At 41.7% G+C, this 72,089-nt stretch overlaps 1 protein-coding gene, 1 long non-coding RNA gene and 1 pseudogene across 3 annotated transcripts; all 3 read left to right on the forward strand.

Annotated features, from left to right (window-relative positions):
- Window positions 1–11,515: 11,515 nt before the first annotated feature.
- On the forward strand, window positions 11,516–15,993 carry LOC121473788. Its single transcript, XR_005983224.1, has 3 exons — window positions 11,516–11,669; window positions 14,456–14,556; window positions 15,804–15,993. It is a non-coding gene; the product is annotated as an uncharacterized LOC121473788 (long non-coding RNA).
- A 666-nt stretch (window positions 15,994–16,659) lies between these two features.
- LOC121473967 lies at window positions 16,660–19,370 on the forward strand (annotated as a pseudogene).
- A 2,410-nt stretch (window positions 19,371–21,780) lies between these two features.
- Window positions 21,781–55,916, forward strand: HEATR6 (HEAT repeat containing 6). Of its 2 annotated transcripts, XM_041723880.1 has the most exons (20): window positions 21,781–22,013; window positions 25,666–25,773; window positions 27,871–28,011; window positions 28,485–28,600; window positions 29,397–29,511; window positions 31,354–31,455; window positions 32,371–32,508; window positions 34,533–34,828; window positions 35,820–35,997; window positions 40,791–40,997; window positions 41,447–41,546; window positions 44,059–44,414; window positions 45,441–45,563; window positions 45,920–46,006; window positions 48,776–48,910; window positions 49,670–49,792; window positions 50,485–50,609; window positions 51,454–51,550; window positions 52,567–52,771; window positions 54,964–55,916. In XM_041723880.1, the coding sequence occupies exons 1-20, from the start codon at window positions 21,792–21,794 to the stop codon at window positions 55,536–55,538; spliced, it is 3,549 nt and encodes a 1,182-aa protein (XP_041579814.1). In that variant the 5' UTR covers window positions 21,781–21,791; the 3' UTR covers window positions 55,539–55,916. The 2 variants fall into 2 exon arrangements, with proteins under 2 accessions (XP_041579814.1, XP_041579815.1); XM_041723881.1 differs by lacking the exon at window positions 25,666–25,773.
- The last annotated feature ends 16,173 nt before the right edge of the window (window positions 55,917–72,089 follow it).

Consider the following 72,089-nt stretch of genomic DNA (forward strand, 5'->3'; position numbering starts at 1 on the left):
GGGGCCAGGGCCACCTGGGTTCTAACCCCAGCACCACCACTTACAAGCCCTGACTGTGGGCAAGTCAGTTACATTCTCTGAACTCCTATGTCCATGTTTCTTAAATGGGAACTTTATGCCTCCCAACACCACTATTTTTGTACAACTGGCCATGTACAAGAATGGCTTGGTGAGCATGGAATCCTTCTTCTCCTTCTGTTTTCCTGCTGATCAACAGCATTGGCCAAAAAGCTGAAGCTTATTTCTCTGAATTTTCCTCATTTTTAAATGTTTGTGTTTTTTTCTTTATTAAAGTTACACTTTTCTTGCAAGAGCTAAACCAAAAGGGATAACTCTCCTTACACTCTTACCCTCTTGAAATAATCGCCATTAGTAGCTGGGTGAACATTACTTCAATTTCTTCTATAAATATGCCAATTTAGACTTATTTTCACATTATGTCCTATTTCACATCATATTACATTATGTACTATATACTGTTTATAAGCAGGCCTGCTTCCAGATACCTGCATCTGAGTTGCCTTTGTATTCACTGGGTCTTTTCTGATGTCAGGAGCCTACGTGGCTCTCTGCCAAGACAACCAGGAGTGTGAGGGCTGGAGAACAGTCTATCAGGAGGGGATATGGTCCAATCTACTTCTCAGCTCTGCCCGGATCCCCAAGCCCCACGTAACCCAGGGAGACTTGCTTAGCTCTGCCCACACTTCTCTTTCTTGGGTGGTTAATCCCCATGGTCTCTGCTTTCAGGCTTGTCATTCCTGAGGGATTAGCATGACATGGCACTGTGTGTCTCTACTTTTTGAGCACAGAAACCTCTTCTTTTACTTCATTATACAAGTAATGCATGCCCATATTGAAATACTACTAATAAAAAAGAAATTATCCATCATCCTACCACCTGGACAACCATGTTAACATTTAAATAAAAGTTTCCATAATTCACAAATGTGTACACACACACACTTTTGCAGATTTCACAATGGATAGAGGTTTTTTTTTTTTTTTTATGATAGTCACAGAGAGAGAGAGAGGCAGAGACACAGGCGGAGGGAGAAGCAGGCTCCATGCACCGGGAGCCTGATGTGGGATTCGATCCCGGGTCTCCAGGATCGCGCCCTGGGCCAAAGGCAGGCGCCAAACCGCTGCGCCACCCAGGGATCCCTGGATAGAGGTTTATTTTGTGGTTACTGTGCTAAGCACTGGAAGGATAATTAAGGAGAGGTCTGTGTCCTTAAAGATCTTATAGTAATTGAAACGTATAAACAAGCCAACAAAAATCTAGGAAATGAACATGTATTTATGATTTTCACAAATGTGATGTCATCCCTAATCAATAAATCATCCCTAATCAATAAATACAGTTCTACCATATGTTTTAAATGGCTTTATTGTGTTAGGAAATAGGTATGCCTTATTTTCCACACCTTGTCCTGCTACACTTAGAAAATCTGTCATTTGGGGCTAAAGTTCTGTAACAAGTACAAGACAAATGTCCTTGAGTGAAATAATATTTCTTTTTTTTAAAAAAGATTTTATTTATTCATGAGAGACACAGAGAGAAAGGCAGAGACACAGGCAGAGGGAGAAGCAGGCTCTCTGCAAGGAGCCTGATGCAGGACTCCATTCCAGGACCCCGGGATCACGCCCGGAGCCAAAGGCAGACACTTTACCGCTGAGCCACCCAGGTGTCCTGAAATCATATTTCTTTAGGAGAAATTCCTAAAAGTGGCATTGCCAAACGTCCAATTGAAAGTTTTGATGTATGTTATAAAACTTCATTAGGCATTTACACCCCACATATTTGTAACTTAGTAGACAAATGTCTGCTAACATTTTATGTGTGTATTTAGGTATATTATTGATGTTTTTCTGTTTATATTTGTAAAATCACGGAGAAAATTCTGGAAGGAGTAGACATCAGAAACAGTGGATATCTCCTGGGAAGTGGACTTGGTGGGTTCGGGAAAGGGAGACTGACTTTTTACTTTATATAGTTGAGTGTTTTTTGTCTTTTAAAAATGAAAATATATTATGAATATTGGCCCACCAGTAACTTTCCACAGCACTGACCCCAGTGCACTGGTAGGAAGCAGCTGCTTCCCTGGGCAGCATCATGTGCCATTTAGACCTCAGCAACATTGCAAGCCACCGTCAGGTGAGATGGTACTACTGTTAAAACCCAACCCTACAGGTCCCCTCTTAATCTCTCAAAGTTAATATGAATAAATAATATATATTATAATAATGCAAATTATGCAGATATCTATATATTTTGAATTGAACAAAAGTTTAAACAAATAACAGCCCTCCCTTGCTCTCCTGCCAGGCTTGACAGTTCTCATTTTCTGGTGGTAGGTCTCTGTGTGGAATAGTGCCAAGGACACTGGGATTGTGGGGTTGACTGGCCATGTGTCAGTAGCCAATGCAGCCACGTCTGTGTGCCAGCCCAAGACAATGGTAAGAGCAACACATCCTGTTTGCATACCTTAGACCGACTGGAGGCCTAGCCCTGCCCAGACAATGGCTTCAGGCCCAACCTGTGCGTGCACACAATAACACACACACACACACACACACACACACACAAAGTCGGCTGCAAGGGGGCCAGTGTTACCTCTGTGAAAATTAGAAACGAGGTCCCTTCTCCCAGGTCTAGAAGACTATGAAGACAGATAAATAAAATCTTGCTTAGACGTATTTGTAAACCTTGAAAAACCTGGAAGTAGTCTTATTAAAACAAAAATGAAAAATCAGTAAGTTACCAAATTATTCCTCAGCAAGGGCCAGAAGGAACATGGGTATGAACAAGGTAGCCTATATCTCACACCCAAACAGAGGTCTGTTCAATCACTCCACCAATCTTTATACCTGCCCAGGCTGATTCTTGCCTGCTGTGGCTGGAAGTTGCTATTTTACCAGAGACACATGTAGCCTGAACATCACCTCATGCTGGAGTCCTCCGAGCAGGGCACTAGGAACCGAAAGCCAGCACACCCCACAGTGAATGATGTCAGGAGCCAGTAGGATGGATGGTCCAGTGACTAGTCTGGAGAATAATGCCCAAGGCAGTGATAACTGAATTGCTCTTCTAGTCACCATTCCAGTGCTCCACAGAGATTGTAAAGAATAGCCTCTTAGCTTTGGGGGTTTAACACCCAACTGGGTATAAGACATGCATTTAGAGAAGGAAAATATTTTATATAATATATCAGGTGTTAGATTTTTTTCTCTAAGTTATTTCCTTATCCTTACAAATAGCCCCAGGAATGAATAATCTGAGCCTCTAATCCTTGAAGAAACCTGCTGAGACTAATTGCCAAGGATGTAGTAGATTATTATTAGGATGTAGTAGAGCCTGCTTTTAGATCCAGATCTTGGTGGCTCCAAAACACCCTCTTTTTTTCCTATACTTCCTCCAGAAATTATAATTAGGATGTGTATTATCTGGCAACCAACCAATTTGAAAGCATGTATACTCCTTACTCTCCCGTGATGGGAAGCACTGATAGTATCGGGGCCTTAGGAATAGAACTGGAGGGTTTCTTAACATGGTTAGTGACTTGTTATGGGATCTTGATTAACATTTGGGAGACCGAGAGTTTGAAAGACCTGGACCAATTATGCAGTCTCTCTGTACCAAGTTAATTAAATAGTCCCTAAAATAGAGGCTATGGGTCTTGGGTCCTCCTAAAACTTTGAGAGATTAAGAGGGGACCTGTAGGGTTGGGTTTTAACAGTAGTACCATCTCACCTGACGGTGGCTTGCAATGTGGCTGAGGTCTAAATGGCACATGATGCTGCCCAGGGAAGCAGCTGCTTCCTACCAGTGCACTGGGGTCAGTGCTGTGGAAAGTTACTGGTGGGCCAGAAATCTGTGCATATTTCAAATAGGTCCAAATCTAAAATATGTATCATCCTACCCCTTTTCTCTTTTTCATTGAGCTTCACTTTCTCAGTTTCATGAAATCCCAGGGCTCACAAATATTCCCTCTACTATGCCAATACAACGCATGATAGTATAGCCCCAAAGTCCTCGAGCCCCACCCCCATCCCACCACAGCCTGTAGGAAGAAATAAAGTTACATCTAAATGACAGCATGGGCTGATACTCCTTAAATGCAGTAAGAATGTAGTATTTCATAACAGCTGTACCACCACCATTATTCACAAAATATCAATAGTGACTTCAAGAAATTAGAAATCTCAAAAACTGGCCAGCCTCTCTGTTTAGCAGTGCAGTGTGGATGGGGAGAGAGGAGCTGGGGGCAGGAAAGGTTGGACAGGAGAAAGAGATCAAACTGGTTTGTCAAAAGGGATGTGACTGATTAGAATTCACATTACATTAATTAGTTACTACAACAAATAAACTCCCAAGTCTTATGGGCTTACTTCAACTGAGGTTTACTCCCTTATGGTGTGAAATCTAAAATGTGTATTCTTGAACAACAGACAGCTTTTTTCTGAGTGGTAATTTGGGGACCAAGCACCTTCCATCTTGATTCACCAATTTCAATACTTGGCTTCCAGGATCATTAGTCTATGTGCTCAGGCTAGCAAGTGGAAGAAAGGAATGCAGGGTTGCGCATGGTAGGAAGGGAGGGGTAGTTGGGCGCCTCACCCTAGAAGTGGTGCATATCACTTCTGTTCACATTCTGTTGCCTAGAACTCAATCACATGGCCATAGCTAACTGTGGGGGAAGCTGGGAACTGTAATGTACTGTTCTCAAGAAGAAGACATGAGTCTACCTGCTGCTCCTGTGGAGGTTGGCCTTCCTGACTATGGCCAAGGCTGCATAGTACTTAGACATTCCACAGAGCCATCCTTATAAGAAGAATGTTCTTCCAAACAGTTTTTCAAAAGGAAAAACAAAAATGTCTACATAAAAGCTGGATCAACATTTCTGAGAAGCTGTAGTAAAAGAAGGCTTGAGGATTCTATGTAAGGTGGAAGGAGGGAAAAAGTTGTTATACTCAGATATGGGGTTTTTCCTGCACCTGAACATGGCAGGAGGCTTTTTTACCTAAGGGAATCTCTACTTGTTAGCATTTCAGATAGCGTGACCAGATGAGGAATTCTAAATAATTCTGTGAAGACTGGGGGAGAAGTAGAGAGGTTCCCTGTTCATAGACCAGGCTCTGAGCCCTGCAATATTAATTTTTGGATCTAACATCTGGTGAATAGGTATGTGTAAGGAAAAGGCATAACTGTGTGTGGAGGAGAGAGCTTAGGATTTAGATCAGGAGGACCTGAGTAATTAGGAAGTTACTGGAGAGGGCCTTCTCTTCATGTGTAATGGCAATAACTGTGGAGAGTACTTTTATTTTTTATTTAATTATTTTTATTTTTTTTTACTTTTTGTTTTTAAAGGGGAGATAGAATGCATATATATAGTAGTTTAAAGATAAATTTATATATACTATTTAAAATAGATATCTATAATATCCAATTTGTATATGTGTATGTTTGTAAAATCTGGCATACAGAGGTGCTCAGTAAGTACCTATTCCCTTTCAGTCCACTCTCTTTCCTTCCGCCATTCGCAGTGGCCTCTCTTCTAGGGCATCTGGCTGGCTCTTGTGGAAGAGTTTGCCACCCTTGATCTTAGGGTCATGTGTTCAAGTACCACGTGGGGTGTAGAGATTACTTAAACAAATAAAACTTAGAATAAAAGTGGCCTCTGTTCTTTAACAGTCTTGATTATTAAGTGGAAACTATTTTACTTGGGCTCAGAGAGCTTGTTTGAAGATACACCATTACTCAATATTAAACATGGATCTGTATAATCCTGAAAGGTCAGCTGCCCACATCAGGGCTTAAGCTTCCAAATACCTGTATCTTGACTCAGGTTCCACACCCTGGCCCATCTCAGTGGGAGGAAGGGTAAGGACATCAGCCTCTCTCTGCCCATCTGCATTGTCATCAAAGGAGACTCCACATAGCAATATGGCATGAGGGTGTCCTCTTCCTTACAGCCCTCCCCACTCTCAGCGTAGAGCTTCAGGGTCTGCCCTCCAAACTTGCAAGGTGATTGGCAAATCCAATCAGCCACTGCTTGCCAATGCGAGAACAAGGAAATGGATAGAAGGATGCGGGTACAAAGATGAGCAGGAGGGGAAGGGAGTGGGGAAGGCAGGGGCACAAGGCATTGTATGGGAAGAGGAAGCCCAGGGTGGCATCTCAAGTACCACCTCCGTCTCTACTCACATGCTGTCCTCTTTTCCAGAGCTCCTTTGCAAGGGGCCTCTTCTGCTCCTGCATTCACTGGTATTCACCACGGCATCTTGCTGCCCACATAGCAATGCTCAAGAGCACTGGTAATATAGAATTCACTTCGTTTAAAGAAGCATACACCTGTGTCTGTGTAAAGGAGAAGTGCTCACATCCATGAGGTTTCAAAAGGGGGTTGGGAGGGTACTTGTGAGCTTCCTGCTCTAGCAACAGCTCTTAGCAATGAGGAGCCTTTCATCCCACAAAGATGGAATGACTTAACCAAGGTCACACAATCTGAGGCGTAAACCCAAGTACATTTAGTTATAAGCGAGAATTCCTTTTTAGAAGTGCCTGGGTGGCTCCATTGGTTAAGGGTCTATCTTCAGCTCAGGTCAGGATCTCAAGGTCCTGGAATGGAGCCTCCTGTCCAGCTCACTGCTCAGCAGGAAGTCTGCTTCTCCCTCTCCTGTTGCCCCTCCCCCGCCACTTGTGTGGTCACACTCTCTTTCTTAAATAAATACATAAAATCTTAAAAATAAAAGAACTTCTTTTTAAATAACACTGACACTGATTCTGAAAATAGCTATAATTATAAGGTGCTTGCTGTCTTCCAGATATGGTGCTGAATTATAAATATAATTATCTCATTGAATTCTCATCCCAACACTGTGGGGCAGGTACTATTCTTATGCTCACTTTACAGGGGAGGAAACAGAGCCTCCCAAGGGTTCAGTAACTTGTCCCTGGTCGCATAGCTACTGAGTGGGAGTCAGGATATAACCCCTGAGCTCAGACTCTTGCCTGCTACATGATCTAGATTTGACACAGCACAAAGAGGACACATGTTTAGCATTCTTCTGAGGATCAGATGTTATCCTCTCTAGGTTACCTCCACCTTGGTCTCATGCTCTAATTGCAGAGTTCAGGGAGCAGCAGAGCTGGTATTTGGAGCAGGTGAATGTTCACTAGGCATTGCTGATAATGAGCTCCTTGTCCTGCAAAGGCTCTTATCTGGAGCAAGGACTCTTTGGATGGGGACAGTACCTTCTAAAGTGCTATGCTCTTTACCACTTTGAGGAGAAATGCTATAAGATTATGACTTAATTGACCCTCATTAGGCAAAACTTGGTCACATGCTACGTTTCCTGATCTTCAGATGGGAATCATGAGCCCACATACAGTTGTTGAATGGATAGTAATATCTGTTAAGTCTTGGAATCTCTTCATGGTTCAGATTATAATTTCCAGCAGCATACAATATGGACAGGTTCTGATTCCCCTTTCTTTTGTGATATTTCCTTAATGAGCTGGTACATTTTTGCATGGGCTGTCTATAAGTGCCCTGCTATTGGGAATAGAAAGCCGTACATTCCCTTTCTCTCTCTCTCTCTCTCTTTCTTTTTCTTTCTTTCTTTCTTTCTTTCTTTCTTTCTTTCTTTCTTTCTTTCTTTCTCTTTCTCTCTTTCTTTCTTTCTCTTTCTTTCTTTCTTTCTTTCTTTCTTTCTTTCTTTCTTTCTTTCTTTCTTTCTATGCTGTCTATTCATGAGAGACAGAGAGACAAAGACATAGGCAGAGGGAGAAGCAGGATCCTTGTGGGCAGCCTGATGCAGGACTCAGTCCTAGGACCCTGGGATCACAACCCAAGCAGAAGGGAGATGCTCAACCACTGAGCCACCCAGGCACCCCCATGCATTCCCCTTCATAGAAATTAATTATAATGGTAGCTGCCAGTTTTGAGGACTGTGCCAGAAGTAGATATATGTACATATATGTTTATTTAATTTGCCCACCAAGCCAATGAGGTAGGAACTATAGTGCCTGCTTTACAGATGAGGAAGTGAGGCTCAGAAAGGGAAATTAATTTTCCCAAGGTGTTATAGCTACCAAGTAGCTGAGCCAGAGGCAAACTGGATCTGTTGCACCCTGGAGTCCTCACATTTATGCATTGGGCTATACTTGTATCGGCCTTAGTGAACAGCCAGAAATAAGGATCATATTGCTGTTCCTCAACTCTCTTAAAATCAAAGTTACAGTTTTAGGTGGATGAGTCCTACCTTTAACCTGATTGGGCATCAGAATCCACTGTAGCAAAGCAGTTGTGCTCTGCTAATGAAACCTTAGCACCAGGCCTATTGCCATGTCTTCAAAACCCATTTACCTGTGTCCCACAGAGAAGTCAAAGTTATTTTCTAGGAACTTGGACCTGGCCTGACAGTAATGTGTACCAGTTAAGAGCAGTCTTTGGCGTTTGATCTTAGTTCTGCTGTATTATTTTGGGTATGTTACTAAACCTCTGTGATTTCATTTTCCCACCTGTAAAAGGGAAGTAATAGTGCTTGTCTGTATTGGAAACCATATGGGGTGTCTTCCTAATTACAATGGCTCCCTCAGTGGTCCCCCCCTGAACACACACACATAGGGCCCTCAGGAGCTTTGTTTGTATCATCAACAATCTGACAATCAAATTCTCTCCTGCAGCATTCTAAATGTGGGATTAAAAATATCTAGTACTTTTTGGATTGACTTTAAACTTAGGGTTCCAAAGTGGTCACATTTCCTCCAATATATGGCTTGAGAAGCAGGAAGAATCATGGGTGGGGAACCCTTTGAAGGTTGCTGATTTTTTTGGGAGGGTGGCAGATTGGAAGTACAATCAAGTTTAAATGCAAATGTCACTCCCCTTGAGGGGAGGACATTTGCTCAAAATTTGCTTATATAAACAGATTATTTTCTTCGTTTCATACTAGCATGGGTGCTGTTGAATGTTTACCTCTCCCTTTGTAAGAGGAAGTCCACCTTGTTCATACCACATCTCCAGCATTTACACAGGGTGTGATACAGAGTAAGAGATCAATAAGGCTTTTTCCAAAAACGTTAAAGCAATTTTTTCATTCACTAATATTAATATTTGCCCACGAACACACCCAGGAAATGACCACATGGAAGGATTCAAATGAAAGTTTATCAAGCTGCAATACATGTCTGTCCTGCTATTAGTGCCTTTATGGGGCTTCCATTCGGGCAATGAAAGGGTGCACAATGGGTGCTATTCAGACCCATTCTCAACCCCATGCACCAAAACCCCTTCCACTCTCCCACTCTTCTCTCTTCCCAACCTTTAGTCAAAACTCCCATTCATTTCTCATTGTCTCTACTATGTGTTCATCTAATGATTATTGAGCAAAGTAAATGCTTATCACTGAGCACAGAAGACAAAATATACATAGGATGACTCCCTCATCCTAGCCATCAGGATATTCACAGAAGAGAAATGTAAAAATAATAACAATTAATTGTAATGTAGTGTGCTAAGTGCTATGATCAGACAAGTATAAAGTTACCCCTCCCAGGGTTGAGGAGGGTTTTAGCAGTGATGTTTGCGCTGAGCCTGGCAAGACTCGGCAGGAAAAGAAAGGGAGGGATCCCTGGGTGCTGCAGTGGTTTAGCGCCTGCCTTTGGCCCACGGCGCAATCCTGGAGACCCAGGATCGAATCCCATGTCAGGCTCCTGGTGCATGGAGCCTGCTTCTCCCTCTGCCTATGTCTCTGCCTCTCTCTCTGTGTGTGTGTGACTATCATAAATAAATAAATAAAATTTTTTAAAAACTTAAAAAAAAAGAAAAGAAAGGGAAAAAGGTGTTCTAAATTCAAAGAACAGAGTATGACGTACGGGCAAGGGGCAGCAACCAGAGCATCCCAGAGTGCCAGGGTGAAGAGGAAGGAAGGAGTCAGGGAAGCTGGCTAGGGCTGCATTGCCAAGGCCCTATTCAGCTCTGAGTAACCCAAAGGACAAACAAAGCATGTGCTTAGGGCACTGGCAAAACAAGGCACCCAAAGTAAAATCAGGGAAAAAAGGACATCTAAAAAGAAACAGGCTTAATTTCAACGTACTTTTGAGTTTTGTTGAAATTTCAAAATTATTTCAAAATATTTTTTATTTCAAGTTTAAGCATTTTTTTAAAAATTGGAATTGCACATGGAGAACATCATTATAGTTTTTTCAGTGTTTAGGACCTCTTAAATGTTTCTCTCTGGCTTTGACTCTGTTATAGAAATTGGACACCAACCAACCTCAGCTTTGGGATAGGCAGGATTGAGTTGAGGCAGTTGGCAAAATTGCTTTGTGAATAACCTGTAACTGTACCTCTTAACCTACATGGGGTTACTAGCAGTTTATGATGTCAGTTCTTTGCCCAAAGGACCTCTCACTGGTGTCATTTCAGGAACTGTGACAGAGGAAGCATGATAGGAAGGGTCTTTCTGTAGCCCTAGAATTAAAAACCAGGGCCCCAGGTAAAATGTCAAGGACTCTACTTTCTGAAAAGAAGTCAACCCTCTCCCCAGAGCTATAAGAATCTGCAAACTAGTCCTGCCATTCCCAAGCAGCCCAGTCATCCTTTTACCACATCAAATAAGACATCTTATGGGACACAATATTCATGGTCAGAAGTTATATGTGCCTCCCTCTGTGCCCACTGCCACTGGGGAGGGAAGGAGGGCGTATTCCTCCAAATAAACCAAGGGGAGTATAGGTTTCAGAAAATCACTTATGTAGCTTAAGAACACTTACAAGAAGGGGGAAATGAAATATCACTACCCAGATGGTTGGTTACTGTAGCTACCCTGCCCCTCCTTCCTTCCACCCGAGGGCTGCCTGATGAGAGACATCTTGTATGTTGAGAGTTAGGGTTCTCAGAAAAGAAGGTGGACAAGATAAAATGAAATCCTATGTCAAGAAAAGGACATATATAGGCAAAGACAACCACAACTGCCTAAACCAGACCAACCCAGAAAACTAAGGGGGCCTCATTCCCACTAGCCGGTGACCTAGGAGCATCCCTGCTGGTTCTCCTGACTCTCTGTCCTCAATACCAGAGACTCTAGATCCCAGAGCAGGGAGGGGAGAAGTGAAATAGGGGGCTGCACCCTTGCCAATATCCAGTTCCTAATTGTAAATTCTATAAGGGTGTATTCCGTGCCTAGCATGTGCCTGGCCCAGAGGAGACATTTACTTGTGTTGAAAAAGGAATGAGTGGATAAAGTACATAATAAGAGTAAGTGGTCACCCTCAACCGCTGCACCCCTTTCTCTGTCACTCACAGCTTTCCTGCTTTAGGAGACTCTTACTCATCTGCCAGAGAAGGGTGTTCCTTTGGCTCAGAGACTATCTTGGGCAACAACGAGGCCTTACTCAGGAGACCTACTGGTGTGAGTTCTTCAGAAGTAGTTTCTGGGCAGGGCTTAGGTTCTCATGTCCCTAGTCCCACCCCTGGCCTTGTGTTCTAGCTCAGTGGGCGGAGGAGCATAAATTTCAGCTGTTCTCAGTCTTGCTGCCTTTTTACCAAAGACTTCCGACAGCAACATGAAGTTAGGGGGCTTCCTCCTTCTGGTGATGCTTCTCACCCTCAGCTCAGAGGTACAGGAACTCCAGGCTGCGGTGAGACCATTGAGACTTCTAGGTGAGTCTGGGTAGAAGGCAAGATACTTGAGTCCAGGAGCCACCTTGACTGCTGTACCTCTCTCCTTCTGTCTCCATTCTTCACCCTCCTTTTCTTGGCTGGTTCCTGTGGCTGGACTCTCCACTCTTCCCTTTTGCTCCCCCATCAGCCACCTGCCATCTTCCCCAGCATCTCTTTCCTCCCTGGATTTCTTGGTCTCTTGCTGCAAATAGATCAGATCACTAAAGAACACATTTTCTTAATCATGTTAAATGTGAATCATCTCATTCTCCACTTTTCCCTTTACTACCAACATTCTCAAGGGAGCAGTCTTAACTCTCTGCCCTTACTACTCCACAACTCATTCCTTCACCCCTTGAAGACTGAGTGTCACCATTCCTGTCCCCAGCAATCTCCAGGAATTTCACTCCCAGGATCTGCTGGCAAATCTGCAAATCTCTTGGCTCTCCTCAGCAGTGAAAATCTGTAACTTCTGTAGCAACGGACATTGTTTGCCACTCCCTCAATCCTTAAACTTTCTTCTCTCCTGGATTATCTTCACTGTAGCCCCCTTCTTCTCCCTAAAGATTCTTGGATTCAACTCTTAACTCCTCTCTCTCCCTCGCTGTCCTCCCCCCCACTTTAAACCAGTTGCCAAATACCATCTGTTCTTTGAAATTGTTTCTTGCGTGTGCTCCTTCCTCTCCATTCCCCATTGCCACACAGCAAGTCCGGCCCTGACTACCCCATGCTTGGGCCAACACAGTAGTTTCCTGATAGCACTTCCTGGTCCTTGATTGCTTCTCAGGTTTGCTTGCTCACTGAATCCTGTTCCATTCTGTGTCCTCACACCAGAATAGTCTTCTTTTTTTTTATTTAATTTTTTTATTTATTTATGATAGTCACACAGAGAGAGAGAGAGAGAGGCAGAGACACAGGCAGAGGGAGAAGCAGGCTCCATGCACCGGGAGCCCGACGTGGGATTCGATCCAGGGTCTCCCGGATCGCGCCCTGGGCCAAAGGCAGGGGCCAAACCGCTGCGCCACCCAGGGATCCCCAGAATGGTCTTCTTAAGTGAACTGCAGGCATATCCCTCCCTTGGCCTACCAAATGAAACCCAAACTCCTCAGGTCCTCAAGATCTGGCCCTGGTAACTTTACATCCTGCCTCCTTTTCCTGCCTGACTTCCAACTACCCCCTTATCCTTATCCCGCCTTGCATTTATTTGCCAGTCCTCCTGTATTCCTTGTATTTTAGGCAGAGGAGTGAGGAGATGAGGCACCAGGGTGCCATATTTAAGGAGGTGGTCACTCTCGGGGTTGTGCAAATGCCTCCTTAAACTAGGTGCCTTGCACACATCTTCCCACTCCAGGCCCTGTTACATTTCCCCTTGTGAACTTTTTCTAGTAATTCTTTTCTCTTCCACAAGACTCTACCACCACTACCTACCTCAATTCTGCCTTAAAAAGATTCTAATACTTCAAGACTCACCTTTTCTGGTTTATCTAATTGGAAGTAATGTCCTCTCTCTTCTGAGCTCCTTTTCCTTTGCATGAAACCTCTTAGGACACTTGTCACATACTGCCTTGTTTTTAATATTTTGAATACAAGTCTTCTCTCCATTGTTAGATTCTAAGCTGTTCTACTTTATATCTTTATATTTTCTGAATAACTTAGCTCTATGCTGTGTGCATAGTAAGAAATGAACAGATTTAATGAATGACCAAACTATTATGAGTGAGGACAAAATCTGCAATCTTTTCACCAATAAATAACAACAGAGAATAAAAGCATGGAGGTGTTGTATTGACTTTCTCTGAGGTCTGCAAGTATATTGTAGACATTCCACCAGGCTCCTTTCTTACAGTCTTACACTGCTGGTCATCACAGCATTCTTTTCCTTCTGAGCTTGGACAAGGTATCCCAGCCTTCTCAACGTAGCATCAGATAGTCATCTCTACTGATCAGAGTTGACACTGGAGAATGAATTTCATTTTCCCTGCTGGATCCAAGAGCTCCATTTTACAAATGAGGAAACAAAACCCAGAGAAGTCCAGACACAAAATCAGGTAGAGAAACTCCTGATATTGGCTGAGTAGAAGCAAAAGCACAGCACAACAGAAGCACAATACGTTTGTCCAGAGCTCTGCATACATTTAACTAGAAGCTCCTGTGGAGTCTTAACCAGCTTCTTGGACCTACTTCACTGGTTCTCAAAGACTATCTTTGAGGCTCTGGGAACCTGGGGGGCTTCCACTCAGGTCAGGAATGACTCCTTGAAGTTGGGAGATGTGCTCTTCATGTTAGAGTCTGTTTCATCATGTGGGACAGCGGAGGGAACTTGGCCTCGGGCCAGGCAGGTCTCGATTTAATTCCACTTCTGTAACTACTAATAGGGGGATTCACCTCGGTGCACCCCAGCTGCCACACCTGTAAGTCAGATTCATCCTGCAAGGTGACTGCAGGGCACCCTTGACGACATTTGGTGGATATGTTTCCTGTCTTCTGTCCCTTTTCCTGCAGAGGAGTGAAGTAAGGACATATGAACGGGCTTCTTTACACTTCTCTTCTGCAAACACAGTTATGCTCTTCTTTAAAATAGGCCTTCCTTTATTGTGAGAATGTGAATGCATTGTTTTTACCTAAAATCTAGAAGATGTTAATGAGTATTGTTCTGTGAGTAATCATTTACAAATTCCCTTATTTACTGAACTAAAAGACAAAAGTGGAACTGGTTCTTTCTATCAGTCTTCTCTGATAACTGTGCTTAAAGCAGAGTCATTTTCAGCTGGTCTGTTCTGACATAGGAACCTGCGTTGAGCTCTGCACAAATGACAAGGATTGTGATCTAGGAGAGCACTGTGTCAGCAATGGGTGTGGCCACATCTGTGCTCCAGCCTAAGGACAGGTAAAAACATCAGGCCCTTCCCTTCTTCCTCAAACCTCATCCAAGCTAGACAGGTTGGCTGTGATGGGACTTTCCAGAAGTGGGTGGGACAGAAGCCTGTCTCTGTGCCCTTTCCCTCTTATACCTTTCCCAAGAAAAGGAAGTATCTATCACTGGATGGTGGCTTCCAAACCTTTAAAATAATTTCATTACCCAGTATATCCAGGACAGAACTCAGACTATTTATTTGAACAAAAAGAATATAAAAATCAGTCACATTATCCCCTACTCCCAAATGATGTCTGCTTAATACTTTGGTGCATATTTTATTTTATTTTATTTTTTAATTTTTTAAAAAGATTTTATTTATTTATTCATGAGAGACACAGAGAAAGGCAGAGACACAGGCAGAGGGAGAAGCAGGCTCCCTGCAGGGAGCCTGATGTGGGACTCGATCCCAGGATTCCAGGATCATGCCCTGGGCTGAAGGCAGACGCTCAACCGCTGAGCCAACCCAGGCATCCCTGGTGCATATTTTAAACACACATGCAAATATATAATACATAAATCGAAATGAGATAATCTTGTGTCTATTTTGATTTCTTAATTATTTCACTTAGAAATAGTTGGTGAACGATCTTTAACACCAATCTTCTATACCGTCACCTTTAACAGCCTTATAGAAGTCCATCATATATGCTCATATACTTAGTAATCTCCGCTAATACACATTTAATATGTTTATTGTTTATGTTATTAACATGGTTATAATGAATACTAAATTGATATACATGCCCTTAGTAATTTCCTTGGGATAAATTCCAAGAATTATAATTTATGACCAAAGACTATGTTCATTTTAAGCCTCTGATGCACACTGCCAGATGGACCTATGAGAATCCCTCTTCTGTAGAAATATTTCAGGATTTTCACATGATAGTTTCTTTATTTTCAGTAGCCATCAAATGAAAAAAAATGCACAATGAAAAGTTACCATGATTTAGTCTTGATTATAAATTAAATTGTATTTATTAACTAATGTAATATTAACACAATAGAATCAACATAAACTTTAAGTTACCCATTTGTGTTTAGAAGGTACTGTCTATCCAATCCATCCACAATATTTGGGATGCTTTTGGCCTTGCTGGCTCTTTGTAGATGCTTATTGATTCCAAGAACTGGGAACTGTCACCTCAATTGCCTTCTGTAATTTCAGGTCTCCAAAACAGCAGGTCTCATGTATAATTTTTTGGTCCATTTTTCAGATGAAGACTTATCTTAAGGCTCATCCTTCTCTAATAATTTCTCATCGCTTCCTATCTTCAAAGATATGACCAGAACTCCTTGACCAGGAAGACAGATGAAAATGGGAGCCTGTGTGTGGAGATTACAAGAGATGTGTTGGGGAAAGGAAAAAGAGTCATTTCTTTTAATAAATCATCATTGTTAAAAGCACCCACACTGCTTGCATTGTTATTTAATTAAGGGTGATGATGAAGTAGAGGACAGAGTGGGAGACAGATGACATTTATCAAACACTTGGTATGCAACTGTGTTATATTCTCCACAAGCATCATCTAATTTATCCTTACAACTACCTTGTGACTATGCTTTTCATCAATGCCATTTTACATATAAGGATGCTGAGGCTTGGAGAGATTAAATAATTTGTTCAAAGTTATATGGTATATAAGTTTCAGGGCCTTACCTCTAATCCTGTGTCAAACACAGGGCCTATGCATTATAGCCTCACAGTTAGGAGCTCTGACTCTGAATTTCAAACTCAGATCCACTACACAATTGTGTGACTTTCAGCAAGTGTCCTAACCTTTCTGTGCTTCAGTTTTCTGATCTTTATAACAATATATACCTCATAGAGCTACAAGGACAAAAGAAGTTAGTTCATGTAAAGTACTTGGCATAGTGCCTGATACAGAAAACATTCAATAATGTTAACTACAATTGTTATGGTTATTATCACATAGTCGGGCTGATGGCCTTAGTGCTAATTTTATAGGACTCTAGAACAGAAGTCTAGGAAAATCCTCCTTCCTAGCCTATCCTAGTTCAGCTGGATCCTGAAAGCCAGCCCCTCTCTTCTGGTTTTCCCCATTATAAAACATGGGTGGTAAAGATAGAGATGCAGTAAAACAATGGGACACCTGCACCCCAATGTTTATAGCAGCAATGTCCACAATAGCCAAACTGTGGAAGGAACTTCAGTGTCCATTGAAAGATGAATGGATAGAGAAGATGTTATATATATATATATATATATATATATATATATATCATGATGTTATTGTGTTATATATATAACATTATATATATGTTATACATATTATGTTATATATATAACATTTTATATATATATATATATATATACACACACACCCACACACACAATGGAATGTTACTCAGCCATTAGAAACGACAAATACCCATCATTTGCTTCGACGTGGATGGAACTGGAGGGTATTATGCTGAGTGAAGTAAGTCAATCGGAGAAGGACAAACATTATATGATCTCATTCATTTGAGGAATATAAAAAATAGTGAAAGGGAATAAAGGGGAAAGGAGAGAAAATGAGTGGGAAATATCAGTGAGGATGACAGATCATGCGAGACACCTAACTCTGGGAAATGAACAAGGGATAATGGAAAGGGAGGTGGGCGGGGAGGTGGGGCGACTGGGTGATGGGCACTGAAGGGGGAACTTGCCAGGATGAGCACTGGGTGTTATGCTATATGTTGGCAAATTGAACTCCAATAAAAAATATATACAAAAAAAACCCGTGGGAGGTAAAAATAGACTTACAATTTCTTGTCTATGTTCTTCACAATCACAACTGGCCTAGGTTGTAGTCTGAATTTGGCCAATTTACTGCCTGTGTGGCCCTTGACAAACCATATTTTCTTTCTTTAAGACATCTAAACTTCTCTTATCTGTAAAAAGGGGGAAATAACAGTATCTATCTGATTTGGAAGCTAAGATTTATAGAACCCGATAGTTTACAAAGTATTTTCACAAAGATCCCATTTGATTTCCACATCAACCAACAGATGAGAAATAGGAGGCTCTGAATAAATGGTGAATTTATTCATTCTTCTTGCAAGTATTGGGAGGTGTCTACCATGACTCAAGTGCTGTGCTAGCATTGGGGATACAATAGGAACCAGATAGACAATTTGTATGCCTTCACAAATTTCACACTCTAGAGGAAGAAACAGATAATATAATAATAAAGAAGATAACTATACATTATGGTAAATTTTCTGAAGGAAATAAACAAAGATGAGAATTAGAAGGGGAAGGAGGTAAAGCCTACTTCAGTTAAAATGATCCCGACTCTAATGAGGTGATTAAAATGGTCTTGACAGAGTTCCAAAATATGAAAGAGGTGATATTCCAGAATAAGGCTCCAAATCACCTTATGTGCAGAATTTATAAAAGGAAATTGGCTGTGAACATGCTTAGCATCTTTAAGGCCCCAAGGTCACTGTAGGATTAAAAAATATTGAGAATGAGGAGGAGTCAGCAAAAACAAGAGGGCAGTCCGTCGTCTTTGTACTGCTTGCGAACGTGCTAAGCACGTACACTTTCTTCCAGCACCCAGGCCAGTATTGAGATTGGTTCTCTGTATGAAGGAAACAACTTCTTTACCTCTATTACTCGTGCCCAGTTTGAAGAATTAAATGCTGACCTATTCTGTGGCACCCTGGACCCTGTAGAGAAAGCTCTTCAGGATGCCAAGCTGGACAAGTCTCAGATCCATATTTTCCTGGTGGGTGGTTCTACCCATATCCCCAAGATTCAGAAACTTCTGCAAGATTTCTTCAATGGAAAGGAACTGAATAAGAGTATCAACTCTGATGAGGCTGTTGCTTATGGTGCAGCTGTCCAGGCAGCCATTCTTTCTGGTGACAAATCTGAAAATGTTCAAGACTTGCTGCTATTGGATGTCACCCCACTTTCTCTTGGCACTGAAACTGCTGGAGGAGTCATGATTGTGCTCATCAAGCACAATATTACCATTCCTACCAAACAGACACAAACCTTTACTACCTACTCTGACAACCAGCCTGGTGTGCTTATTCAGGTCTATGAAGGTGAGCATGCTATGACCAAGGATAACAACCTACTTGGCAAGTTTGATCTCACAGGCATACCTCCTGCCCCCGTGGTATTCCTCAGATTGAAGTCACTTTTGATATTGATGCTAATGGTATCCTCAGTGTGTCTGCTGTGGATAAGAGCACAGGAAAAGAGAACAAGATTACCATCACTAATGACAAGGGCCACTTGAGCAAGGAGGACATTGAGCGCATGGTCCAGGAAGCTGAGAAGTACAAAGCTGAAGATGAGAAACAGTGAGACAAGGTGTCTTTCAAGAATTCACTTGAGTCTTATGCATTCAACATGAAAGCAACTATTGAAGATGAAAAACTTCAGGGCAAAATCAATGACGAAGATAAACAGAAGATTCTTGACAAGTGCAAAGAAATCATCAACTGGCTTGATAAGAACCAGACTGCAGAGAAGGAAGAATTTGAACATCAGCAGAAAGAGCTGGAGAAAGTCTGCAACCCCATCATTATGAAGCTATATCAGAGTGCAGGAGGCATGCCAGAAGGAATGCCTGGAGGCTTTCCTGGTGGTGGAGCTCCTCTCTCTGGTGGTGCCTCCTCTGGGCCTACCATTGAAGAGGTTGAATAAGCCAACCTGATGACCGGTCTAGCATTGTTCCACACATTTGAAGGACCCAAATTTGTAGCAAATTCCATGGCAGTTTTAAAGTCAAGCTTCTATAATAAATATACTGGGCATTCTTGATATGTGAATATGGAATATGTGCACAGAGAAAGGAAATAAACATTGCACTTTATAAGCACTGTATTGTTAAGTGGAAAATGCAATGTCTAAATAAAACTGCATTTAAAATTGGCACCAAAAGAGAGAGAGAGAAAAAAAAATGAGGAGGAGTTAGGATGTGTGAGGAGATTTTTTTGGAAGAACTTTCGCCAAGGTCTAAGTTCCACAGTTTAGGGGTGGCTATCATTTATTTTTTTTTTAATTTTATTTATTTATGATAGGCACACAGTGAGAGAGAGAGAAGCAGAGACATAGGCAGAGGGAGAAGCAGGCTCCATGCACCGGGAGCCCGACATGGGATTCGATCCCGGGTCTCCAGGATCGCGCCCCGGGCCAAAGGCAGGCGCCAAACCGCTGCGCCACCCAGGGATCCCGGTGGCTATCATTTAAATACGAGCCAATGAAGGGGGGCTCTCAGGGCTTCCCCCTAGAGCTTGATAAATGTTTTCTTCAGTTGGTGTCACTAAAGGGTAGGAATGTTCATTTCTTTGTCTGCCATCTGCAAGGGTATATTCCATCAGAACTCAACAGAATGGTATCGTTATACTTACAATATCTGGGTTATTTAGTCCTGAGTAACAGTATATGTCGGCTATCCACGTTACAAACTAAGATGAGCCACACTGAACCCAGATCTTTCCACAGTCTACATCACATCACCTCCACTGTGGTAATGACACAGGTCTCACATCCTTCTAACACAATGTGTTGGAAATATCTTGTGCACTGCTTCAAATACTCTTGGCCTTACACTCTCATTTTAATCAATCCCTACAGCAACCAGTTTCTGTCAGGCATCTACTAGTTTAGCACAAGGTAACTTGTCAGAGACTTGCCTTGGACTTGTACCCTAGTACCCTATACCTCTCACTTTTGCCTCGGGGCTTCTTTGTGCAACAAGAAACTCCTGCAGGAACCACCCCCCCTCCCCATGCATGCTCAAATAAGAAGCACTGGAGAACTGATGCTTGGTGGGGTAATGCTTGACAACAGAATTTGAAGAATTCAAAGACTGACAGTTATATGCTTCTATCTCCATTCCTCAGGAGGGGACTTCTTAGAAAACGGCCAATTCAATAGTACATATAGGTACCAATTCCCCTTTCTTCCCTGTTCATTCCTGAATGAATCACTCATACATCAACATCATCTAAGGTTCAGCTTTGGGAGAAATCAAACTAACACATCTGTGATTAGGTTTCAGCTCCTGATCTTCTCTGAGCAAATGTTTGAATATCACAAATACACACGTTCCCAAGAATATGCAATAATATACAAGCACAATGGAATCTAAATCCAAACAAAAAATTAATATCTCTCCCCAAAGAAGTCTAAAGTCTTCAGACAACAAGCTCTTCTATAGCCTGCCCCCAACGGTGACTGCCAAACAAAGTGTTTTAGTCTCAGGATAAAACATGCACATTCAGGTGACTTCAAGGTTTTCCCTAAGAACCATTGCTAAGAATCTGCTTTATATCTGCATATTTCAAAGGCCCAAGAGATGACCAAGTGTAAATTTTACACCTTCACCTCTTGAGTGACTAAAAACTGTTTACAGCTTTTATTTTATTTTTAAAATATTTTATTTATTTATTCATGAGAGACACAGAGAAAGAGAGAGAGAGACAAAGACAGAGACACAGGCAGAGGGAGAGGGAGAAGCAGGCTCCATGCAGGGAGCCCGATGCGGTACTTGCTACTCAGTACTCAATCCCAGGATCCCGCCCTGGGCCAAAGGCAGGCGCTAAACCACTGAGCCACCCAGGGATCCCCTTTTACAGCTTTTTAAATGGCTATTTTCTTTTCCAGTTTTTTGCTTTTAAGAATACAGGAAATCTCGGGGTGTCCAATCTCAACCAGGTCAAACCTTTGCAGGTTATATTTTTACATGGCTTGGTTTGAACTTCAAATGACTTGCATGGTGAAGCGCAAGATCTAGAGGATGCACAGCCAGCTGCAATGAATACTGGGAAATGTACCCCTTATTCGGGGTGCTTTTGTGCCTAAGAATCAAGGGCCCTCCCACGATATGAGAAGAGGCCAAGGATGTCGTAGAACTAGCACTTTCTGCTATTGCCACCAACAGCAGCCCTTCTCCAACTCCAGCCCGCCTGAAACGCTAGTACTACTAAATAGGCCTGTCAGCCCTTTCCAGGAACACACTTCCTAGGAGGACAGAGTTCCACTTTTCAGTCGGGTATCAAAAACAAGTGGGAGATGAAAAAGCCTCCCAGCTAATTTCGCACAACTATTTGCAAAGCATCCCGGAGAGCGTCCCAGGTCTTTCAATCCGAGCCTGGCCTAAAGAAGTAGTTCCGGAGCCGGCGCGCGGAGGCGGGGATGCCCCGGAAGTAGTTCTCTGTTGTCCTACGTAGGCAAGATGGCGGCGGTACAAGTGGCCGGCTCCCTCCCGGGTGAGCCGGCGCGGGAGGTGCCCCGAGAGCCACCACCGGCGGAGCAGAGCAGTGGGTTCCGCTGCTTGTCGGCCAGGCTCTGCGCCCTGCGCCCGGATGACAGCAGCTCCGCCCGGACCGAGATCCACCTGCTCTTCGACCAGCTCATCTCTGAGAACTACAGCGAGGGCGGCGGCGTGGCCCCCGAGGTAGGCGCTGTGCCGGGTGGGGCGGCCTCGGGCCGCGCCTGCTGCTCGTCCCGCCTGCCGCTCCCGGCTTTTCCCAGCCGCGCTTCACGTTACTTAGTTCTAGGCTCGTTTGCTCCCCACCCCGGACCGTGGCAGCCTCTGCCCTCCTGTCTCTGGAAGATCCTGCAATGCTTGGCAAACTCGCATCCTGCAAAACCCCGCTTGATGACTTCTCTGATAACACCGCAGGTGTCATCCCTAGTCCCACCTTCCGGTCCCCCAGCTCCACTCTTTGCGTACAAAATACTTTGTATATAGGGACGCATGGTGGCTTAGTGGTTGAGCATCTGCCTTCCGCCCAGGGCGTGATCCCTGGATCGCGTCCCGCCTGGGGCTCCCTGCGGGGATCCTGCTTCTCCCTCTGCCTGTGTCTCCGCCTCTCTCTTGCTCTGTCTCTCTGAATAAATAAATAAGGTCTTTAAAAAAAACAAAACCCAAAATACTTCGTATATAAAATCCACTTCTACCATTTCGTGTACTGTACCGTGTACGATTCTGGGAATCTTACAGCGTGGGTATTATTAGATCTACTTTACTGATAAAAATACTGAGGCACATAAAGATCCAATGTCATACTGCTGGCAAAAAGGCAGAGGTAAAATTGGAGCCTAAGGCTGTCACATGGTCCCTACCATTTTCTGTTCCTTCGTGCTAGCTCTTCCCTCTCAACCTCTTCTTTAGAAGTACTCTGACTCTGCGTAAAAGTCATAGTCACACACATCAGGCCTTGGATACTACTTACTGAACTCCCAGAACTCTTGACTCAGTCATACCACTGCCTCTGGTGCTCACAGGCACCTCAAACCTGACAGTTCCTAAAAATGAGTTACACTGTCTTGTAGGCACACTGTATCCATAACCCATCCCATCCCCCAATGGAAACCTGCGGAGTTCGCCAAGTCACAGTGGCACAAACACTGGTGCTTGCCCTTTGTCCCTCCCAGATCTATCCAAGTCGAGTTTTTCAGATTCTATCTCATAAATATTTCTCATCCCCTTTTCTGTGTTCCCATTGTCAGGGCCTTAAGCCTTCACACAAGAAGACTCTTTCCTGAACCTTTCCACTGATCTCCTCAAACTTCTCTTCTGGTTCCTCCTGTCTAGCCCTCCTCCAAACCATTCTTTGCTCTGCTGCTTAGAGTGATCTTTTCTTTCGTGGGGGAAAAAAAATTCTGGTTAGAAAGGCAAAATTCAGATTTGGGAAGATCTTCAGTACATATTGGTAGATGGTCAGAGCAAGATCCAGAATGGTTCATTGCAGCATGACACCAATATAGGGTAAGGAGCACGTTGAACAGAATATGTACAGTTATCAATGTAAAGGGTTCAAAAGAATGAATGGAAGAGTTTACAACAAAATGATAGTGTGTGTCACTAGGTGGTGGAGTGGAATTAAAGGGGTACTTGAGAACTTTTGCTTTATTGGTATGATTTGATATTTTTATATCAAAAATATGTGCATTTCCAGTATCCTGTCACTTCTTTTGTGCCCTGTGTGCAGTCATTTTAAACCTGCTATTCCTCAAGTATCTACTAGTGTTTCACACCTACTGGTATTCTAGGTCTTTGCACACTATTCCCTTTGCTTGCAGTGTCTTTTATTGCTTTGTCTGGCAGATTTTAATCATCCTTCAGATCATTCGAGATTATGCTTTAAAATCACTTCTGTGGGCTCCTGGGTGACACAGTGGGCTAAGTATCTGACTCTTAGTTTTGGCTTAGGTCATGATCTCAGGGTACTGGGATTGAGCCCCACATCAGGCTCTGTGCTCAGTGCAGTCTGCTTGGGATTCTCTCTCCCTCTCTCTCTGTGCTGTCTCTCCTCTCTCTCTAAAATAAATAAATCTTTTTTAAAAAGCACCTCTGTAAGACCTCTCTAATTACCATTTCCCCACAGAGTTTGCACTTAATTCCTTCAGCATTTAATTCACTTTAATTATTTGTGAGTATTTCTGTCTCCCTCATTATGAGCTCTTTAAGATTCAGGAATATGCTTGTTCACCTTTGGAGCCCAAAGATCTAGCATGCTACCTAACACATAGTAGGTGCTCCAAACCATTTAGTTCAATAAACATCAGTGGACGAATGAATAGTGTGATTTACAAATAGGTGGCCCCCCCTTTTTTAGAATTACCTAGTTTTACAATAAATTTATACAAGTGTCATTTCTGATTTTTCCCACTAGCATTGAAAATATGGTTTACTTACTTTTTCTTTTTTAAGATAGAATGAATGAGTTCTATTTTTTTAATTAAAAATTATTTTAAATTCCCATATAGTTAACATAGTATTATATTAATTTTAGGTGTACAATACAGTGATTCAACAATTCCATACATCACCTGGTACTCTTCACAAGTGCACTCCTTAATCCCTATCACATATTTCACCCATCCCCCTATCCATCTCCCCTCTAGTAACCATTAGTTTATTTCTATAATTAAGAGTCTGTTTCATGGTCTCTCTTTTTTTTCCCTTTGCTTGTTTTGTTTCTTCATTTCACAGATGAGTGAAATCATACGGTGTTCGCTTTTCTCTGACTGACTTATTCTGCTTAGCATAATACTGTCTAGCCCTATCCACAACATTGCAAATGGCAAGATTTCATTCTTTTTTATGGCTGAGTAATAGTCCTTTTTAAAAAAAAAAAAAGATTTTATTTATTTATTCATGACAAACATAGAAAGAGAGAGAGAGAGGCAGAGACACAGGCAGAGGGAGAAGCAGGCCCCACACAGGGAGCCTGATGTGGGACTCTATCCCAGGTCCCCAGGATCACACCCCCGGCAGAAGGCGGCGCTAAACCGCTGGGCCACCGGGGCTGCCCGGTGTATATAAACCACATCTTTATCCATTTATGGACATTTGGGCTGCCTCCATACTTTGGCTATTCTAAATAATGCTGCTATAAACAGGGATGCATGTATCCTTTTGAATTAGTGTTTTTTTTATCCTTTGGGTAAATAGCCAGTAGTGCAATTGCTGGATCTTAGGGTGGTTCTATTTTTAATTTTTTGAGGAGCCTCTGTACTGTTTTCCAAGTGTCTGTGCCAGTTTGCATCCCCACCTACAGTGCATGAGGGCTCCTTTTTCTCCACATCCTCATTAACACTTGTTGTTTCTTGTGTTTTTTATTTTAGCCATTCTGACATGGCTAAAATGTGTGCAGTGTGCAGTGATGTGTGCAGTGATGTCTCATTGTAGTTTTGATTTGCATTTCCCTAATAATGAGTGATGTTCAGCATCTTTTCATGCATTTATTTGCTACCTTTTGGTATTTTTCACTTCAATGTGTGCTTTTACATTCTAGAACCCTTTCTTTGATTACTTAATTGCACTCTCTACATATGTAGAGGCTGGAGTCTTTAGCCTGATAACCATATTGAGTCTTTTACTTTTTTTAGCACATCCTATTTCTGTGGTATCATTTAATTTTTTTTTCCTACTTTCTGCCGCAGATTTCATCTTTCCTCATTTTGAATATGAACGTTCACTTTCATTTTTCCATTTGGCCATGTTGGGTGGGGGGTGAGGGGGCTGGTTCTTCAATTGGTTGATAGGCATATTGCCTTTTCATTGTCTTTTTTTTTTGTTTTTTGTTTTTTTTTGGTAGGATGTCAGTACTCTTCTTGTCCAAGCTTGCCGACTGGTGCCTCTTAATCAGAATCATCTTGTTAGCAAAGTGTCTCAACTTATCCACCATTTACTTAACAGATTACAGGTAATCATTGTATGACTTTAGAATTCATCATGAATTAACCCTTCGAAATACTACACCTGTATTAGATATGATAGGCTAATCTTTTGAGAAACTGAAAAAAAACAATTCCTTACTAAGAATGATACTAAATAAAATTCTGACCCAAAAAATATGCTGTACAATTCTAGAAGTTTGTCCATTAGAGGTGTCCCTTTCTGTTTGGTTCAGGAAACCAATATCACTGAGGCCCCAGGTTTTAGGATTTTTTATGGAAGTTGTATCTGACCAAGACATATCTAAGAATAATTTGAAACAATCCCCTACTCCTTTACTTCTGATATTTATTCCCCTTTCCCAAAGGTACCATTTTTGTGGTCTACTTTTGTTTATCATAAAACATAAGAAGTAGCTTGAGAACAAGAGGACACTAGATAAAAGACCCTTGTTATTTATATCAAGATCTGTACTGTAATTCCCCTTTCTCCAAAACCTTTTTAACTTCCTAAATAAATCTCATCAGAAATTACAGCTGTTACCTACCGTAAGATACCCCATGAGTATGTGAATATAGTTAGCACAAAACTTACAGTTAGCATGATGCAATCTAGGATTCTTTTGGCTATAAGAAACAGAAAAGCCAATCTAGAATACCTTAAAAAAAATTTTTTTAAATTATCTCATGTCATAACCCTCAAAAGAGGCACTCTAAGGGGGAACTGAGTAATGAGAAACTTCCTGACATTTTCCATTTGCTATCAGTGTCTGGGTCATCCTCAGCTAGCATCTCTCATAGTCAGGATGGCTGCCTCAGTTCCTGGAATCCCATGTGAAATAAATAACACCCCACAGAAGCAAAAGAACAATTTATTTTGTGTCCCTTTGATTTAAGAACGAGGCATCTTGTCCTCCACACTATCCATCAGACCTCCCCTGATATCTGTCTGGGGAGACCTAGGTCATATGAGAACCCCTCTACACCCGCCTGTTCAGGGGAATGATATTACCATGAGTGGCTTAAACCAGGGGTCAACTTGTCTGCACATTAGAATCACCTGAGGGCTTAAGTTAACCTAGATGATTACAATGTGCAGCTCAACTCTTATATCAGGGTTTCTTAATCTCAGCATCATTAATATTTTGGATCAGATGATTCTTAGTTGTGGGGGGCTTAGTTGTGCATTGTAGGTTTTTAGCAGCATCCCTGACTTCTCAGTAGGCTTCTAATTTTAGAAGCCAGTAGCATGCCTCCAATTGTGACAGTCAAAAATGTCTACAGTCATGGCCAAATGGGCAAAAAATCTTATTTCCCTCAGAAATAACATCGCCCCTGTTAGAGAATCATTGTCTTAGCTAATTGGAATTTACCGTCAGGTCTCATGTGTGAGAGATGAGCATTCGAATAAAATCAGTACTCTGCCAGCAAGAGAGAGAAGATGTAGGTAAACAATGTCTGCTATGTCTCCTAAATGAGATGAGGCTATTTTCAAGTTTAGAATTTTTCACACTGATATGGTGGCTTCTGAATGTTTATTATTCTCAGGTATATTAGTACTTTGTAATATTGGCAGTTGGAAAAATTGCTGATCACATATACCTACAGCCCTTAACCAGCTTTCTAGCTTTTGATGACATTTTATCTCAATTATTCATGAATTGATACTTTGATTAGCTGACATTGCCCCAAAAGGATTATAAATTCCTTGAGGACAAGGATATGCCATCTCTTCCTGCTGTATTTCCCATATCATAGTGAGACATAGTAGCTATTTAGCAGACATAGCATTTACATGTAGAAGACAATTTCATTGGCTTGAGTCTTATATGTATGGATTTATAGCTGCCAGTGTCCGGTTAGCTCAAGGAAAATTTAAAAGGACTTTGCTGGATTCTACTTTGAGTGGAAGGAGTAAAGGGGAGGAAATGAGCAAGGCCCTGGGCCAAGGAGAAGGCCTTGTCTTGATCAAACTTTCAAGGCCTTTAGAGTTGATCTTTTTGACCTCAAAAAGATGGACACATGTGCTCTCTTTCATAGCCTGATTTAGATGAGCATACGTGTCTGAAAGAATTAAAATATTTTTTTACAAGTTAGATTATGCATATTTTTTCCTCTCCTGATAGGTGATTGTGGATGAACAGAACCTGGATTTCCTGCTGGCATATGCTATTTCTGCTCTTCAGCAGTGTAGTTCCTGGACACACATGGAAATTCTTCAAGCCCTGGCAGCTCTGGTTTACTGCAATGGCTCAAAATGTCAAAAGGTAGTTTAAACTGTGTTCTTTCTTTCCTTCAAAAGTTAGGAACACAGGCTCTGAACCTGTGCTGAGGTTTCTATCCTGTCATTCAAGAAATATGTGACCTTGAGCAACCTTTACTCAACCACTGTGAGGCTCATTTCTTCATCTATACAGTAGTTCCTCTGAGGATGAAGTAAGACAATCCTTGCAGAGTGCTTGGCATTCGGTAAATATTACCATTATTATTAAATACTGTTATTATCATTACCCTTCAGCTATGCACCTACAACTAAAGAGTTTCAGCAATTACCTGGGCTGGGAGTGGTGATCCCCACTGGTGTTCTGGGGGCACATTTTTGTATGCCCATCTGGAAGATTTACCTGGCAGCTAGTCTTTTGGTACTTAACTGCCCTTTAGTTTAAAAAATGGCATGTCTAAAGAGTAATATTTTTCTAGAAGTTTTCTTTGACCAACATTAGCTATTATTTTGTTTTAGTATCTCCCAGACTTGCTAGGCAAGAGCGGGATTTTGATGAAGTTGAGTGACTTGGCTCAGCCCGACCCTGAAGTTAGGAGAGCTGCAGTGCACTGTATGGCAAACTTATGTCTCAGGTATGTGGATCCAGTCACATCACCCAGCTGTAATAAGGTAGAGCCTCTCATGGATCCTTTATAGGTAGTTCAATCTGTCTGAAGCCAGAGCCAACTTAGAAAAATTACCTACTTTGTGTTTCCTGTGTTCCTTGCTAATAAGATCATCATATATTGTTTATTTTTTAATTTTAATATTGCTGATAAAAAAGATAAAGGAAAAATAGACTAGGACTTTATCCCTAAAATAGGGTAAAAGTAGTCCATGTGCAATATGTCAAGGTTTTGTTTTCTTCTGATATAAATTTTAACCATATTAAGTCTTAGAATATAGTTGTATAAAGTTAAGCTTTGTTGAGGCCTCTGTCAAGGTCAGTTTCTTCTAAGAAATTGGAGCTAATCCCAGCCACCAAGTTGTAGATTCACGCCATGAAAAATCTTGTCCTAGGCTCAGGCCGGCCTAGGACAGCCGGCTCAGCTGAGTGACTCTAGCTTGACAGGACCTGTCTGCATTATTTCCCTTTAAGCACTGAAAAAAACTAAAAAAGATTTCTTTCTCTATAATTCTTCCACTATAGACCTGTAACTTTTCCCTTTGGATACATACTGCTCTTTCTCCTTCTTATTTATTCCATCCTTGTTCTGTCCCATAGCCATAGTTAGTCACCCAAAGTGAATAGTCTTCCTTAATACAGTTTCATACAAGGGTGTATTCCAGCTCCATTGGTTGGTATTACTGCTGTTTTTAATTCTTACTCTTTGCAAGCCCCATTTAAAGGAGACTAAGTTTGAGTCACTTTTTCTATGTGTGTTTTAGTGTGCCAGGACAGCCATACTTGGAGGAGCCCTACCCAAATATCTGCTTCCAGGCTTTCTTGACCACTTTACAGTCTCCAAAATCATCTGATATGGATGATATCACGTTTTGCATGGTAGGTGGGGCTACCACTGATCCTTGTGAATGTTACAGAGATGTCTAGAAGCAGCAGTAGAACAGAAGCTGTTACTAAAAAGTATAATTTGGTTGCTGAATTAGTTTTGTCTAGAGATAATAGACATACATGGAATATTTAAAACTTCCAAAGATGGACATTGTATCTTTCAAAGTTAAGTTATAAGACAGTTTCTGTTTGGGCAGCCCCGGTGGCTCAGCGGTTTGGCGCCGCCTTCAGCCCAGGGCATGATCTTGGAGACCCAGGATCGAGTCCCATGTCGGGTTCCCTGCATGGAGCCTGCTTTTCCCTCTGCCTGTGTCTCTGGCTCTCTCTCTCTCTATGTCTCTCATGCATAAATACAATCTTAAAAAAAAAAAAAAGTTTATTTTGTTTTGCAGTTCTGGATTCTTAAAAGTATTTTTTTCCTCCTGACTATAAAAGCAATATAATTTTAGACTAGTAACTTTTATTTTATTTGTTTATTTTTTTAGAGAGAGAGAAAGAGAGAATACAACAAGGCGCAGGGGGCAGGAGAGGGAGTGAGAGAATCCCAAGCAGGCTCCACACACCCAGTGTGTAGCTTGATGTGGGGCCCAATCTCAACCCCGAGATCAGGACCTGAGCTAAAATCAAGAGTCGAATGCTTAACTGACTGAGCACTCAGGTACCTCTAGTAACTATCTATCCTTTTGATGGTAGGGAAAGGAGTAGATTTCAACAGTATGTGCAATAGTATTTCTTTTTAAAAGTTTTGATGCAAATATGACAATGTATTACCATGTTTTAAGTTCAGGGTGACACATAGCAGAAATTACAGATCTTTGACACTGAAAGTTCCTCATAGCTCCATGCTCAGATATAACCACCTGGAACAATTTGTTCTGCAAGTCCCCAAATATTTTTTTTTCTCTATGTAAATGAGCATATTTTATAATTTTCAGGTGGGGTCATATTAAATATGCTGTTTTACAACTCTCCTTTTTAAAGTTAATATTTCTTGGGCATCTTTTCCATACATGTTGACGTACCTCATGCTTTCTAACTGCTGTCGCTGGGAGACCTTGGGCAAGTTACTGAACTTCTTGAGCCTCCATCCCTTCTCTCTGAAATGGGACAAATGATGCAATTTCCTTGTGGGGTCCTATGAGCAGTATATGAAACACAGCATTTAAAGTGCTTGGCAGATGCTTGCTGATACTGTGGTTGAATTTCCCATGTAGCAGAGGAGGGTCAGCTTCTTACACCATCATTGTTGTAACTGATGGAAATGGAATTTCTTCAGTGTTTCTACTATTTCAGAAAAAAGGCTATGGTTCACATCCTCTCCATGGGGGGAGTATTTCTTAAGGGTGGTATTTCTTAATGAGAATGCTGAGTCAGAAGGTCAGTCTGGATCAGAATTGCCCTCTAGAAATCTTCTCCCACATACATGCCTTTGCCTTTAAGATCTAGTGAGGTTCCTGCATCAGAGAGCTTCCCCGCTTCCCATCTCCACTGCCACTTTCTCATCCCTGTCACCTTCTTTCCACTACACACCTGCTTTTTTTTTTTTTCTTGCTCACCATTTGTACATGCTAGCTTAAGAACATGTACGATAAGACCACTCTTCTTTGATGAAAGCACTCTATACTTCTAGAAAATAATTAGTAGTAGCTCATCAGATCTCTCTCCTCTGGATCTTCATTCTTTTTTCCTCCTTTTGAATGTTTTTGTTTTTTTGGTTTTTTGGTTTTTTTGTCATCTAGAGACTTTTTCCTCTAGCCTCAGTGATGGTAGAAAGTTGATCCCTGGATAACCACATTTCCTTTACCTTTAAACTCATCCTCTTCTTTCCCCTAGTTGTTACAAAATGCATTAAAAGGCATACAGTCTCTTCTAAACGGGGGTAAGATGAAACTGACACAGACTGAGGAACTTGGAGCTCTTCTGGCTGTGCTAAAGGTAAGGCATTGCCCTTTAAACCCAAGTCCTCATTATGGCAAGTGTCTTTCCTACTTTATACCCTGGCTGTAAAGACCACTTTATATCATCACTCCAATATTTTAGGAAAGATCATTCAAATGTTATATTTTAGGAGAGATCATTCAAATGTTCATATACAAGCATACTTAAAATTAAGAACTGAAAAACAGTTTTAACTAATGTTTCAAAATTCTAAAACTTTATTTATGAATCTTAACTTAGGAAAATAATAGGTTATGATCTGTAGATAATTTAATTTCAGATCGTCTCAAACCTGTTTGTACTTGAAAGAAGAAACCAGGGCTTCCCTTTGGCTCTTGCCCCATGCAGTAGGCAAACCAGTCAGGTTGGCGTCAGTAGGCTGCATGCTTTGGCTTCTGAGCCTGCCGGTCAGTGGGAAGGTCAGATCAGCCTCTTTGGGGACCCACCTTTCAGTTCAGTCAGGAAGCAGGCCTCGGGTCAAAGCCATCCATGTATGATAACCTAGCTTGATCATGACTAGAACTTCAAATCTTTACCTGTCCTATCTCCCAGATAGATAGACAGCTGGGTCTAGACACAGATAAATGAAATAATGATAGATTGGTTAAAAATTATAGATAGACCACAAAGAATTGGATAAAACAGGTTGGACAAATTTAAAATTAATAAATAAAAAAATAAGTAAATAAACTAAAATCAAACTTCACCTAATCTAGACAGACCAGATCCATCCAGATGAGATTAAACTTTTCTATAAGCCCTGAACCTCCAAGGTATCAATTTTCTATCCATTTTAGTTTCCTTAATATGCTTCTACACATTAATCTGTTCATTGATGTGATGTAGAACATGGTGAATCATTCTATTTTATGATTAGTTTTATGTGTGTGTTTTCTTAATCATCATTATTAGAAGTCTATGTTTCATGGACTCCCGGGACTAAACATAGAGCTGCCGACGGTCTTATACCCCACTCCACTTCCTCAGTATGATGGGCGACCACCTGTCAAACCACAACAATCTGAATCTAGCGCTTCCGGACCAACTGCGGTATGCTTCTGTCTGCTTAGATTTAAATTGTAGATTGTCTTTAATTGCTTGTTATATGTGTTTTCTCTGATTTGTAACATGACTTGTGCCAAAGGCTCCCCTTGAATTTGGCTTCAGTTTAGAGTTTTTAGCATAGTGAATTTAAATTCATCAGACTGCTGAAAATACCAGTTAGAGCGTATTATACTTCTAAGATGTCTAGACAGTGTAGCAGCCATAACAGTGGACATTCACTTTATACCCAAAGCTGCATATCCTTCGTTCCCCAAATGCTTAAGACTATAGGCAAACCAACGTTACCAATTACCAAGGCTAATTGGTGGGATCCCTGGGTGGCGCAGCGGTTTGGCGCCTGCCTTTGGCCCAGGGTGCGATCCTGGAGACCCGGGATCGAATCCCACGTCGGGCTCCCGGTGCATGGAGCCTGCTTCTCCCTCTGCCTGTGTCTCTGCCTCTCTCTCTCTCTCTCTCTCTCTGTGTGACTATCATAAATAAATAAAAATGTATTAAAAAAATAAAATAAAATAAAAGGCTAATTGGTAAATATTGTAGGTCTCTGTTTCAACTGCCAAACTGCCCAGCCTGTCCATATAGCTGCCATCTCCCTCATGTTCCCACTGGAAAACCTAGAGCATAAAGATAATACTGGCCATGGGATTACATCTAGAAATGTATCAGGTATTACCTATAAAATGCCTGTAATTAGAAATTCTTTCATTCATTGACTTAGGCAACATTAACTGAACATCGCATTAAGGATATAGACTCTGCTTTTTTGGAGTTTGGGAAAGAAGAAGAAAGTGGATAAATAAAAATACAGTGCAGTATTGTGATTTCTTTCATCAGAAGATTCACAGGGTACTCTGGGATCACATTCAGGGCACCCAATCCAAATAGAGGCTTAAGAGGGGGCTTTTTAAAAGTTTGGCAGGCAGACTGAGACTTAGGAATGAATAGACTACAAAAAGGAGTCAGGCTTCCTGCATGGAGCCTATTTCTTCTGTCTCTGCCTCTCTCTCTCTCTCTCTCTCTCTCTCTCTCTCTCTGTGTGTGTGTGTGTGTGTGTGTGTGTGTCTCATGAATAAAAAAATAAAATCTTAAAAAAAGAATACAAAAAGGAAGGAAAGTATTTTATTTGGAGGGAACAGAAGGTACGTAAGCATAGAGATCAACACAGCCCATTTGTTAACCAGTAGGCTAGAGTGTCAGGTGTGTGCAGGGAAGGCTGGGACACGTGGTAGCAGAGGCCATATCATAAGGGTCTTACACAGTACGCTAAGGAATTTTTATCTTACACATGGTGGAAACAAAGACTCTCGTATAGGGGAGTGAGGTGATCAGATACACATCTTAGAAAAATCACTACAGTAACAAGTAAAAGGGTTTGAGTCTAGAGCCATGTTAATAATCCAGAAGAGAAGGGATGAGGACCTTCCTTACTCAAAGTCAGGGACCTTGAGAATTCAGAGGGTAGCACAAAGATACATGGAAAGGAAGTAGGAGAAAGGGAAAAAAACCTGGCTTTTACTTAGTATCTATAAAGCCCCAGTGCCCTAACACATACATTGTATGTAGTGGATAAGCATCTCTCTACTACATCTAGAGTGGCGCTTGCTATGTATCTTATCTGGGAGAACTGAGAAAATTGTCACTCAGGTCGTTTTCTATACTTTAATTCTCTTGTGGCTGAATGCTTCCACAACTATGGCAGGAAAGGTGCCCTTAACCTCATACTTACAGATGAGGAAGGTTAGGCTGAATGGAAGGCTAAGTGATTTGCACAGAGTGACAGGGAGAATATAAACTCGGGCCGCACGCATGGCCCTGGTGCATGTACTTTATGCCTTGTTTCCTATGGCCCAGTAGGGTGTGTGCATAAGCGCTTTACTACAGGAATTAAGTGCCACTTTTTTCTCTTCTCCTCTTTTCTTCTTTCCTCATATTGGGGACATACTCAGTAATTATCAAGTGGGAAAGGTACCAATAGCTGTCATATATATGTTTTCATTTGCTCCTAAAATCAGAATAAAAAGAAAAAATCAAAAGTAAAATCAAAGAAAATCCAGCAAGGAGAAGAGGAAGAGGAAGAATCCAGCGGTGAAAGAGAAGTAGCCCGTGTTCCTAGCTCGGGCAGAGAACACATGCATGAAGGGAACGCTCCCCATTCCTCCCCGCTCGGAGGCCAGAGTTTGCCGGTGGAGGGAAGCGCTGCAGGAAAAGACCGAGTCTCTCCGCCGTTCCGTTCTGCCAGTTGGAAAAGGGTCAGCAGTAGTGAGTCTGACTATTCTGATGCTGAAGGAGGCATGCAGAGTAAAATGAGGTAGTAGTATTTGGTTATGTTGTTATGCTTTATAATCTGTGTTGCTTCTAAGTTTATAACTTTGTTTAAAAACCTGACCTGTAAGGATTCCTGGGTGGCTCAGTGGTTTGGCGCCTGCCTTTGGCCCAGAGCACGATCCTGGAGTCCCGGGATCAAGTCCCTCGTTGGGCTTCCGGCATGGAGCCTGCTTCTCCCTCTGTCTGTGTTTCTGCCTCTCTCTCTCTCTCTCTCTCTATGTCTATCATGAATAAATAAATAAATAAATCTTAAAAAAAAAAAAACAAACCTGATTGGTATGTGGGATTTAACTTGAAGATTCGTTTATGTGGGGCTTTGCCTTACTCTGCGTTTTGCTGTGTTTCCTTCATCTGCTTTGTGTATGTGGTTCCTCTGCCTGGAATTTCCTTTCACTCGGTTTGCCTTCTTGCCATGTTAACCACTACTCCTCTTCAGTATGAGCTCAGCAGTCACATCCTCTGAGAAGTCTTTTCAGTCTCCCTACCCCCTGCCCAATTCCGGCTTATTTTTGTGACCCTTTGACTTATCCCTGCCTTAGTGTTAATCACAGTGTGCTGCAGTTATCTCTTTAATTGTCTTGTTTCTCCCACTCGTGAGCTCGTCAGGGGTGGCTTTATGTCTGCCGGCCTCAGCCCAATGCCTGGCACATCCTTAAGTACTCGAGGCATGTTTGCTGGATGACTAGATGCTCTGCAGTGTTTTATATCTAGCAGTAGTTTCCTGATGTCAAACTGTTGCCCTTTTTCTATTGTTGACTTTATTAACTTGTTATACAAACTGTTTTAACACGTTTTGATTAGGTATTTTGAAAAAAAATATTTTTTTATTACCACGCTGGCATCTATACCTTAGGGTTTATTCAGAATGTTGAGTTTTCAGTGTATCATTTGAGTTGGCTGAAATAAATAGCCTTCCATGTCTATATTTTTTAAACTTAATATCAAAAGACTTTTTTCTTCCTTCTCTTGGGCAGGTCTTATCAAGCCAAAGTTCGCCAGGGAGCATTAGCTTGTTTTCTTTCTACTATAAAATCAATAGAAAAAAAAGTTCTCTATGGCTACTGGTCAGCCTTTGTACCTGATACACCTGAGCTTGGCAGCCCTCAGTCCGTGTCCTTGATGACTCTTACATTAAAAGATCCTTCTCCGAAGGTAAGAGCATTTAAATTCTCAGTATGATACTAGGAAGAAGAACTTTACACATCTTTTTTATTTTCTCTGCCTTACCTGGTCTCATCTGAATATAGCTGTCATTAATACCAACCCAAGTCCTGTGTTGAGAATCAGTGGACAGGGAGGAGGATGGGAAGTGGGCCCATGTGAATAACAGGTTGAGAAAGATCATAGTGAGATGGCCTCCTGCCCAGGGCTTGCTTAAAGCCTGAGCACACTGAGTTAGAACTTCAGTGTCCAAAAAAAAAGAAAAAAGAAAAAAAGAAAAGAACTTCAGTGTCCCTTTTGAGCTACACTGAAGCATCTGTGTGCATCCTTCCCTTTGATGAAAATGTTGATTGCCATGGTATTTGTACTAGGAAAGAACAAAAAGCAACTTAAGTATTTAGTGGAATATCTTGGTCTGCAGTGGTTATGAAGGATATGGAAAGCTTAGAAAAATGTTTATGATGGGAAACATAAGAAAACTTTTAGATGACCCTTCAAATGTCCTTAAAGGGTGAAGAAAAAATAAATGGGCTTCAGTCGTACACAAAAAAAATTTGCAAATACCCAATATCCTGAGTAGTTAAAAGCAGCAGAAATTTTTCCGATTGACTGAATCAATAGCAAATGAGGACCTGGGAGGAAAAAGGGAAATGAATGGTAGCAAATAAGTCAGTAATGAAGCCATTCTAGTAATTGAAAGGAAAACTACCATAAAAGTTAAAAGTACATATATTTGAAGAGCCTTCAGCTGAGGGGAGCTGCTGGCAGTAGCCGAGGAGATGGTGCTGTGGAGCAAGTAGCAGGCCAACTAAACCACCAGCTAAGGGTGCAGCTTCCCAGCTAAGGGGATGTGAGACATGTGAATATGGGGTATGAGTACAGAGAGTTTATGGAGTCAGATCTCATGAAAGTGGATTAAAATCAGTTTCATGATGTTTATATATCTTTATAGTTGTAAATGTTTACATTTGACTTAGAGTGTCATTAGAAATTTTACATACTGCAAAATACTCCTTGATTTGAGTATCTTTCAGATATGTTCTTGCTTTTTAGCTTTGGTGAATGCAAGGAATGTGGCAAGAAGAAAAGTTATAGAACTATAAAACTTCCTCCTAAAGATGTCCTAGATCCAGTACAAAAGCCACATGAAGGCCCTAGAGAAATGGAAAAGAGTCATCATCCTTAAAAAGTATTAAAGAAGGTCGAAGTAATGATTAGAGTTTGTGGGTTGGTTCAGTATAATGGCAAGTGAAATTATTGTAATCAGCAACTTTGTAGCAAATTTTAGGTTACAAAGGTGTAAATAAGTGTGACAGTCATGGTCCACAGTGCGGCTTAGCTTCTGCATATTTCTGCAGACTGTCCATGTGCACCAAGACATATACTAGAAGAAAGTATATACTAGAGAGGCTTTTTACAAAGACTCCTAGAAAGCTATGTGCAAAAATAAAAAGATGTAAATGGAATGGAGCAGCATTCTGCATTGATCAGAGCTAGATTAAAAGGTACAGCCTTGTGTAAAGGCTGAATGGTCATCTGCTCAAAGGCTCATTGTAAGTGTAGAGTTGGGTGCCTAAAGTTTCTCTTAGCCAGGATGAAATGTGACAAAACAATAGCACATCTTGTTGAAGTGCAGTAATGATACGACCTAGGGTAGATTCACTTGGAAGCACGATTTTCACTGGTAACACCGAGAAACTTTCCAGAGAGAAATGGACAGAAGAAGAGGGGACTGGACTCTTCCATTCAAAACACTGACAATAGATTATTTTCAGGAAGTTGCAGTATGAAATGCTACAGTGATTAATTGCAAAGGAGAAAACTTACGTATTTCTTTTAGGATTTGGCAGCAGGGCAGTACTTGGGAAATGGTCACATTTTTATATGTTGGAAATGTGCTTCAGAAAGCACATCCTGTATGCCAGACACACGGAGCAAATTATCAGTAAAAATACCATGATTAATTTATAGATTTCTTCTATGTAAAATCCTGAGGTGTTACAAAAAAGATTATGTATATCAAGATTTGATCTAAGGAACAAACTGTGGGACATACTTTCCTCTTGGTACCTTGAGAATTACCCTGATTTTCAAATACCATGATGATTATTTTTCTTTTGGAGAGCTATGAAATGTGGAAACAAAATCTAGAGTAATAGCATAACTATGAAAGGGAATAAAGCAAGTTTTTAAATATCATGAACTAGTAGGTAATCAGGTTTTCTCTCATAAGGCCAACCAAGAACAGATGACCTTGGCTTGGATATCTCCAGATCTAGAGACACTGATGTAGTGTTCAAATGCCTCCACCCTAAAGGCAACCAACTTTGGGAATACACTCAAATAAAATTAACGTTGAATATGGGTGCAGAATAAGCAATCCTGGGATGAAACCAAACAAGGGAATAGCCAGGTGTATCAAAACCTCACTGCTATCCACTCCCAGAAAGATTGAGACCAAACATAAAAAAAGGAAAACATAAGGATTGACTGAGCTACCTTAGCAAATATTTCTGCCATACACATTAGTAGCAAAAAGAGGGAAAGTGCTTTCCTGTTTCATTACCTTTGAACAAGACTGCCTGTCCAAAGAAGTGAAACTACCCACTGGTGAAACAGCACACTGACATTTATCACATTGAAAAGACCTCAACCATCATTGTTAATATTCTGACAATAAAAACTTAACAAAATGAACTCTCTGGAGAGCTGCACCTCTTATGGTTTGTTTGCACATCAGTAGTTTCTGCTGAAAGTGCTGATCAGAACTGATAAATAGTATATTAAATATTGATATAAGACCCAGTGAAGCAGAACTTGAATGATTCAGTGTCATAAATAGCTTTTTTTTTTTTAGCAAGATATATTAAACAAGGTTTAAAGGAAATTAGAACTAAGAGAAGTAGAATTTGATATAAGATCACATTTTTTTACATAGATTTCATACCTCAGTGATATATTTCAGTGACATTACTTTTGTTTTCACCTGTGATGGTCACGGATATTTTTTCCCTCTTAGGATATCAAAGTTAATTTAGCTAAAATTTTTTTATTTTTGAGCATTAGTTCATCTCTCTCCACAACTTGGTTTTTAATTGTAATTGATTTGTGAGCTGTTTGGGGAATCATGGTTTTTAATTGCCATCTAAAGAAATGGAAGTTTAGCATAACATCTGTCTTTTTCAGTTCAGATCAGCCATCCAATCAGGTGTTGGGAAACTATGTTTTTGTAAGACCCATGAGCTAAGAATAGTTTTATGCTTTTAAATGGTTTTTAGGGACGCCTGGGTGGCTTAGTGGTTGAGTGTCTGCCTTCAGCTCAGATCGTGATTCTGGGGTCCTGGGATCAAGTCCCGCATCATAAAAATTATATGAAATTCAGATTTCATTGTCCATAGTAAAACTTTATTAGAACATAGTCCGATTTATTCTTCATTTAGTGTCTCTGCTACTATGGCTGGGTGGTTGCAACAGAGACTTTTAGGCCTACAAGGTCTAAAATGTCTAAAATATAAAGTATGTGCTGCTGGTCCTTTGCAGAAAATGTTTGCCAGCCCTGATCTAAGTAATTTTTGAGTCAGCTGACTTGTGACTTGTGCATGAGTTCTTTCTCGCTGTCTCTCTCTGTCTCACACACACACACACACACACACACACAGAGGCACACAATTTCTTAATACCTTGTCAACTTCCTAACTTCAGCAATGATGCTTAATTCTGGAGACTCATATTGCTATACTATAAATTTATTCTCAAAGCAGTCAATTTTCAGTTTTTTGTTTGTAAGTCCACTCTACAAAAGGCATGCATAAGTGACATATTCCTTGTTACTTGGAGGTGATATAGTTGATGTTTTTCTGGAAAACCTTTTTACACCAAAGTTAGAGATGCTTCATGATGAGCACATACTTAGATTCGAATTATAATGTTGATTCTTCATTTTAAAAATATCTGACAGTGTTTAATTGGTATTTTGAGGGTACAGTATTACATTATTAGCCCTGCATTTATCACCTACGTTACATTTTGGTTAAATTGGCTTTCTTTTTATTTCATTTTTTTCTTTCATGCTTTTTAAGACCACGGAATCATCGAGTACAAATTGAAAGTCATCTTTTAACATTATAAACACAGTCTTAACTCCAGTGAGCCTTTTCCTGACAAGCACAGTAGACCATTGACAAAGGGGCACATACTTTCCTCTCTATCCCTCAGGTTATAGTTAATGATTTTCCTTTATTTGCTTATCAAAGACTCACTGCAGGCAGCGTTTGTTTTGACACCTATGAATGTTTCTGAAAAGTTGGATCACTAATGATGCCCACTAAGATGAATGTATATAAAGTTCCTGATACTCTCTTTAATTAACTTTGAGCACTCATGGATGCATCAGGAAAGCAGAGAAAGCAGCGTGTTTAATGTAAAACAGACTCCATACTCATGTATTTTTTTTTCTACCCCATGAGTATTTCACTGTCTCTTTTCACTTGTCCTTATGCTTGAATAAACTAGCCTCTAATCTTTAAGTTATTCTTACATTCATGATTTCAGGTTTTCATACTGTGGTGTAGCTTAGACTTATTCCTTACCATAAGAAAACCTAACAGCAATGTGATGGAAGTGCAAGTGGCCTAGTTCATGGCTACTGTTAGGACCTGCTAGATAACCCTACTGCCTCTGTTTTCCTAAATGATTGGAAATACTTTGAAAATTAAAAACAAAAATAGGAAGAAGGGGATTTAACTTGTGATTAGTAACTGATTGGAATCATCCTGAAATTTCAGACACGTGCATGTGCTCTGCAAGTTTTATCTGCTATCTTGGAAGGCTCAAAGCAATTTCTTTCTGTTGCTGAAGATACCAGTGATCACAGAAGGGCTTTCACGCCCTTCTCCGTAATGATTGCATCCAGCATTAGAGAATTGCACAGATGTCTTTTGTTAGCTCTGGTGGCCGAATCATCCTCACAGACCCTTACTCAAATAATTAAGGTAAGCATGCCAAGTTACCCATAGGTTCTGGAGGGTTTTCTCTGCTTCAGTTTTGCATAATGTTTTATGCTTTCCAAAAGTAATTTGACTTAAGAATGTAACTAAGTAGTAATTTTACTTAAAAGATATCCTATTTGGAAGTCTAACTGGTGATTTTATTTAAAGCTACCCTATTTATTTAAAGCTCTCCTGTTGTGCCTACTTATTTGATCTTACCCATAATTTCTATATGTCCAAATAAATGATTTACTAAAATACTCCTATTTTTAGTATTAAGTTGTACCAATGAGAACATAAGTACTATTCCCCTAAAAAAAAATGACAAAAAAGAGAAAAACTGATTTTCAAATGAATATGAAGACTTTGCTTTTTAAATTAAATGCTATAAAGTTTTGTGTCTCTGCTCTGGCTTAATCAGACCTATTGATAGGCTATTCTTTATTTTGCAGTGCCTTGCAAATTTAGTGTCAAATTCACCTTATAACCGTCTGAAACTCAGCCTGTTGACCAAAGTCTGGAACCAGATAAAGCCTTATATCCGCCACAAAGGTTGGTGGTAGTTTAAAATCAATTGCTTTTTTATTTATTTATTTATTTATTTATTTATTTATTTATTTATTTATGATAGTCACAGAGAGAGAGAGAGAGGCAGAGACACAGGCGGAGGGAGAAGCAGGCTCCATGCACCGGGAGCCTGATGTGGGATTCGATCCCGGGTCTCCAGGATCGCGCCCTGGGCCAAAGGCAGGCGCCAAACCTCTGCGCCACCCAGGGATCCCTCAATTGCTTTTTTATATCCATCAAATGTAGATTGTTAGTTTAAAAAATATTTAAGGCATTTTTATAGCTCTAAGATATCTCTACTTGTTCTCATGTTTTGGGGAAATCAGCTATTGCTAGAAACCCACTTTTGACCACTGAGCCCCAATGGACACCACTGGAAGGAAGAGAGAGAATTAACTGTAAGGATTACTAGTTCTTTACTACTTCGGTACAGTGACTTTAGAATTAGGGATGAGGCAAGTGTGGGGGTGTGGGGGCAGGCTCTGATATATAATGCACAGTTCATGTCCTTCAGGCAAAAGTAAGGATGGATAGGGGTGACCAGTTGGTTAAGCATCCAACTCTTGATTTTGACTCAGGTCAGGATCTCAGGGTCACTATGCCGGGGCGGGGTGGGGGGCGGCTGGGGGGGGGTGCAGTCTGCACTCAGTGGGGAGTCTTCTTGGGATTCTCTCTCCCTCTGCCTCTTCCCCCACTTGTGCGTATGTGCTCTCTCTCTAAAATAAATATTAAAAAAAAAAAAAAGGATGGATAGTCACATAGACATCATCTTTTTAGAAAAAAAAAAAAGAAAACTGGAATATAAAACCTAACTTCTTTAACATTGTCTCCTCTGAATTTCAGATAAAATTCTAGAACCTCAAATCCCCACTGACACAGAATCTTATTTCTTATTATTTCCTGGCTTACTCCCACACATAATATATATATGCTGTAATACTTGCATGGAGAACATTTGTTTTTCTTTTGGTTGCAAGCTTTAGGATCAGACCATATTTCAGTAAGTTAAGTTTTTCGGTGAGAATTCTGGTACTTGAAGGAGGTGGTAATGTTTCTGTGACATCATGGAAGAGCTAGTGGACCTGGAGTCAGGCTGAGGGTCTGCAGCCCATATCTGTTTTGCCATCTCATAATTGCAGCTATCAGAACCCTTGTTTCCTCCTAACAGGAAGAAGTAGACCCACATCATATAAGATATTTATAAGGCTTAAATGAGTTAATGATGTGTAAACTAAGTCCAATTCACTTGTTTTCCCAATGTGTAAAAGGGGACCCAGAAAGGTAAGCCTTGCCTTGGGGTCTCTTATCATGTCAGTGGCAGAAGTAAGATGGAAACAACCCACGTCTTTGGGCTTAGTCCCTTGCTCTTTCCACTGCACCAGCTTTTCTTTATGTGCAAACTGAGAGCAGTAGGTCATGTCTCAAAAGTCCTTTCCAACTTTGCATAGTGGCAGTATCATAGCCAATGAGGTTTATCCGAAGCGTGATTATTAATCAAAAGCCCCTTCCAAGTATCTGGCTTGATCTTCCAATATTTTTATTATTAAAATAGTCAAACCCACAGAAATATGAAAGAATAGTATAGTGAACATCAGCCTACATCTACCTAGATTTCACAGTTAACATTTGTTATGTTGGCTTTGCCTCCATCCACATATATGCATCTGTGTATGTTTATGCATATACGCGTATAAATATATTTTTGAACCATTTGAAAGTCAGTTACAGACACGATATTTCATCCTAAATATCTCAGCATGAATCTTTTTTTAAGAATAAAGACAATCTCAAAAAAAACCACACCACTATTCTCGCACCTAAGAAAATTACATTGGTTCCATGCACCTAAGAAAATTATACTAGTTCCATAATACTGTCTGGTATCTACTCCACGTTCAGATTTCCCCATGTCTCAAAAAGTCTTTTCCTCGACTTTTTTCTTTCTTTTTTTTTTTTTTTAAAGATTTTATTTATTCATGAGAGACACAGAGAGAGGCAGAAACATAGGCAGAGGGGAGAAGCAGGCTTCCTATAGGGAGCCCATTGTGGGACTCGATCCCAGAACCCCAGAACCCCAGGATCATGACCTGAGCCAAAGGCAGATACTCAATTACTAAGCCACCCAGGTGCCCCATTTCCTCATTTTTTGTAAGCACTTGAGTTCATTCTGGGTTTATGCATTACATATCATCATGTCACTCTAGTCTCTTCTAACCTAGAACAGTCCCGTCACCCCTTTCTTTCTTTCGCCACGCTGATTTACGGATGAGTCCCAGACAGTTGTCTTCCAGCACGTTTCACATGCTCAGTTTCTTTACAGTGTTGTTGAACTTCTGTTTGTGTCCCATGTATTTCTCTAAGCTGGAAGTTAGGGCTAGGGATTTAACTAGATAAAGGTTAACCAAGGATGCCCTAGTTCTCCATTGCCTGCAGTGGTAATTACAATCTCTATGATAGCTGTTTCCACAGTGATAGTGATTCCCACTAACTTTGACAGATGTGAATGTTCGAGTGTCAAGCCTCACTCTTTTGGGAGCCATAGTCTCCACTCACGCACCTTTACCTGAAGTCCAGCTGCTTTTACAACAACCCTGTTCTTCCGGACTCAACAATAGCAATTCAGCGACTCCCCACCTCAGCACTCCTGACTGGTGGAAGAAGGCCCCCTCAGGACCCTTTCTGGAAGAAGCAGCAGTTAGCTCCCCAAAGGGGACTTCAGAGCCCTGCTGGCTCATCCGACTCTGCATTTCCACTGTTGTATTGCCCAAGGAGGATTCCTGTTCAGGTAGCGATGCTGGCTGTGCGGCAGGAAGCACCTATGAACCATCCCCTATGCGGCTGGAGGCCTTACAGGTAAGAGGTTTCAGCTCCTCATTTCTGAAATGGAAGAAATAATTCTGCCTTCAAAGGATGCTGGATTGTGAGAAGTGAGTCCATGAAAATAATGTAAAATGGAGCCACAGGGCAGAGGTGTTAGGGGAAGTTGTATTTTAGGTGTGAGTGCTCTATTATTTTGTTTTGGGTGGAGGTTGGGAGAAGACTTGGTTGTAAATATCAGATGCATTCCTTTTTGTTGCAAGCCATTTTAGTCACCTCTGTTTTTATGTGACAGGTGGGTATGCTAGATGATACAGTAATTTTTTTTTTAAGATTTTATTTATTTATTCATGAGACAGAGAGAGAGAGAGGCAGAGACATAGGCAGAGGGAGAAGCAGTCTCCATGCAGGGAGCTCGATGTAGAACTTGTTCTCAGTACTGCGGGCTCACGCCCCAAGCCAAAGGCAGATGCTCAACTGCTGAGCCACCCAGGCGTCCCATGTTGATACAGTAATTCTGAAAGAAATTGTACAGTTCATCTTTGATTTCTGCAGCTTTAAGTAAATCTGTAACTCTCCATAATTTCTCTTTCATCTTTTGTCTGCTTAGAGACTACAAAATAAATGCTCCTTCAAAGGAAGAGAACAATCTTAGGTTAATGTACTTGCTTCTTCTGTACTCAGCTGTGATCTAAGACACGGGTTTGGTTCTACACTCTGCTGCTAATTGTTGGATTGATATTAAACATGCCCTTTAGCCTTTAACTTTTGCAGCCTTAGTTCCTTCAATTGAAGTATTCAGTTAGTCCTTGCCTCAGAATTGTTCCCAGCTTCATTAATGTCGACAATCTTAATGAAACACATTTCATAAATTATAAAGCATCATGGAATTATATGATATAGTGAATTGATTTTAGTTGTAAAGATTATGGTGGTTCATTTCATTTAACATTAGATCACTGCCCCTGGTTAAGTGTGAGTGATTTCTGAAATCTTAAAGCACTTTTCTGGATATTGTGGCCCCACATTGCATTCAGGTCTTGGCGTGTATTCTCTTTGCAGGTGTTAGCTCATCTGGCTAGGGGCTACTTTTCAATGGCTCAAGTGTACTTAATGGAGCTTGGAGAGGTGATTTGCAAGTGCATGGGGGAAGCAGATCCATCCATTCAGCTTCATGGAGCAAAGGTAACTTTCGTGAAAAGTCTCCTTTTTTCTTCTCTTCCTTTATGTTGTTCCCTCTGCTACATGTCTGTGTATTCTGAGGTTTTTATAGAGGTTTCAGGTAGGGAAAGTCATACATTCCTTTATTTTCAGCTCTAATATAAACCCAAAGAATTCATTTGACAGTATACTAACAATATATATCTGGTGATTTTGTTCCTGAAAGAAAGCCTCTGACATAGGAATTGCTAAGATAAGAAAGAAAATTCAGTTGGAAATTAATTTCCCCTTGATTTGAGGTCATCTCCAAACAAGTGAGGTTTCCTACCTCCATGCTTCTAATACTGGGCTTTGATAATCTGTTTCCTTTACCTCGGCAGCTTCTGGAAGAACTGGGTACAGGCTTAATACAACAGTATAAACCAGACTCTTCCATAGCATCTGATCAGAGAGTGCCAGTCAGCTTGGTAAGTACATGTCAGTTCACGGTTTTCTCCTTTCTTAGTACTTCAGTCAGATTTGAGGCTCAGTGATAAAGTGAAGGAAACAGTATAGTTTCTTCCACTGTCAAAAACTAGTTTATAATCTGTGATGACATGATACTAGCATAAATAGGATTTATTTGGGCTTCGGTTTATTTGCATTTCAGTGTGTGGTCAGATTATGTGTAATAGAGAGCCAGCAATTGAAACATCAATATTTCTTCTGCATAAAACCTAATTTGGTTGTTCATCCTGCCCAAGAGGCAGACTGAAATAATGGGAAGAGCCAAGGATTTGGAATCAGAAGGCATGAGATCAAATGTAGGGAGCACCATTAATGGATGTATGAGCCTAGTTTCCTCATAAAGAGGAATAATAATCTTTAACTCCTGGGGCTGTTGGAAGATTGAAATGTAAAGATGCTGGCACATAGTAAGTGCTTGATAGATTTCCATTCCCTTAACTCCCTAACCACTGCACCCCCCTAGTTCCTATTAAAGTCCTGTGATCTGAGGTTGTTTCTGCTGCCCCCACACTGGCAGGCCTTTAGAAGAGGAATATGTGGACCTCTTAAAAGTGATGGCTTTTCCTCCTATCCTCCTCATCCTGCCTGTTCTCTTCCCTTTGCAATTTCCATCATCCTTGCAAGGAATTAGGGATACCTAGCCCTAGTCATTTCATGAGACTGCCATAAAACTGAAATGTCACCATTCACAGGGAGGTGAGTTGAACTTTGCTCAGACAGACCTGAGTTTGCATCCAGATGTCCCCCTCCTGCTCGTCAAGTGACTTTAGGCGAGACTCATCTGTTCACACTTGGGTATCGTTTCACCCATTAAAAAAAGATACAGAGACACCAGGTTGAGCATCTGCCTTTGGCTCAGGGTGTGATCCTGGGGTCTGGGATCGAGTCCCACGTCAGGCTCCCTGCATGGAGCCTGCTTCTCCCTCTGCCTGTGTCTCTGCCTCTCTGTCTCTCTCATGAAAGAATAAATGAAATCTTAAAAAAAAAAAAAAGAAAGAAAAGATACATTTTCTATATTACTTGTCAGTTGCTGAGTAGTAGATTATACAAAACATTTAGCAGCTTAAAACAATATATATCCTCTTACATGGTTTCTGTGACACAGGAATTGGGAGTAGCTTAACTCAGGTCTCTCTGAGGTTGCCGTCAGGATCCCAGGAGGGGCTGCAGTTACCTGAACTTGACAGAGGTTCGAGGATCTTCACCATGGCTCACTTATTTATACCTAGCAAATTAGTGCTGCTTTTTGGCGGTGGGCCTCACTTCCTCCTCCCCATGAGGACCTCTCCAGAGGACTGCATGAGTGTCTTTTTGATACAGTGGCTGGCTTTCCCTGCCAGAAAAACAAGAGAATCAAGAGCAAGACAGAGGGAAAAAAAAAAAAAAAAAGAGCAAGACAGAAGCTGCAGTGTTTTTATGACCGTGCTTTGGAAATTTCATTGTCATTTCCATAGCACCCTACTGGATACACAGGTCAGCCCTAGCCACTGTGCGGGCAAAGGGCCACCTCCTTAACATAGGAGGTGAGAATCACTGTGAGCCATCATACCTGTCCAAAGTCTTCTGGTTTGGGGTGAGAAAGGCCCAAATTGGATTTTTAGGAGCTGGGATTTAGGGGAGGACAGAACTGTGCTGTGGGATACATGGTAAAACTCAGGACTAAATCCATGGGGCAGAAAGTTGAGATACCAAACCACAGATAGGTTTGCAAATGCACGTGAATCCCCAGGTTTTTAGAACACATGGGAAAGAAAGTCTTCTAGGTACTCTTTGGAGGCCTCTTGAGAGCCTTAGAGTGGAGCTCATTCCTCAAAGTGCTCACAACAGAGCCCCCTGTTCAGTTAAAGAGTTGCCATTATGCATCAGGCCCCAGGTGAGGAACTTCACACACAGCATTACATTTTACTCTCACCTAGACTCTGCCAAGTAGACAGCTTCACCCTGTTCTACTGAAGAGGAACTGACAATGAGACAGGTTCAGTGACTTGTCCAAGGTTGCAGAGATGGGATGTAGCCACTGAAGGATCCATCCCCAGCTCTGACTCTGGATCCTGCGTTCTTTGGGTTCTGGTACCAGCCTCTGGGCTCTGTGGGACCCTGACGCCATCCCTTCACACCTCAGTTTCCTTGTGTGAAAGTAGAGATAATGACTCTACTTCATTTAATTGTGCTGAGGACTGCGGTGGATAGATGCACTGAGGGCAGCGCCTGGCATATGAGATGCTCTCTGGAAAACTTGAGGGGCCATGGCTGCTGCTGTTACCGCCATCCTTTACCCCCTTTGTCATGATTGTCTTCTCTGGCCGCCTGACTGTAGCAGACCATTTTCTGGTCATTAAAGTAGAAGGAGGCAGTCATTGTTTTCTGAAGTTCCTTCCATTGCTGTAGAAGAAGGACTAGCAGAAGCACTTAAAAGAAGCCACTACTTTATATATATATATATATATATTTTTTAAAGATTTATTTTTATTTATTCATGATAGAGAGAGAGAGAGACAGGCAGAGGGAGAAGCAGGCTCCATGTCAGGAGCCCTACGCGGGACTCGATCCCGGGACTCCAGGATCGCGCCCTGGGCCAAAGGCAGGCGCGAAACCGCTGAGCCACCCAGGGATCCCCGCCACTACTTTATAGAAGGATATTTCATTACTACAGCCCTCTGTGGCAGTCTGCATTGAGTTGGTTCCATTGTTGGTTCATGGTGGCGGTTTTAACTGTGGCCCTGTTCCAGGTGGTGATGTTCTGGACTATGATGCTGAATGGCCCTCTGCCTAGAGCCCTGCAGAATTCCGAGCACCCAACTCTGCAAGCGAGCGCCTGTGATGCTCTGTCTTCTATCCTGCCCGAGGCCTTCAGCAGCCTGCCGGTAAACTGAGGAGTACTTGCTCAGCCCTGAGTGCCCACCCTCCCCCCACCCTGCCCCAGCATCAGAGCTTCTGTTTGATTCAGATTCTTTTCCATTATGAGCCAGTATTGAACAGGCTGAGAAAGGGGGGCTTAGTCTACTTGAGTCTGGGGTGAGGGCAGTGGTACAACTTAAAGTCCTGGGAAGAGCCTTTCCTCCCTGTGCTTAGAGGGTGGGTGGTGGAAGGCAGGCGAGAGGCTTGGAAGTCAGAGACATTTCAGAAAAGCTTTCAAAGCCAAAAGTTAAGACCTGGATATAAATCTGCACTCTTATTCTCTGTCTCTCTGATGATCTTAACTTCTGTAAAACTGAGTTTTATCATCTGTAAAGTGGGCACAATGTGAGGAATGACATGAAGTGTGTGATCATACTTGGCTGGTGCCCACTGTACAGGGTATGCAGGCTGTTCCCCTTCTTTAGTCCCTGGTGGCATTTGTGTCTGTTCTAGCTTATGAAGGAGGAGAATGCACTGACCCAGTTCACATAGTGGTAAAGGTTACTGGTCACAGATGCTGTGTGTGCCCGGCACCAAGCAGGCACTCACCTCATGCCTGGGTCCAAAATGAATCTCTGTACTCTGCCAAAGTCGTTTCAAGATCTCAGTTGTGTTCAGCTCCTGAATACAAACTCAGACACAGACGTGTCACATTCACCTGTTGAGAACAGTGGCTCATAGTTCTTCTGGTCTCACTTTTCCTTTGCCAATCTTTCTCACTGCAGAGTGACAGGCAGATTCTGTGCATCACCATGCTGCTTGGGCTGAATGACAGCAAGAACCGATTAGTGAAAGCTGCGACCTCACGGGCCCTTGGAGTCTACGTGCTTTTCCCTTGCCTCAGACAGGTCAGAGGGAGCCTGTAACACCCTCTGTGCCTCTCATGGGCCAGAGTCATACTGGTTTGGGTGGATAGAGAGCTCCTGAGTGAGACAGTAAACGATGTTACATTGCTTTTGATCTGGTTTCTTTAATCGCTACTAAAACATGGTAGTGCCTGTAGTTCATTTATTTCCAATTACTTAGCACATTACCCCAGACTAAGAGAGACGGGAAAAAGAGAAATGGGACATTACCTTGTGATAGTAATAATTTAGAAAGCTGATAAAGTTTTTACTAAGAAAGAAAGAAATTTCTCTTTCACTCTGTGACATTTATCTCTCTGAGAAGTGTGTAATAAATAGGGTGTATTTTAGAAATATATTTCATTGTCAGCATCATTTCCCAAGGTAGAAATCAGTGTAAGCCCAGAATTCATAGATAACAGTCACGGACTAGGTTGTAAGATGTTCCACAAGAGCAAAATCCATAGGCTCCTTGAATGTGCATGGCACATCCTGAAATCATGGAAGACCTTCCCCTGGGATTTTTAGTAGATGTCCAAATTGTAACATAGTAGAAGAGTAAATTGAGTAAATAAATTTTGATTTTCAAATAGAGATTTGTGGTAAAGGCTTATATCTTTCTCTGAAAATGAATTTCAGAATTTTCAAGGCAGCATTGTGAGCTCATAAAGTAACTACAGTGTTTTATCTTCTAGGATGTCATATTTGTTGCAGACACAGCAAATGCAATATTGATGTCACTTCAAGACAAATCTCTGAATGTCCGGGCCAAAGCAGCCTGGTCCTTGGGCAACCTGACAGACACTCTGATTGTCAACATGTAGGTGACTCAGCTCACTTCTCCCTAGGTGACTTCTGAGGCTTAGGTCCCCAGGAGGATATCTTACCTCTACTATAGAAGAACTAAAAGTAATTCTCCCATGTTGTATATCAGTCTTCCTGCTTTGTTTTATATTTCTTCAAGTAATAAGATTAGGAAGTTATCCTTTATGTATGTTTGTGTATGTATATATATTTAATACTGTATGCTAAAATAAGTAATATATCCACATTATAAAAATGTGGAAAATATAAAAGTAGAAATTCAAAACCATAGTATGGCTGCGTTTTTAAATGTCAAATTTATAATTTTTTAAAGTAATGTATTCACAGGTTAAAAAAAAATTGAAACAGTACAAAGGGGGTATTCATTATGAAGCCTTTCTCCTACCTCACTCCCTTCCCTAGAGGCAACTGTTGTTCCTCGTATACTAGCATCCTGCTGTTTATTGCTTAGCTCTCACATATGATGTGTATAAACATTCTCCTGACTCTTTTTTTTCTCCTCTTTATAAATGTTAATTACTATTACACAGCCATTACTGCACTGTGATTATTTAACCGTTTCCTTGTATACGAACTATTTGCATTATTTTAGGGTTTGATATGCAGTGAACATTTTTGTGCACAATATCTTTATTTTGAGATACACCTTTTGGTCACATTCCTAGATGTGGACCTACTAGGTCAAAAGGTATAAACTAAGTTCTTGGTATAATCTAAACAGATTTTTTGAGCTGTTTTCCCAAATTTTTTATAGTTATACTAAGTGAATGTATGTGTATATGTGTATACTTAACTGGGTTTTACCATTTAACATGTTTTGCCTGCTTTGGATGGAACAGGGAGACACCAGACCCAAGTTTCCAGGAAGAGTTCTCTGGTCTCCTGCTCTTGAAGATGTTGCGATCAGCTATAGAAGCATCCAGGGATAAAGACAAGGTAGATTCACAGCAAAACCTAGTGCTTCTCAGGTGGATACGTACTATATTATAGTTTTATCCCACCAAGTTTATCCCTGTTCAGAGGAGATTGAGAGAATACTTGGTATGATGTGGCCTACTCTACCTTGCATAGTATCTTTTCTGTTTCCTGTCTCCTGAAAAATATCAGTGCTTTTGTAATACTACTCTGTGATCTCTCCATGTTTGTTTTAATATGATCTATTTTTGTTTTGTTTTTTCCAAAAAATCTTTAAGTGTCAAGTTAGAAAGATGAGCAGCCCTTGGCTTTAATAAGTTGAAAGTATAGAAATGGGCTTTAGGGCAAGTCAGACATGGTTCAAAATCTGGCTTGCCCTTTAATGGCTGGGTGATGTTTGGTGTATTATTTAACTTCTGTGAAGGTCAGTTTCCTTATCTTGAACATGGAAGTCATGACCTCTACCTCAGTGGCCTCAGAGATGCCTTGTGTCAAAGCACCTAGCATAGCCCCTGACCCATACTGAGTGCTTAATTTAGCACAGTGATTCTGAAACTGGGAAGCCCTGTGTGGGACTAATTTGTTCAGAATCTCTGAGATTAGGGCCTGGGAATTAGTTTTTTAAAAAGAAAGCTCCCCAGATGATTCTAGTAGGCCACAAAGGTTGAGACTTGGGAAAATTGCCAGACAAGAATTTTGAAGCCTGGCCTCTCCTCACCTTGCTGCAAGCTAGATTTGCCCTCTTGCCCCTGGGCTTTCCATGCCATCTCTGCAAACTTAGGATAGACCTCTCTGAAGTCTAATCTAAAGATACCAGTGAGGACCTATGGAGAACTTCACCTTTCTGATGGTACAGGCTGTTTACCATGCAAGTCCTTTCAAGAAGCTACAGCTTTATAGGCTGCTTCTGTTGTTGCTTTAAGATGTCCAAGACTTCTGGGTTTTTTAAAGCTGAAATTATACTTCCTGTAACATCTCTTTGGCAAAGCAGATTTCTAATGCTTTTTTTTTTTTTTTTTTTTTACATTTTATTGTAGGTAAAAAGCAATGCAGTCCGGGCCCTTGGAAATTTGCTTCATTTTTTACAACCATCTCATATAGAAAAGCCCAGGTTTGCTGAAATCATTGAGGAGTCTATCCAGGCCCTGATTTCTACTGTTCTAATTGAAGCTGCCATGAAAGTCCGATGGAATGCCTGTTATGCAATGGGGAATGTCTTTAAAAATCCTGCTCTTCCATTAGGTAAGAAAGTCTCAAATGAACTAGGGGTGGTGGAAGGGGAGGTGGGTGGGGGGTGGAGGTGACTGGGTGACGGGCACTGAGGTGGGCACTTGACAGGATGAGTACTGGGTGTTATTCTATATGTTGGCAAATTGAACACCAATAAAAAATAAATTCATAAAAAAAATAATAATAACCATTTAAAAAAAAAAGAAAGTCTCCCTTTTCTCTCTGGTAGAGAACCCTAGGACAACACACACCAGCCTACATTGTTATTAAAGATATTCCTTAATATGTTACTTATCACAGTATTAGAAAAAAATGGAAATGTTCTGAACACCTAAGTTTAGGGGAATGGTTGAGGTAAATCATAGTGTATATATTCAAAGGAATCTCTTAGAATTATGATTACAAAAAGTTTTTGATAATCTTGGAAAGTACTTCTAATGTTAAGAAAATTAAAACAGGATATGAAATTGTTTCTACAGCTTGATCTCAATAAATGGGTAGAAAAAAGACTGAAAGAAAATTAGTGTAATTATTAACAGCAATTGCCTCTGGAGGGGACAATGAGTAGGATTTTTTTCTGCTTTCACTTACAAAAGTGTATGTTGTTTTAACAACGGGGTAAAAATGAAGGAGAAAAAGTGGCACAGTAAAAAGGGTAGAATTTGTAAATCCCGTGTGAGCCCTTGGTACTGAAGTGGGCTGCTGCGTTGTAGGAAGCCATCTAAGTAATGACTTGCTATGTGTCGTGATAGACCATCAGTGGCTAATAGCTGCTTAGGCAGATGGATTGTGGCTTCCAAATCCCTTCACTTTCCTTACCAGCATTTGCCTTATATGTTTGTCTCAGATAAGGTTTGAAACAAGGTAAGTTCCTGGAGAAGTTAAATCCATCCTGGGCCAGTAGAGCATGCATCAGGTTAGGGAAATCTGGCCCTCCTCCCCTTTACTGCCAGGAGCTCCCAGCCAGGGAGCACCTGGCTGGCTCAGTCAGAAAAGCATGTGACTCTTGACTCTTGATCTTAAAATTTTGAGTTCAAGCCCCACATTGGGTGTAGAGATTACATACATAAACAAATAAACTTAATAAAAAAAAAAGAGAGAGAGAGCTAGCTTCCAGCCTATTCCAGCCTAGCACTAATGGAGAAGTAGCTTCTTAGCTTTTCCATGGAGGAAATAGCCTAACATGAAATAGCCTTTGGAGTTGGAGCTCATTAAGGTAGGTGTCTGCTTGCATGTCTTTAAAGGCAACAAAGAAAGGGGGAGGAGGTGCTAAGAGAGTTAAGGAAGCTGAAATCTATTCTCTTGCCCATCTTGAGGAATAAGAATACCCCCCAAAATGGAGTGATAGCTCTGATGAGAAAGAAAGCAGGCTAATCTCCTGAGACCACCAAGAAGGGAGAGACAACAGAAATCTGGGCATTATGTTCTCAGAATTAAGACAGTTGCAGGTTTTGTTAATGTGAGTTCTCTGTTCCCCAGTCACTTCCTAAATAGTATTTTCTTTCTCTTTTTCTTTTTTTAAAAAATATTTATTTATTTATGATAGATATAGAGAGAAAGAGAGACAGAGATACAGGAGGAGGGAGAAGCAGGCTCCATGCCGGGAGCCTGACGCGGGACTGGATCCCCAGACTCCAGGATCGCGCCCTGGGCCAAAGGCAGGCGCCAAACCGCTGAGCCACCCAGGGATCCCTTTCTCTTTTTCAATAAAATGCATGACTTGCTATGTTCAGAGCAGTGTCTGGATGCTAATCTGGGTAATGAAATGCTCTTTTGTCAGCATGAACAAGGCTGGCATAACAGTTGTGCAGTGTACACAGTGCTCAGAAGCATCCGACTGAGAGAACAGGTGGGGCTACAATTCAGTCTGTGCTCCTCCCATCAAGCCTTATGCCCTCAGGACAGCCTCTTCCCACAGAAGAAGCCTCTTTCACAGTTGCCAAACTCCCCATTTAGAGTAACAGAGGCCCTGAGCATGCAACAGGGTTGTTTAGGGAAATGAGAAGTTTGGGAATCAGTACTTGGCCCCTTCGCCAGAATCCCATAGTCAGCACTGATCACCCTAATCTATAGGGTTAGTGTGAGAATTAAGTGAAAACATAGTGATTAGCTTGAGCACTAGTGTGTGTGCTTCCTCTGCCCCTCTCTTTCTCCCGTTTATTTTTAAGCCTTCATTTGTTTCAATGCCAGTGGATTCTTTCTAGGAACAGCCCCATGGACCTCCCAGGCCTATAACGCCCTGACATCAGTTGTGACATCATGCAAGAACTTCAAAGTACGCATCAGATCTGCCACTGCCCTTTCCATCCCAAGCAAGAGAAAGCACTATGGGTCTGTTGACCAGTACATTCAGATCTGGAATGCATTGGTCACTGCCTTACAAAAGAGTGAAGACACCACAGACTTTTTGGAATTCAAGTACTGTGCCAGCCTACGGACCCAAATCTGCCAGGCACTGATTCACCTATTGAGCTTGGCCAGTGCCTCAGACCTGCCCTGCATCAGAGAAACCCTTGAATTGAATGGGGACATGGTTCAGTCCTTTATCCTACAGTTTTTAAAATCAGGAACAGAGGGAGAGGACACTGGAGCACCCCACAACTTGCATGAAAGAGACCAGCTGGTCAGAACAGCCTTGGAGCACATAAGCAGTATCCAGGCACTGGCTGGCGACACAGCCAAGAGGGCCATCATGGGCTTTTTAGAAGATATCCTCACCATTTACTGTGACTTGTCTGGATCACAAGTAGCGCTCCCAGGATTAACAACAGATCGGTGAATAGTCCACCATACTTCCAAGTGTCAAGTGGTAATAGAAAGACCCAAGCTTGAGTATCAGATATGCAGGATATAAGTTTAGGGATAGAAACAACCCACTTGCTTTTATTTAGAATAGGCCTAAATTTTTCTTGAAGGGCTCAACCACTTTAGAGAGTGGTTCCATGGCACTGGCCACAGTCCAGATTGTTGGAGCCTCTGACCTGTGCCGCCAGAGCCAGAAGACAGAGTTGAATGTGGGCCAAGCAGACTGGGCGGTTATGAAGCGCATTTAACCTCAGAAAATAGAGACAAAAAAGCAAAAGAATTTAGGAATGAGAATGTTGTGTGTTGTGTTTCTGTGAATTGTTTTTCTTTTATAATAAACTAATGAAAAATAGTGTGCCTAATCTCCTCTGTTTTCAGATCAAGTTGCATTTATAGAAAGCTTCCCGCAGAGCTGATGTTCAGCCAGTTTGCATTGGTGTAGCTGCTTCAGTCGCTAAAATACTGCAAAGTTCCTTACAGGTTGGTAACAGCTACTGCACTGAGCTCCCCAGGACCAACCCCAGAAGCCCCCCCCCGCCTCCCTGCAATCCACTTAACAGAAGAGGATCCTGGCTTGCAGAGGCTGCCAGCACGGGCCTCTGTCTGTTGCATCCTGGCCGTAATGCTGACCTCTCTCCATTGCCTGACATCCCTGAGGAGACTGTGGCCCCCGGTACTAACTTTATGGTGGTTCTGCCACCTCTGAATGTTTGCCTTAAAAAAGAATTATTTAATTTAGATGATTAGAAAGAGAGGTTTTTAAATTGTATTTTGATAATGTCTAAGCAATTATAAAAGTCACTTCTCAGTGAATTATTTACATTTGAATTTACATTCATTTCTTAGCCTCCAACAGTATGTGAGAATTGATTTCAGATAGGAATTTAGATAATATAACGGAACCAGTCAAAATGATTCCATACTTATATCTGACCTGGGATACATAAGAATCAAGATGCATAGAACAGGTTTTGGCAATACATTATTTAACTATTGTTATTTAGCTTAAAATACTATATTTTAGGGTATACATATGTCCTCAGCATTTCTCCTTTGCCCCTAGAGAGTTGCTCTCTTCCCTCTGCTGTGTTCTTGGTTGCTCAGGAAATACTCCAGCAGTTTTTGGGGAAAAGAGTAGTCCAGAAACTGAAGGCCCGCTTTTCCATTGGTAGAGTACCAACCGGTTTCCAAAGAATTAGAACACAGGTACAGTAGAAACACCCCTATAGCACATTCTTTATTTTTTTTAATTAATTTTTATTGGTGTTCAATTTACCAACATACAGAAAAACACCCAGTGCTCATCCCGTCAAGTGTCCACCTCAGTGCCCGTCACCCATTCTCCTCCAACACCTGCCCTCCTCCCCTTCCACCACCCCTAGTTCGTTTCCCCTGAGTTAGGAGTCTTTATGTTCTGTCTCCCTTCCTGATATTTCCCAACATTTCTTTTCCCTTCCTTTATATTCCCTTTCACTATTATTCATATTCCCCAAATGAATGAGAACATACACTGTTTGTCCTTCTCCGATTGACTTATTTCACTCAGCATAGTACCCTCCAGTTCCATCCACGTTGAAGTAAATGGTGGGTATTTGTCGTTTCTAATGGCTGAGTAATATTCCATTGTATACATAAACCACATCTTCTTTATCCATTCATCTTTCGATGGACACCGAGGCTCCTTCCACAGTTTGGCTATTGTGGCCATTGCTGATAGAAACATCGGGGTGCAGGTGTCCCGACGTTTCATTGCATCTGAATCTTTGGGGTAAATCCCCAACAGTGCAATTGCTGGGTCGTAGGGCAGGTCTATTTTTAACTCTTTGAGGAACCTCCACACAGTTTTCCAGAGTGGCTGCACCAGTTCACATTCCCACCAACAGTGTAAGAGGGTTCCCTTTTCTCCGCATCCTCTCCAACATTTGTTGTTTCCTGCCTTGTTAATTTTCCCCATTCTCACTGGTATAGCACATTCTTTAAATGTGCTTTTCTTTGGAGATGACTCTAGACACGAATTGTTACAGAGACTGGAGACTGAGTTGAACCTGTACTGATCTTAGGATGAATCTTGGAACTTGTTTACTTATCTCTTCCATAAAAGCAAAAATGTAGCATAGCCACTATTTGGGGGTAGGGGAGCTCTCACTGGTGAATTTCTTGATAAAATATTTGTGAAAAGACTTTGAATGGTTTGATTTGATGATTTGCTTTTTGTTTAAATTAAATCTCACGTTTTAAAAAAAACCTTTCACTTCAGTAAAGGTTTCCAGATCTCTGAAAACATATGTTAGGATGTCTGTATGGAGGGAAAGACCAAGGGTAAGCTGCTAGAAACTCCAGGTGTCTGGGGTACGGGATGCTGATTCTCACTGTAGCAATATGGGAGGACCCCAGAGGCCAGAACTTCCTCAATGCCCTGGACTGGGGCCTCAGAAAAGCCACCATTGTGAAGGGAAGCCACACAGCCAATGAAGAGTTAGAACTGAGTCTGAGGCAGAAAAATAGGAGGTCCAGCTCCAATTCCGAATTCTAATTCAGAATGCCAAATTCTGAACTTTCTTTTGATATTTAAAAGAAAAAAAAATGGAGAAGGGGTCATTAGGTACAGATGGCTAGAGCCTTTGTTTAATAAACTGACCGTATTAGGACACCTCACTTACTTTTGAACCTTTTCTGTGATCACTGAAAGAAACTCCCTAATTTCTATCCACTTTTAGAACTTGAGGAAGGCACATGTTATAACCTCTCCTTTGGTGTTAGTTAACAGGAAAGCAGTGATTACAAGGCAGCAGAAACCTCCCATGGAATACCAGGGCAAGGGCTTTTTTGAGTCTGACATTTGTGCATGAATACAGACCCTGAGCAGACTCACTGTCTTTCCAATATAAGAGCTCTGTGAGTTATAGCTACTCTAGTTCATTTGGCCTTCACTTCATTAATACAGTGCAGTGGTTAAAAGCCTAGGCTTAGATCCTGGCTCTGCTGCTTTCTATCTGTGACCATCTTGTACCTTAGTTTTCTCATCTGTAAAATAGGGATAATAGTGCCTACCTCATAAGGATGTTCTAATGATTAAGTGAGTTAATACACAGAAAGTTCTTAGAATAGCTTCTGGTACTCAATAAACGTCAGATATTTATTTTCCTTGAATTTTCAGAGCACTAGACAGAAATACTGTCAACACACCATGAACCTCTCGTGATGACAAATAGCTGGATTCTCCTGACTGCTCCTTCAGGTGAGGTGTTACCTGGGATGCTTTGGGAAGCTGTATCTAGCAGTATGGAGAGGTACTACCCCAGGACCTGGGTAGCCTGCTAGACACAGCCCTGCATCTTGCCCCTACAGGTCCCCTTGGACAAGGGAAAGGACGAGATGTGTGGGAGGCCACATACCTAATAGAACCTTCCCGAGTTCTGCCTCTTGACCCATTGCTGCGGGCCAGTCAGAAATTATAGACCCAGTTTCCAAAAGCTTTGGAATTATACCTGGGTTTTAAAGAACAACTGCAACTTAATAACCACATCTGTGGGCAAGTTACTTGACCTCTCATCTGTAAACTGGGGATAGCAGTACCTCAGAGTTTCAGGAGTATGTCACATGGTACATGGAAAGCATCCAGCTTGGAGTTGGCACAGAGCAGGTGTTCAATAAAAAAATGGTGCCCTCCTGGGTGTTATACTATATGTTGGCAAATCAAACTCCAATAAAAAAATATACAAAAAAAAAGAAAGAAAAAGAAAGGAAAGAAAGAAAGAAAGAAAGAAAGAAAGAAAGAGAAGAAAGAAAGAAAGAAAGAAAGAAAGAAAGAAAGAAAAAGAAAAGAAAAGAGAAAAGAAAAGAAAAGAAAGAATAAAAGAAAAGAAAGAAATGGTGCTCTCATTACACTTTTCTTTGACATCTTTCCTGGGCTTTTTTTTTTTTTTTTTTCTTTCTTTCCTGGGCTTGAATGTCTGTCTCCTCATTAGAGAAAGATCATTGGAGTGGGATCTTGAGGAAGAAGCATATGTCTACTACTAAAAGTACAAACTTTGAGTCTTCAGGTCAAAACTAAAGAGATCTTCAGCTCCAGTGGACAAGGACATTATCTTAGTGTTGGGGCCAATGTCTCAGATACTTAGCATTCATTTGCCTTTCCTGTACAGCACACCCAAGGACCACAGCATGGCCACTAGAAACGGCAGCACAAATGCAGTTGGGGGTGGTGGTGGTGGTGGTGGTACAACCCCTCTACAGTTAGGATTCAAAGCAGCAGCAGCTTGGATCATTTGCAGAAGCCTTTCCTTGTGAGTTACTGCTTTGCAATTGATTCCATGACCAACTAGGATTTACTGTAGGAATGCAGACATTTTTTGAATGAGCAGTTCAATTAATAAAGTGTTATCACATTAACATGTCAAGTAAGAAAAAACCCCAATAGCCATTTTTATGGGTAGTGAAAGAGCATTTGATAAAGTTTAATTTCCTTTTCTGATCAAAATTCTTTTTAAAGGGACACCTAGGTGGTTCATTGGTTGAGCATCTATCTGCCTTTGGCTCTGGACGTGATCCTGGGGTCCTGGGATCAAGTCCTGCATCAGGCTCCCCACAGGGAGCCTGCTTCTCCCTCTGCCTGTGTCTCTGCCTCTCTCTGTGTGTCTCTCATGAGTAAATGAATAAAATATTTTTTTAAAATTTTTTAAAAAATTAAGATAAGGGGATCCCTGGGTGGCTCAGCAGTTTGGCGCCTGCCTTTGGCCCAGGGCCCAATCCTGGAGTCCCGGGATCAAGTCCCACATCGGGCTCCCAGCATGGAGCCTGCTTCTCCCTCTACCTCTCTCTCTATGTCTATCATGAATAAATAAATAAAGTCTTTAAAAAAATTTAAGATAATTGTTAACATCATAAAATATACCTCTCTTATCAGTGTCTTTCCGTAAAAAGTCAGCAATGACAAGCAAGCCTGTCATCACAATTATTACCTAATGCTATACAAGATTCAATGGCCAAGGAGGGGATTAATCCAACAATAGAGTTTTCCAAAAAAAAATTTCAAAGAGAGTTTCTGAATTATCATTATTTATAGAACAGTCTGAGACCCTGAATTCACAAATCACTATTTGCAGAAAGTCAAGATAATCAGCTCAGAAAATAATAGAACTAATAAAAGTTCTTAAATCCTTAAGGTAGCTGTTTACAATTTGCCCAAATCAATGGTTCTTCCCTATGTCAGGCCATAATTGGATGCAATTTTTTATGTCAGAAAATATTCCATTCACACTAGTAACTAAAAGTAGTATGTATCTAGGAATAAATTTAAACAAAGCCAATGCAAAGATTTTGTGAAAAAATAAAAAATGTTCAAAGGTCACAAAATAAGACATTAAAAAGAGAAGGTATACCATGTTCTAGATTAAAGGATTCAATATTATAAAAGACCATTTCTCTTCAAACCTATAAATTTAAATTTCCATCAAAATCAAAATAAGATTGTTTTTGAATGACGAAACTATTCTCAATCTCATCTAGAAAAGTGAATGCAAAAATCCAGACCTAGGAATCAGGCTTTTAGCCACCAGGCTGTGGGAGAAAAGAATTTCTCCCTAAATTAGTGTGCCTCATGGAAACACTCCCCAGCCTTTGTAAACCCATGCCCCTGTTTGTGAAATAAAAATTCAACTCTCATTCGAGGCCTTCTCCGTCCTGTCCCTCCCACTGGATGCAGCTGTAGAGTGCGAACTAAATGCGTGGAACAGCTATCCCAAGGGGAAGGAGTAAATAGGGAACATCTGGTGGGGACAGGCAAACTCAGAGCGCCAGCAGACTGGCACAAAGTTTGCCATTCCCCCCTCTGGTCTCCCCTGGCTTAGACCCCCAGCACACAGAAACCTGGACTTGCAGACCAGATGCAGATCACAAGAGAGAAGGTCTCTGTTTCCTGCTCTAGGAAAGGCAAAGAAGGCCGCATTGGTCATGGTCATCAGTCAGAGCGAGTGGGGAAACCCTGTTTGATGTTGCTTCTTACACCAGCCCCTGGACAAGCCCGCTCAGCAGGGGTCCTTGCAGCTAGGCTGTTGCCTAAAACTCCAGGGAGGGAACTCTTCTCTCTGTCCAGAGGAAGTGCAGCCCTAGCCTCAAGGGAGTGATGGCCATTGCTTTCTCTCTCCCTCTAGGTTTTCTTATCTGACCTCTTAATATGATAATATTTTGTTAATAGAACTTTGACACCAAAGGGAAATTTGAAACTTTGGGAATGAAAGAAGAACAACAGAAATGGAAACCATGTGGGTAAATATAATCAACTATTTCCATTGGGGACACCTGGGTGGCTCAATGGTTAAGCCTCTGCCTTCTGTAGGGCATGATCCTGGAGTCCAGGATCAAGTCCCACATCGGGCTGTTTGCAGGGAGCCTGCTTCTCCCTCTGCCTATGTCTCTGCCTCTCCCTGTCATGAATAAATAAATAAAATCTTTTTTTAAAAATCAACTATTAAAAAAATAAAAAAATAAAAAATAAAATAAAAATCAACTATTTCCCTCATCTTGAGCCTTTTATAACGTATTTTCAATGAAAGTGAAACAATGTCTGTTGGAGTTTTCGTAAATGTAGGAATAGTACGTATGAAAATTTTAAGAGGTAGAGTATTGGGATCTGTATAGTAGAATAAGATTTCTACACTTCACTCGAAGCGATAAAATATTAATCCTAAATAGATTATGAAAAATTAAGTGTTTTTGCAATCCCTAAGGACACCATATTTAAAAATTACACAAAAAGATAGTAAAAAAAAAAAAAACTAGATTACTTAAAATGAAATAAAAAAAATATTCAGTTAATCCAGAAAAAGATAGGAAAAGAGAAAACAGGAATGAAAAACATAGGGAACAAATAGAAAACAACAAAATGGAGTAGCCCTATATCTAAATATGTCAACAATTGAATTCAAAAGGTCTAAATTATACCAGTTAAAAGAGATTGTCAGGATGTTTTTTTTTTAAAAAAGGCCCTTAATACCTAACTATTCACTTTATAAGAGATCCATTTTTTTAAAGATTTTATTTATTTATTTATAAAAATTCTACTTATTTTTTCATGAGAGACACACAGAGAGAGGCAGAGACAAAGGCAGAGGGAGAAGCAGGCTCCCTGCAGGGAGCCCAATGTGGGACTCCATCCCAGGATCCTGGGATCACGCCCAAAGGCTCAACCACTGAGCCACCCAGGCATCCCAGAAACCCATTTTTAGTAAATAGTGTAGGTTAAAAATAAAAGAACAAAAAAAGGAAACTATACCATGCATATATATTAATCAAGGGAAAGCTGGAGTAGCTATGTTAATATCGGACAAAATTGACTTCAGAGCAAGGGTATTTACCGGTGATAAAGAAGGACACTATAGAATGACAAGGTCAACAAAGAAGACACAATAATCCTAAATGGCTGTATACCGAACAATAAATGTTCAAACTACATAAAGCAAAAACTGGTAGCATTGCAAAGAGAGATGGTGAATCAGCCTACAATTATAGTTGGAGACTTCGATACTTCTCAGTAACCAATATAAATAGACTATATATTCTGAATCGTAAAATGAATGTCAAGAAATTTCAAAGAATTAAAATTATATACACAATGTGATCTCTACCCACAAAAGGAATTAAACCAGAAATCAATAACTGGGGAGAAAACAATCTATAAGCACTTGGACATGAACATATTTCTAAGAAATCCCTGAGTCAAAGGGGGAAGTCTGAGAGGGTATTAGAAGATTAGAAAAATAGTTTAAAAATGAACAAAAAAATACAACATGTCAAAACGTACAGATACAGCTAAAGCAGGACTTTGATGGAAATTTGCAGCATTAGGAAAGAAATTAGGGCGGAAGAAAGGTCTCAAATCAATAATCTCAATTTCAAACTTAAGCTCTAGAAAAAGAAGAGAAACCTAAAGCAAGCAGAAGAAAGAATATTATGCTGAGTAAAGGAAGCCACTTTCACAATGCTACATACTGTATGATGCTGTTTACATGGCACTATGAAAAAGGCAAAACCAGACTTAGGAAAAACAAATCAGTGTTTGCTAAGGTTTGGGAGAGACAAAACATTCAATGGCAGGGAAGCATGAAGGAGCGTTCTGGGGTTGGTGGAACTGTTTGGAATCCTTACTGTGGTGGTGGTTACATAAATCTATATGGAAATTCACGGAACATATGCTCTCTCAAAAGTCTATAATAATAATTTTTTTAAAAATCTGTCCCTTTCTCGATGTCTTTCTCAATGTACAGACTGTGTCTGTTTACACTAGGTACCCATAGCCAACAAGGTGCCAGATATAATAGCACTCAGTATATTTTTTAAATGAATAAGAAGCATTCCTTCAGAAATGATTCAGTGTACTCAAAAGATGGGGTCCAACATGCCTAACTGATAATGGTAATAGCTAATGTTTATCGGCTGCTTTTAATTTCAAGCACAGAAAAGATCCTAGATGTGTTATCCTATTGCATTTATAACGTAGACCATCTTATAATATACAAAAATACATCCTGTAGGTATTTTTATTACTTAAAAATTCAATTCTTGGGGCACCTGTGTGGCTCAGTGGTTGAGCCTTCAGCTCAGGTCATGATCCTGGGGTCCTGAGATTGAGTCCTGCTTTGGGCTCCTGGCGAGAAGCCTGCTTTTCCGTCTATGTCTCTGCCTCTCTCTGCCTCTGTATCTCATGAATAAATAAATAAAATCTTTTTTAAAAAACTTTATTTTTGGTTCTTTGATTCTCTTGGCAAATGTTCTTAGAAATACAAACAACAGTGCCTCTTTGCAGGTAAATTATGGCAAGGCAGGAGAATAGCCAGCAGATGGAGACAGAGAACACAAAGTTATTAGACTCAGGGCTCGCTTCTCAGGCTCAGGAGCCATAGCACCTGGATTCCAGGTAGCTCTCAGCAGAACAGTGAATCGCAAACCTGGCTGCATTGGAATCATCTCGGGGACTTTAAAGTTCATAGGATCTGGGTTTGGCGGTCTTGGGTGCCCTCTTGCCAATTAGCAGGTTTGGGGTTTTTTGTTTTTTTTCAATTAGAAGGTTTAAAATCTGCACAAGTGTTTCTAACTACAGCAAAGTTCGAGAGCCACTACCCAAGCACGAGCAGTAACAGTGTCTCCAGCTGGCGAGTTTCAGACTCATCTGGAGAACTTGTGAAAAACAGAGACTCTGGCTGGGCTGTTGTAGTCTTCACTCTTTTGAGAAGCAGTGCGTACTGAAATGATGACATATTAAACTTAATGGAGTTAAATATACAACCAGGGCTAAATCTGATATCATCTCATACTAAATTCTAATGTATCAGTACCTTTAGGCATCGAATGTTTAAGAAAATCTTATAGGGGATAAATTTTTATTGAAAAAAAAAAAACCCACTAACCATGAACTTCATTTTTCGTCTGAGTTGGCTGGGACTATCTTCAGGACACAGGCAGAGATCTCCTCTCCAGAGAAGCACAAGTTTCTGTCAGGTCCTAGGAACATTAGTAGTCATATCTGGTCACTTCGTGGTGGGGCATTAGGAAAAAGTTGAGCTCATTGGGCAACTGGACTTTCAGTCCTCATGAGGTATGCTCCTCAGATTTGTTTTCACTTTCTTTCACCAAAGTGTTTAAATTATTTTAATATTAGAGCCAGCATAGATTAATTTTCTAAGTAACATCTATCTCTTTTCCATATTATAAAAGCAATGAATCTTTACGGTAGAACTGTTTTAAAGATTTCATTTATTCATTTGAAGGAAAGAGAGAAAGCTAGAACTGGTGGGGGGAAGGGAAAAGGGAGAGAGAAAAGCAGACTCTCTGTTGAGCGGGGAGCCCTACGTGGGGTTCAATCCCAGGATCCTGGAATCGTAACCTGAGCCAAAGGCAGACACTTTACCAACTGAGCTACTCAGGTGCCCTTCACTGAAGAATTTTTGCAAAAAAAAACCCAATAAGTTATGTAAGTAAAAATGACTTGTGATGATTACTATTATCATTTTGGTATATTTCATGTTAGACTTATGATGATACATGCATGTGGGAGTTATGAGTATGGCCATCCACATGGACTCACATGAGCACTCTTCCATATGTATGTGGGAAATCAGTCTACAAAATTCTGATCATAACCTATGTAGCTTTTGGTAGCCTGCTATCTTACCTCTTATGAGCATTAAATGCTCTCCTAAAACATGATTTTAATGACTCAATAGGCGTCCACAGTATACCAATACATCACATTTTAACCATTTCTTGCTGGATATTGTTTTTCAATTGTTTGTTGGTTTACATGTAACTCTTTACCAGATGTTAGATTTTATTTGGATGTGTGATTTGAGGCAGAGATGTAACTTTGTCTTTTCAATCATCTCTCTATTGCTGCTTTAATAATCAAACCATCCTTCCCCTGGGTATGATGTACCTCCTTGCTTAGATCCTACCTGCTGATGTACCTCAGTCACACAGCAGAGCTGGACTCCCTTTGCAAGACAGATCATTGGCTGCATAGGGCTGGGGTGCTGGGGAGACTAGGAGCTGATGGCTAGGGGCTATGGGGTTTTGGGGGAGAGGTAAGGAAAATGTTCTGAAATTAATGATGGTCACATGATGGGTACCCACCTGATTAGGAAAGCTATCGAATTGTACACTTCCAAGTGGATGAATTATATGGTATGCAGATTATACCTCAATAAAGCTATCAGAGGGAGAAAGAGAAGGTACCCGGCCTAGCTAACTCTTTGCAGAAGAAAGTGTGGGTTTGCAGACAACAGCCTGCAGGGCTGTGGTATGCTTCCCAGTCCATTGCCTGCTCTGCCCCTTTCTCTGAGTGCTAGTCAGTGTATTGACAGACAAGGTGGCCAGTGGGGTGGTGGTCACTTTGGGAATGAGACTGATGCTAGAATGGGGACAACCTGTAGGGCTCTACCATTCCAGGAGGCTGCCTGAATATTGGATCTCATTAGCTTCAATCACTGTCTACCCATATAGCCATCAGTCCCCTCTGACCACGAGTCCCTAAGCCCAGGCCCTTAGGGACTATGACGACAGCCTCCAAAGAGGGTGCTCCCACCACTAGCAGGTTCTGTAGGTCTCCTCCCCTTTCTCTTTCTCGCTGCTCAGCTCATTCTCCACACTGCTGCTCACTGAGCTCTTCACATGGCATGGTTGCCTCCCAATGCCAGCATGTGCACCAGCCACACGGGCTCCATGCATGTGCAGTCCTTTGGTCCCCAAACTCCCTCCCAACTCTTCAGGCTCTGCCTGCCAAAGCTCCCATACCTACTTCAGGTCCCAACAGACACACCCTTTCCTCCGGGCCATCTTCCCTGAGCACCTGTGACATGGGGCGTTGGCTATGCTCAGCTCAGAGGGTTGTTACAGGACGAAATGAAGTGATCGAGCCCCTAGCAGAGAGCCAAGGACTAACAAGACATAAATGAATGCTAGCTAATATCACAGGGTTGTTTTTTTTTACGATTTTAATTTATTTACTTGAGAGAGAGCATGACCAGGGAGAGAGGGGCAGAGGGAGAAGCAGACTCCCTGCTGAGCAGGGAGCCCCATGTGGGACTCCATTCCAGGACCCCAGGATCATGACCCAAGCCCAAGGCAGACACTTAACTGAGCCACGCAGGTGCCCTATCACCTAGCCACGCAGGTGTTTATTATGATCCTTATCATGTCACTCGCCACACTGTATTACAATTGCCCTCTTACTTGGCCGTCTTCCCACCAGACTGTGAGCAACTTGAGAGTTAGCATTATGTCTTATCCGCCTTTTTATCTCTCCCACCAAGCCCTGGGCCAGACACAGAGCAGGCACTCGGCAAGTGCCTGTGTGAAGGAAGTGTGAAAAGTCCCCATTTCACAGATGAGCAAACTGAGTCCCACAGGGGGCAGAATGACTTGCCTCAAATGATGCTGCCAGTACGGGGCAGAGCAGGAATTGAATTCAGGATTTGGAGACTCTTTGTCCAGTGCCATTCCCTAAGTAACTGCTGTTACCTTGAGGTCAGATATAGAAGAAATGAAAATACAGAGAGGAGTCATTTTCCAGCTTGTGACTTTTTTGCTGTGTTTGATTCTGACCTTCCCAACAATGGTTTTCCTGATAATTTGGGCACTCAAGGAAAGACCTTCATACAGCCTTGCTGTCAGGAGGGTGAGCTCGGACATTGGAGCTGACAGCAGCCCTTCTGGATCATCCAGTCTACCCTCCTCACCTCTTCACCCCAAGGTAAACCAAGACCCTGAGAAGGAAGTCAGTCACCCACAGTCACACAGCAGAGCTGGACTCCCTTTGCAGTGCTCCTCTTATCCATGGGAAGTAAAGTGGCATCAGCTTGGCTGAGCAGCGGAAAGGAGCTCAGTTATTTACAGGGCAAATGCTCCTTGGAAGCCTCCAGCACAAGCAGTGGATCCCTGCAGCCTTCAGCAGGCCCTCCTGAGGTGGCACAACCTAGGCCAACAGAGGAGAGAGAGGAGAGCTCAGCGGGCAGAGGGCACACAGTCTGGACCCCACCCAGAGGGACAGTTATAGTCTCTACCCTGCCAACTGTTGATGGGTCATGCTCTTTATAGCTTCTTCAAGAGGAGAACGATTACCTTCTCCAGCCTGAAGATTTATGGCTAAAGAAGGGACAAGGGACATTCTACTCCACTCGGGCCCTTTGAAAGTAGATTTATATGATTTCTCTCTAGGTGGGGGCACTATGCCTTAGCTGCAGAAGGATTGTCACTCCCAGTCCCCCCTTTCCTGTCAACACCTCGTGGCACCAGGCCCACAGCTAGAAGAATGGAGCACGTTAGGGCCAGGTGGAGAAATGTGGAGGGACGTGGCCACAGTGTGGAAGCGCACGTGAAACTCACTGGTCTAGGGAGGTGTAGTGGGCAGGGCCGACTGGTTGCCCCAGGATTAATGTTGAGACTTGGAAGAGGACGGTCAGGCAACTGGTAGGATTGCCTACCTGGCTCTCGTCCCTCCAGAGACCAGTAGGCATACTCTCCCTCACTCATCACCCTTCCCCACCCACCAAACAAACCCACCTGCTATGTGTCAGGCAGCCGCAGCTTGAGGATACAAAGATGGATGATATACCGGCTCTCGCCCAGAGGAGCTCACAAACAGGCCAATAAGCACAATGTTACAGTCAATATGGGGGAGAGGGCCCAGACAATACCCCAGGGAGAGCAGAGACTAGCCAAGTCGAAGGAGGACCCGTCAGTCCAAAGGCAAGGAGGTGTGGCAAGGGGCCACCAGAGTCAGGGGAAGAAGGCAGGACAGGGTGGTAGGTGGAATGAGGTCACAGAAATGCATCCTGGGGAGCTGGGATTTTGCTGAGGGCCACAGGGAGCCATAAGAGGGGTTTCAAGAAGAGTGCAGGTGACACCATCAGATTTGCACTAAGGTGGCAGCATGAAGCATGGGTTAGAGGTGCTGTGGCTATCACATTTGGCGGTGCCTATAATCACCTGGGAGCTGTAAAGGGGCTCATACCTGGGTCCCCCACCCCCATTGAGGCTGCTGTAATGAGTCTGGGGTGTGGCCTGGGCATTGGGGTGTTGAAACTCCTCCCTGTGAATCTGACGTACAGCTGAGGGTGACCCACTGGAGAGAAATCCCAGGTAGGAGGCATTGTAGTCATCCAGGTTAGAAGTGGTCAGGCACTTTCTAGAGATGCAGGAGAACACATGTTCAAGAGGGAGAACCATAGTCTATGGTGGTTGGTTGGATGTGGCTTCTTAGAGGAAAGGGAGAGTCTGGCAATTCTTCAAAAGACTGAACATCGAGTTACCATATGTCCTAGCAACTTAGATCTATACTCAAGAGAAACGAAAACATACATTCACACAGAAACTTGATCCAAATGTCCATCGACATGAATAAGATGAAATGCATGCAATGAAGTGTTATTCAATAAACAGAGGAATAAAGTACAAATACTACAACATGAATGAACCTCAAAAACATTAATGCTAACTGAAGAAAGTCACAAAAAAACACATATTATATGATCCCATGTATGGGACAGGTTCAGAAGAGGTGCATGTAGAATAATCTACATTAAAATCTACAATCTGCAGAAGACAGATCATTGGCTGCATAGGGCTGGGGTGCTGGGGAGACTAGGAGCTGATGGCTAGGGGCTATGGGGTTTTGGGGGAGAGGTAAGGAAAATGTTCTGAAATTAATGATGGTCACATGATGGGTACCCACCTGATTAGGAAAGCTATCGAATTGTACACTTCCAAGTGGATGAATTATATGGTATGCAGATTATACCTCAATAAAGCTATCAGAGGGAGAAAGAGAAGGTACCCGGCCTAGCTAACTCTTTGCAGAAGAAAGTGTGGGTTTGCAGACAAAGCATGGGCTTTCCAGTGTACTGGGGCTCTTCCATCCACTGGCTGTGCGACCTAGGAAAAATTACTTGGCTTCTCTGAGCTTCACTTTACTCATCTATGAATTGAAAAGGAAAAAATACAAATGGCATACATATAAATGTGCAATGCCTGGCACCTACTAGAGGTACAAGTGTCGTATCCCTTCCCTGCTCAAAGGATGGTGTAGGGAGTAAAAAGCCCCTTCTCAGTAAGGCCTTCCCTGGCCATCCATATCCAAAATGTGAGCCCCCACTGTGCCATCCCCACCTTGCTCATGTCCCCTTATCTTACATTTTTCTTATCTGGTTTATTGTCTCTCTCCCTCACTAGAATGACTATGCCTCCAGGTAGGGGGTTTGTGTCTAGATGGTTTCCTAATACATGCCTGAAGCCTAGAACAATGCCAGCAAGTGAATTTTTGTTGAATTCATGGAAGTGCTCTGGCTATTGTGTTACCAGGTTTCGTCTCTTCCGCACCTCTGAGGCCAGGGTAATGCACGCATGGTAGGCCTGCAGGTGTTAGAGAGCCCCAGCAGGAAACAGTCTGAGCAGAGGCCATGGGGCAGGGTGGACGAGGGAAAAAGACTATAGTGGGAGGCATGGAGCAGCTAACACAGTCAAGAGCTGCTGGGTAATAATGCGGGAGTCTTCTGGGTTCTTCCACACAACACAGTAAAGGAACACAACGGAGTAATGCTCCTGTCTCGCTCTCCACCTTACCCCTGGCACAGAGAGGAATTCTCCTCCCTCATAAACCAGCTGAGTCCATAAGAAAGAAATCCACGAAGTGTTAATAGTAGGGCCCTCAGAATCCATTCCCTGTCTTACAATGCTCTATCTCTGTGTTCCCCACTTCCTTGGTTTTTTGTTTTGTTTATTTATGAGAGACACAGAGAGACAGGCAGAGGGAGAAGCAGGCTCCATGCAGGGAGCCTGACGTGGGACTCGATCCCAGGTCTCCAGGATCATGCCCTGGGCTGAAGGAGGCACTAAACCGCTGAGCCACCCGGGCTGCCCACTTCCTTGGTTTCTTAAGACTGTATTGGTTTCCATCGGCTCGAGCTCCATGACCAATGCACTCACATGGCATCCTCTTCCCAAGCTCTGAGCTTGATTTCATATTCACCTTCTAGTTTTATGCACCCAACTCTTGACTAAGAGGCACCCTACACCCTGATCCCAATCCCCTGCCGGGGACAGTGGAACAGAACACAGGCCTGAGGTCAGGTGGCCTTGGGTTCAAATCCTGAGTCCACGAATCACTAGCTGTGCCACCTTGGTCGATTTATCTGAGCCTCCGTTTCTCATTTGTACGTTACAAGGGTAAACATTATCTTGCACAGTTGCTGTCAGCTGTGATTCTTAAAGCGTGTTCTTTGGAACATCCATCAGATGAGATGTGTGAGAAAGAGTTCTGATGTCAGGTGAGTCTGGCAAATGCTGACTCTCATCACATCCCCACCTGGGGGATTCTTGAATAACATTAGATCAACCAAGCTCCGAGAAAGCTGTGCAAGAATCTGTTTAACTTTGATCAACACAGGCTCTTCCAAGCAACAGAAAAGTATGTGTTTTGCAAGGAACACATACTAGCCTCCTGCCGAGCCAGGGTTCTCTGTAATGCACTTTGGGGAAAGCTGTTTTGGAGGATTCAGTGAGATGCTATGCACATGGCTCCCAGCACAGCTGTGGCACATGCAGAGGACACCAAGCAAGAATGAGTGCCCTCTACACGTTTCTCCCTAAAGTCAGCAGTGTTTATTCCAACTTTTCCCAGCTCAGCGACAAAAGAGCATTTTAAACTGTTGCAACAAGTCATTTTCCAGAAAAATGTGTTGATCCCTTTACACAAAAGGAGAATCACATAAGTTAATGACGTACTTTTGAAACTAAAATATGGGCACTCACAAGCCTAGATATGAAGAACACTCGCTCTCAGATTCCTGGGGAGTGACTGGTCATACCTGTACCTGCAGGAGGTGGTAAAGTTGGGTAACTTAACCAAAGTGGCAGAGGCTGAGGCTCTTTCCAGTAACGACCCCACCTTGCACATGCAAACCAGAGTGCGTCCCACTGAATGTGGGTTCAGATCTAAGTACCTTCAGGCCCCATCTTTTTGGAAAAAGTCTGGCAA

This window comes from Vulpes lagopus, chromosome 12 (genome assembly GCF_018345385.1).
Source record: "Vulpes lagopus strain Blue_001 chromosome 12, ASM1834538v1, whole genome shotgun sequence".
Taxonomy (NCBI): Eukaryota; Metazoa; Chordata; class Mammalia; order Carnivora; family Canidae; genus Vulpes; species Vulpes lagopus.

Bases quoted from the DNA above. Each gene is read 5' to 3' on its own strand.
- HEATR6 (XM_041723880.1), top strand. From the start codon at position 21,792: ATGGCGGCGGTACAAGTGGCCGGCTCCCTCCCGGGTGAGCCGGCGCGG. The intron at 29,512-31,353 runs GTAGGTGGGGCT...TCTTTCCCCTAG, and splicing joins ATGATATCACGTTTTGCATG to TTGTTACAAAATGCATTAAA. The intron at 48,911-49,669 runs GTAAACTGAGGA...TTCTCACTGCAG, and splicing joins AGGCCTTCAGCAGCCTGCCG to AGTGACAGGCAGATTCTGTG.